At 35.5% G+C, this 72089-nt stretch overlaps 1 pseudogene; it reads left to right on the top strand.

The window, feature by feature from the left end:
- Positions 1 to 3103: 3103 nt before the first annotated feature.
- On the top strand, positions 3104 to 45325 carry LOC149554414 (uncharacterized; annotated as a pseudogene).
- The last annotated feature ends 26764 nt before the right edge of the window (positions 45326 to 72089 follow it).

Genomic DNA, 72089 nt, shown 5'->3' on the forward strand with positions numbered 1-72089 from the left:
TTACTAAAAAACAAGAAAATGTCTTATCATAGTACAAATCTAGATGTGAGAAGATCAATTATCCACCAAACAATCTTTGAGAGGACAAGAACAATAGCCATTAACCATCTGCCTGAGTAGATGGATCAACCAATGGTGATGGAGCGTTCTGTTGCATTTATCAAGCTTGGGGAATGATGAAAGTGGTTGCAGGAGATCCAAAAGATTGAATTTATCATCAAAGAGTTTTTTTCCCATGTTATCAACCTACCAAATTAGGTGGAAGTCAAAGTTGAACCATATTCAACTATCTCTCTATAGCTTTTCTACTACTTGATTGGTTGGGAGTTCCTCTTTGTTTGGCTTGGTGGGTAAAATTCTTTATATGTTTTGGTCAACACTAAAATCATGACCCTATGAGTGTCAGTTGTGGTTAAGACCCTCTATATCACCTTTTGTTCATAACCCTGACTTCTATGATCTTATGATTACCAATACCTCATAACATCAAGCCCATCCTTACAATCTCATGACAAAAAGGTGACCCTTAACACCCCTATAATAAGGTCATAGTACCATTATCTTTTCCTTGATATCTCATGGTATAGTCAATTTGACCTTTATGATCTTACAATTGCAGTCCATAATGATATCGATAGCTATGGCAATAACCCTTGTGATCCTATGATCATCTTTTGACTATCCTTGGCCATGAACTCAAGAAGCATCCTCAGTTATGTTTGCAACCTTATGGCTTCATAGTCATATGATCAACCTTTTTCTTCATAGTATAGAAAACCTAGGAAGTCAACTCTATGCTCATACAATCATTGACACTCATGGCATCGAAACATATCCTCACGGCACTTGCAATCTTATGGTCGCCTACTATCATAACATTGGGCAAGACCTTGTTTTTGCTTATGATCTCTCAACTATTTACAATGTTATGATAACTTGACCATGTTGGATCCTGATTTAACAGAGTTTGAATAAACAAGTATGCAAGGCAAGAATGCGTCTATGGGCAACTATCTCTAACAATGGACACAATTCACCAAGAACCTAGGCCAAATATAAGGCTACACTCCTTCTGCACTTCAGGCTTTGCAAAACCTAGGCCGGTGAACCTCTTAAGATCTAATTATGTGACTAGTACAATAAGCATAATCAGGATCTAGAATAACAGATGAAACCCCTAAATCTTCTATGCTTAACCTAGAAATCACAACAATGAAATAGCTAATAACATGACTCATGAAACTAGTAAGCTAAGTGAGGGTTAAACTTTGAATAACTTTCAACATAAAAAAGGAAAAGATGATTTAATATGTTGATATCAGCAAGACCTAGGTATGAGCAACAAAATCTATCTCTAATTAGTGCCTTATCTATTAGGCAATTACATGAATTACAACCATACATCTCCTGGAAATCTTTGACATAATTCCTACATCAAGATCCCTGATCTATCTTTCACCTTATGAATAGACATTTTCTTCAAAATGAATCTCATACTCAGACTATCCCATCATGAAATTTTCAAACCCTATGATAAACATCAAGCAATTACATGGCTCTTTGTTCCACAAGCAAGACATTTCACCCACATGCATTTCTAAACAAAATGCAACCTAATTTATGCTCTTTGCTCACAAACTAGAAAAGATTACAAACCCATAAGTAGGAGACAAGATTCAGACTAAATGTAAACCCCTTTATTGTGCTTTATTCATTTTCCTTGAAAAAAAATACATGCAAGATGTACAGAAATGACTCACAAATCACCTAACAAGTAAGAACTATCTGCATAAAACTTAAACTATTGCACAGTACAAGAGAAATTACTGAAAGAATGGTATCTCAGTAGTGAGAAGTTTTTCTCAAAAAACTAGAACTAACCCCTACAATGGATGAGAGAAAGAAAGATATAGACAAGAAGTGAATTCCTGGATCTTATCTGAAGATGACATATGTCCACTTGAAATTCCATCCCTTGTAGTGAAAAGAATCTCTCTAATCTCTCTCTCCACCTAATCTAATTTAGTTTTCATCACTTTCCTATAACTGACTTGAAAAATCTCCTATTCAATGATGAAAACAATTCTATTTGCCAAAATTCTAAAAACCTCATGAAATGTTGGTAAAAATTTTGGTTTAAACTGAATAAATGTGATCAAAGTCGACCCCAACTACATTCTTACCATGTTTTATTAAGCCTATAACTACATTTTCAATTTTCCCCCATTTCACTGAGAAGGCCCCAAGATTTACATTTCTACCTATAACATGAACCAGTGAATTCCTATGCGAAAACAAACTCGATAATCGAAAAGTTCATCTTCTCCTAGTTCTAACAATATATAATATGCCTATATTCACCTCTCAAAAATTCCCAGAATCTCAATTAAAAAAATATGCTACTCTTCTATAAAACTTTGGCTTGCAATTTGAATTTTCAAAAATTTAAAAATCACTAAAGTCTACACTTTAGAATAAATACCTCTTTTGATTTAAAAATTATGTACATGCATTTTGAGAAAATATTTTAAAATTGATATTTTAAAATCATTTTATTTTTGCCCTCATATTGCCCTTGGGTCAACCTTCCTTTGACTTTTGTGCCACATGGCAACCTTTGATTGGCCTACCTCTGTCATACTACCTCGTCACTACCACATCATCACCTACCTCATCACTACCATGTCATCAAAATCTCATCAATTCTTTATTGAACTATTTGAACTAGAACATCACAAATCTTACCAACCATTTGAATGTTTCAACCCCTTTGAATATGCTCTTCTCCTACAACAACTAATCACAATTCATGTATAGAATTGCACTAGTATAGAGATTAACTTTGATTCACCACTCATATTAAGTGAGACATGAATTGCATTAGTCTTAAAGATACCACAAACTGATTTGAAACAATAGCAGATAGAAGACATCTCTTCAAATTTATCTTGAATTTGAAGCCTCTACACAAAGCTAAAACATAAGTTTCTTGACTCTGAAATTACAACAGTAACTCACACCAAATTGAATTGATTGAATGCATGCTCATATTTATAGTATCACAGTAGTAGATGATATAGTTGATTCACTTGAAAAAGCATACATGCAAGATATAAATTTAGTTTTTCACTCTTCTACTGATGATTTGCATTATGATGAAAACATAACTGATCTTGAAGAGGAGAGGTATTATGAAGAAGCTGAAAGTGATGTGTCAAGTGATGAAGGTGAAGTTGCTGATCCGATGTATTATGAAGAAGCATCATGTGAAGACATTGATGAGAGTGGTTGCTCAAGTCAAGAAGAGGATAGTGATAGCACATATTCGTCTTCATATGAATTAGATGCAAATTGGGAAGAAGAAAGCAATGACATAAGTAAATACTCTTACGTGAGTAAAGGAATGAGTTCTATTTCAAAATCTGAAAGTGAAATTCCATTTCAAAGTTATGTGAATCAGCTTGAGGTTGAAAGTTGTGAAGAAGATTTGTCTATGCACTATGAAGATAAAGAGATTGTTTATAAGAATGAATTACATAATTGTGTAGATGAATGTCTTGAAGATGCAAGTAGTGGTAATTAGTAATATGCAAGTGATTTAGAGATTAATGCATCAACACCTATTGATAAAATGAAAGATGATTGGTTTGCAAGACATTTGAATCACCTTCATGAAGACAATGAAAGTAACTTTGATCTATTTTCTACATGCTTCATTGATGGAGTTAATGGTGTGTCTTCTTGTGATGATTCTGATTTTTCTTCTTCATATGTTGAAAGTGTCCATGACAGTGATGTTAGAAATGGTTTTAAAGTTTTTTCTAATCCTTTATATGGTGAGGAGTTTTTCATAATGTCTACAAAGGTGTTTTGCATGGAGTCATCAATCCATTGTTTGAAGAGCACATGGAAGTTTCCGATTTAGTTGAGAATGGGTTTAATGATGATACATTATCCTACTACTGTAAGAGGTTAGATTTATTTTCTTGCAAGTATGACAGTGAAAATGATAATGATGTTGCATCTCATGAGATTGAGAATAAGGTGTTTGATCAAGGTGTTATTGAAAATCAGCATGCACCTTGTAATGAATTTTATGATGAATACTTTAATGTGACAACTAATCCATTTTCTGATTGTGAAGAATCATTAAAGGACTCTAGATTAGTTTCAAATTTGGACATTGAAGATATATGTGAGTACAAATCTGATTTCTTGTTTGAGTATCATTTGGTTATACACAAGGATACACAATTTCAAGGTATGTGTGATTCTTTTCCCCAAGTTGAGTATGAAGCCTTCATATTCAAATTTGATAGCATGCATGATTCATTAAATGAAGGAGAGTTTCAGTTTGAGTCTGATATTTGTGAGCATGTTGATCAAAACTTTCATAATGAGCAAGTTGTAGAGAGTGAATCTAGTTTTTATATGCATTATGAAAGTGAATTTGTAGATTTAGTTTTACCAAGAGAGTTGATTCATGATGCTAAGTTGATTGGTGAAATTGATAGAGGAAATATTTTCAATATACCTCATGAGAGTTCAGTTGAGAATCGAATTAATGATAGAGATAAACTTCGTTGAATTTCAGTGGCCCGGGGTCATCACTTGTACATAGTAGGTGTAGTTGTTTCTTGCTTTCAATAAAGCTATTCAAGAGAAGGTTTTATTGTCAAGTGAGTGGTCTACTTCTTCTAGACATATAAATCCTTTCCATGCCCACAAGGGACATGCATCCCCAAAAAGAGCCACTATTGGGACTCAAAATTGAAATCCTGATATTGAGTACCATTGAAAAATCAAGCGCTATAAACACTTTTTGATGCATATGTTCCCAGTTGTCCATTTGAGGCCTAAGAGGTGTTTAATGTTTCTAACACCTTTCATTTAGTGTGTCTATGTGTTTCATGATGATAAATTGTCATTCTCAGCCATTTCATGAAGTCCTGTTTTGAGCAATTGTCAAATCTGCATTTTTTCCCGAGTGTCAAACAGTGACAGGAGGCTGTGTTTGTAACTGAATATCTTGCACCCAATAATGTTTCATGACATGCCACTTTGGAAGTGTTTAGTTTCCATACTAAGGAGCCTATGTTTCAAACTTTGATTTTTTATGAGTCCATTTGACTAGGTTTTGAATCCCTCAAAGTTGGTCATTATTCTTGTCATGCTAATGCAAAATTTTCAAAATTCTGGAAAGCCCTGTTTGACTTGTTATAACTTTGACCTAGCTGACCAAAATGAGAAAATTCCTATTGCATTACATTCTAGTGGTCAGAGACTTACTATGTTCCAATTTTGAGCTTATGACAAATCCATTTGGTCAGTTCTCAAGCGTGATTCCAAATGCAATTTCTAACTTTTACTGGTGTCAAGAAATGCAGATTGGTCAATACCCTTGTTCGGGATGTTATAACTTGAAATCCATGATAGGTGAGATTGAATGGATTGTACCATTTTTTTTTTCTACAAAAATACTTCAAGTGTGCCAATTTTCAAGTCTTGACGAATCCATCTACACACTTTCCCAAGTCAATTCCATTTGCAAAAAATGTTTTTTTGCCATTGTTTCTAGTCATCAAATTTTGAGTAGCCCACTTTGACCACTCACCATTCATGCCCAATTATTCTTCATGAGCCCAAATCCTAGATTTATGTTGTCCTCATGACAGTTAACCAATGCCCCAATTTTCATCTTCCCAAGTGTCAGTTTGCCTAGTTTTTGAAGCTAATTCCAAACACATTTTATTGTTTTCTAATATGTTTATGTGTAGGTGATTTTAAGTAAAAAAATTTGGAGGTCAATATCTTTTGACCCTAATTTCATCATGAGATGAGATTCAATGAAGTAAAATTATGTGGAACAAAGAATTAGTGTGCTAGTTTTCAGAGCTAGATTAGGTGTTTTGGTCAATTTTTAAGGCCAATCAATGGACCTCCTGATGCAAAATTGATAGTTTGCAAAAAGATGTAAAATGAGCTTCAAATTTGTTTTTAGTGGTTCAGTTTGTTTCAAATTAGTGCTAGAGGGTGAGTGGATCTATTTACAAGTCCAGGTGTTTGAATTTGAAAAAAAAATTAGTCGAGCCCACTCTGGGGGCCCGACTGACTCCAAATTGATAAAGTACTTTATGAGCTTGAAGGTGTCAGAATAATGTTGCAATATTTCCAATTATTTTCTCCATTGAGTACATTATTACTACAAGTTTAAAGGGTTAATGGATACAGTTGTTACTGGTACTCTAGATAGTTTATCAGACAGAAGTAAAGGCTCAAATGGCTTTAGTAGTAGATTAGCTGAATGAAAAGAGTTATGAGAAAAAGTGACAAAGTCCAAATAGAAAATCCCTTAGTGCACAACAATATTAATTTTTTTTTAGGGACATACTGAACATTCATCTAATGGTTATGAAGACAGTGACATACTTCTAGCTCCAAGGTTAATTGAATCAATTGAAGATGGAGGAATTTCCACGAGTGTTGAAGATGCTAGTAAAAGAAAATCAAAGTTATTTAATATCATTAAATAGGTAGTGATATTGGCAGATTTCCTTGACATTAAAAAGGGTACACCAGATGATGACATGTAGGATAGGCAGATGGCTCCCCATATAGAAGTTGTGGGTGCTCAGAATTGTTCCCACTTCATGGTGAGATGATTATACCAGATTCTTCACATTTTTTGGGAGCAATAAAGGAGCCAACTTTTGAGAGAATATCCAAGCCTAAGAAGATGGAGAACCCGCATGAAAGCCAAAGGAAACTTCTAGCTTGGGAAAGGCCCCATGCTTGTGCAAGATAGAAGAAGCCATTTTGGAGGAAGCTAGCACATTTTAAAGGTGATAAAAATAGCATCCAAAATAGTGAAGTAACAAGTAATATTGTTGAAAAGCTTAAGATCCCACCTGCCAATGTGGATGAAGTTATCGCAGCCTAAGATTCACACAATATATCAATTGGTAGTGCAGAAATTTCTACTGGTGGACTGAGGCAAGTTCTTATTTCTCTATCTCTATAAAGATTGGGACTAGCACATAGTCTACATAGATATAAAGGCAAAGAATGAAGGCATGGCAAAATCTGTAGCAAAAATTCACCACGGCTAAGGTGGCTATAGATGAGAGTTCATTTTTATTTGGCTGAATAAGCATGAGGTGAAGATTATAAAGAGGAAAGAAGTCACTATATTAAATTTTTTTTTCAAAAAATGGTAGAGGCCACAGCAAAATAGGAAGCATACCACGTCCAAGGAGGCAGAGAGTTTCAATATGCAAGAAAATCCCCGCTAAATTTGTAGAAATGAAGAAAGAAATCACAATGTAGTAAAGTGCCTATGTGCCACGTGGTAGTGGACCCGAGGTCCATGGTGACATGGCAACCCCTATCAGCAAGTTAACGTAGAAAAAAATTAGGCCAATAATACAGTGCCATGTGGCACATGTCAAGGCCCAGGTAGACTTGGGGACAAATCTGGAAATGATAAAAAAATTAATTTTTTATTATTTTCTCAATAAAAGGGTATGTGGGTACAAGTTTTTAAATCTAAAATGACATTTCATATAGTTGAAAACATTAGAATATTTTAAACTTTTGAAATTAAAGTTGCAGACTAGATAGTTTTAGTGGGGGGAATTTTTTCAAACTGAGTTTTAGGGGGTTTTTGAGAGGCCAATATAGCGATATTATATATCGCCAAAATTGGGAGAAGATGAACTTTTCGATTATGAGGTTAGTTTTTGCATAGGTGCTCACTGGTTCGAATTATAGGTAGAAATGTAAAATTTGGGGCTTTCTCAATGAAATGAGCTAAAATTGAAAATGCAATTATAGGATTGGTAAAACATGGTAAGAATGCAGTTGGGGTGGATTTTGATCACATTTATTTAGTTTAAACCCAAATTTTTACCAGCATTTCATGAGGTTTTCATATTTTGGGCAAACGGAATGGTTTTCATCATTGAATAGGAGGTGTTTCAAGGCAGTTGCAGAAGATTAATGAAAACCAAATCAAATCAAAGGGGAGAGAGATTAGAGAGATTCTTTTCATTGCAAAGGAGAGAATTTCAAGTGGACGCATGTCATCTTCAGATTAGATTTGGGAATTCACTTGTTGTCTATATCTTTCTTCCTCTCATCCATTGTGAGGGGTTGGAAAATATTGGAAATTTTGGAATGACAACATTTAGCACAATTGGCTCTGGAATTGATGAAGTCTGAATGGAAGGATCTGGGATGTGCTTGTTCCAGACCATGAAGCTTTGCTTTGGCTGTGACACCCCCTTCCCATCCCATCAGTTTCTCATTTCAACCATTTTCTCTCTTGTATGAAAGCATATGTTATTATATAGTCTGGTTTATTAGGTATCTTGTGAGTCAATTTTATGCATTTTCATGTATTATTTCAAGGAAATCAATACAAAGAACAAGTGTTGAGTTTCATGTTAAATCTTGTCTCCTTTCTCAATGATGTGTAATGTTTTATAATCTTTGAACAAAGAGCCTAGATCATAGTTGTAGTCCCTTAAGGTTGTATGTTGTTTCATTGTTGCTTGTAATTCAAGGAATTATGGAAATCAATAGGGTTGTACATTTATTGAGGAGGATATCAGGTAAGAGTGAGATTTAGATTGAACATTGATATCTAATTTACAAGGTAAATGGATAGATTTAGAGTCTTGGCATAGGTTATGTGTCTAGGATATCCAAAATGTATAAGAGAGATTTAAGAATTTGCCCAATGGATTAAGCACTGATCAGCTATAGGATCATTAACTTGTTCTCTATACATGGTTTTCATCCACTTTCTCCACCAACATAAAATCAAATCAAATTCAAATCATCTTTATATTTTATGTTGAAGAGCCACAATAGAATGCCCTCACTCAGCTTGTGAATTTCATAGAATTTCATTTAGCTACCACAGATATATGTTATTACATGAGTTATTAGGAGATATAAGGCCTGTTATCTACTTTGTTAGATTCATGAATATGTTTTTGCACTGGTACCATATTAATTGAATATGAGGTCCACCTACCTAGGTTTTGTAGAGCTTTAAGTAGAAGAAATGTCAAGCCTTATAGTTGGCCCAGTGTCTAAAATGATATGTTAAAGGTGGGAGTAAGCTACCCCTAGATGTACCATATTCTCATCAGGATAATTTGAAACCTGTAATGTTTCAAAAAAAACCAACAAACTATTCAACCAATAGGAGCCTCATAGCATCTTATCATTTTTTGATTTTCTTGATGATCCTCTGATACATGAGTTATTGTAAGATTGGGACCATAACCTCTTGTTGCAGCTCTAAGACTTTAAATATAGAATTGAATCTTGTGACCATTGGGCTAGTTTGAATATTTGAAATTAATCCTTAGTGGGAAGACAATTTTGGCCAACATCTCTAGCAAATTGAAGGGGATGCAAGCTTTCTTGGCATATGACCAATAGCCACCAAAAGATCCATTGGGCTATGGAGTCTTTGAAACCACAAAATTCATCAAATTTATCACTTCTATTACATTCTAAGCTATAAAACATGCCTTTCTACGTCTACAACTTCACAAAAAACTAGAACCAAAACTCTCTGTTACAAAAAACATAACATGTACCCATCCACTTCTTGGAAAAATGAGGAAAGAAAAAGAAGCAAACTACTCTAATATATACATGAATTGTTTTTTCCATTAGACATAGGGCTTGAGATAAATTTGATTGACTAGAATAGGTAAGATTTCACCATTAGGCCTACTTAACTGAAAAGCACTAGCTTTCTTGCAACTGATAATTACATAGGGACCACTCCATAAGGTATCAAATTTTGAGCATTTTTTCCTTGTCTACATCCCACTTTAGGACAAGATCACCCTCAAAATTTTTGACCTTACCCTTCTTATCAAAGCTCCTCTTCATTTGTTATTGATGTATCTTTAATGTCTATTTTGCTTGATTTATTTTCTCATCTAGCTCCATCAAATATTCCATTCTTACAAACATAGCATCATTTCCAATTAGTTCCAACTGATGAGCTAGCTCAAGAGCTAGAAACTCCAATGAGATAGGAAGTCTAGCCTCCCTACTGTATACTACTATGAAAGGAGAATTTCGAATAGTCATTTTAGGTGTTATTCTACTAGCCCAAAGGGAAATCTTCAATTTTTAGTGCCAACACATTTGATTATCTTCAATAGTCCTCTTGATGATTCTAATAGAATTATTATTGGATGACTTAGTCAAGCCATTACCTTGAGGAAGATGTGCTCAAGTAAATACCATGATCAATTGCCCATGCACAAATTTGAGCTCCTATGAATGATTTTGCATTGTTTAATATTATAGCGAAAGGAGCACCAAATCTAGTAACAATCCCATTAAGGAATTCCATAACTAAAGCCTCTATAGAATCTTTCAAGGCTACTACTTCTATCCACCTTGTAAAGTAACTTGTTGCGGCCAAAATCACATGTGACCATAACTATAAGGTGGATTAATGGGACCAATTAAATCTAATCCCCACTAAGAAAAAGGTTGATTAGCCTAGATGGGGTGAAGTAGAAGGGCCAAAAGTCTCTATTTACCTATGAAGAAAGCACACTTTTCACACTTCCTTATATGTCTGTAGCAGTCACGGAACAAGGATGGCTAGTAGTAACTAGCTCTCATGATCTTCATTATAGTGGTTCTTAATGAAAATTGGCCACCATTAGGACCATCATGAAACTCCTTAATCATTTTCTCTACTTGATATGTATCAATACATCTTAGCAAGGTTCCATTGAAGTCCCTCCTAAAAAGAACATCATCAACTATAGCATAGGGAATTGACTGCAATCTAAACTGTCTTCTTTTAGATCTATCCAACCCTTAAGGATATCCTTTCCTAGCTAAGAAGGTTTTTGTGTCATCTATCCAACTCCTTGGATTATCATTCCTTGCCTCCTGTTGTTCTACCAACACCAAGACAACTTCCTCATCAGGCTTGTGAGATGAGACCATCTATTTGCACAACCCTTTCCCTCTTACTAGTTTGATACTCTGGATGTTCACATCATACTTCATTGCCTTAGTGATCTAATTGGCTCTTTTCTCACCAATATCTTTGCTCAAAAACAAATCCTTACCACTTGCATGAGGGACTAGAAAATTGATTTTTTTATGAGACAATAGGTCTTTGAATTTCTTCAAGGCTCTTATGACCACAAGGGCCTACTTTTCCACATAGTTGTACCTATTTTCATACTCTTTCAGGCATTCACTAAAGAAATCAATAGGCTATTCTTCAATTTTTTCATTTAATTGAGTCAAAACAACAGAAATACTTGACTCACCTCCTAAGGTGTAAAGAATAAAATCCTTATCAAAAGTTGGATTGATGAGAGTAGGGGCTGAAGCTATGGCCACTTTGATTTCTTCAAAACTTGCTTTCCCTTCCTTGGTCCATTAGAATACCATATTCTATTTAAGGAATTTCCATAAGAGGTTTCACCATGGTACTAGATTAGGAATAAATCTTCTCACAAAAATTATTCTACCAAGAAAACTTTGTAGATCTTTCTTGTGACTAGGAAGAGAAAGGGAAAGTATTGCCTTTGTTCTTTTTGGATCAATGGTCAGACCATCCTTAGATACAGTATGTACTAATAATTTCCCTTGATTAGTGGTAAAGACACACTTGCTTGGATTCAAAGATACTCCATACTCTCTACATCTTATAAACACTTGTCTAAGATGACCAAAATGCTTTGCTACGGCTTTTGAATATTATGTGATATCATAAAGGTAGACCAATGCAAACCTTTCAATCATATTTTTGAAGGCCATCTCCATTTCCTTTTGAAATGTGGCATGTACATTTGTTAGTCCAAAAGGAATTTTACTATAGCATAGGTGCCCCATTTGGTAGTAAAAGTAGTTTGATATCTATCAACTTCTTTGACTAACACCTAATTATAACCCAAGAATCTATCCAAAAAAGAGAATCTCTTTGAACCACTAACTATGGACAATATATGTTCCATGGAAGGGAGAAGATGATGATCTTTAAGGGAGGCTTGGTTAAGATCCCTAGAATCTACACATAGTCTAATTTCTCCATTCTTTTTCCTAATAGGGACACGGTTTTCCACCAAAGAAGAGTGCTTAATAGGGAAAATGATATTGGCCTCAATTAATTTGCACAGTTCATTTCTCATTAGTGGCTCAATCTTGGGATTTACTGGTCTCAATTTTTGCCTAACAGGCTTGACATTATCCACTAGATCTATAGTATGTTGAAACAAACTAGGGTCAAAACCCTTTAAATCATCATATGTCCAAGAAAATATATCATTAAATTCTTAACATAGATGGAAAAAAATTTCTTGCTCGACTTTAGAACATACCTTCCCCATGTTTAATGTCCTTCCATTAGCAACTACAACTGGCATATGATCTCCTTTGTTTGTAGCAAGATTCATGCCTCTATCCCTCACTTGGTCATCAAATTGAAGACACTCTCTAAGGTAATGAGACCCTTAGGAAATTTATTGGATCTGAGGTTGATGATTTGATCACCATATTGGTCATTCCATCTTGACTAATTTCTATCCAAGAACTCTACTTTATTCTACAAGAAAACTCACAATTTGTGCATTAGATTCAAAGACCTGCCAATTGATATTATTATCAGGGATAGCAATTCTGACCACCACTTTAATCTTTTGTTTCTTCTCATCTCCGAGGCTCCTTGTGACATCATAATATGTACCCACTACCGCAAGCCTATCAATATGTCTATTTCTTCTTCTAGGGATGCTCTAAATATTAAATGCATTGAAACCTTTAAGAAAATCTCATACTCTAATTATAAGACCTGAGCAAACAATTCTTAGTAATATTTTGATTCCTCACTTGATTGACCACCAACTCACTATCTCCATATACACTTAATGCTTGAATTCCTCTTTTTTGAGCATGAGACCTTGAATAAATTCCTCATACTTAGTTGCATTATTGGTACAACTAAATTGAAGCCTAAATGAGAATTAATACCCTTCTAGTGTAGAAGAAACCAACACAACACCAACCCCTAATCCATTCTTCTTCCTTGATCCATCACAATACATGCTCCATAGGCTATTGGTATCTTCTTTGGTCTTCATAAGGTTGGGGACAAGAGGATCCTTTTTTGATATACAATAGGTGCCAAGGATTGTCTCCAAGGTTTTTGATATAGGATCAAACTAGTATGCATTAGTCCACTCATCAAAGAGGAAATTAGGTGTCTCAGCTAAAGAAATGGTAGGCTCAATTTCTATATCATTTTCATCTATTTCTAGGATGGTACAATTCATATTGATGAGATTAGGAGTATAGGGCTCAATATGATGGAAGGCTAATGGTTCTTCTTTGATTGAAGCCTTGGTTCCATATCTAGTTCTAAAAACCATATATGACTGGAATCAAAAGAGATGTAACTGCCTATTTGGGTAGTGAAATCTCTTGAAAGACAAATGGTAAAGGGCTCAATATGATGGAGGGCTAATGGTTCTACTTTAATTGAAGCCTTGGTTCCATATCTAGTTATAAAAAACATATATGACCAATCAGAAAATATGTAACTGCCTATTTGGGCAGTGAAATCTTTTGAAAGACAAATGGTAAAGTGTGGCTTAACCTCAGCAATTGATATATCTTGAACTACAGTACAACTTGGGCATGCATGTAAGGCCATTTCAACATTTCTAAGGATTACCATAGTCTTGACAATACTACCATCCAACTACAATACATCCTTAACAATGGGTTCATATTTCACTTCTAAAATAGCAGCAACACATTTGGGCATTATTGAACTACTAGCCCCTGAATCAATCATACAATTGTGGTCTAGATTATCTCCTATAATCAGAGAAACATAAAATGGAGGAGGTATAACCTTTTTACTTATAATTTCTACCTCCTTTAATGGTTGTACAAAACTCAGAGCATTCTTCATTCCAGGCGGTTGACCTCTGAATTCAATGTTTTCCAACTCCTACTATAGTAGCCTCTTTTTTGATGGTATAGGAGCAACAACATCCCACATAGAAATGTTCACATTGGTCTTCCTCATTTGATCTACCACGATAAAAGATGAATTAGATGTTCTAGTAGAAGCCCTAGAAGTAGAAGCTTGAGGTGGAATAGCCTGGGGGTTATTCACATCTCCTCTTATTTCATTTTTCCTTTGTTGTTGAGGAGTATTAGCAAGTTGACTAGCATTGTGTTGCTGGGCAACTGCTTGTACATGCGACACTGCACTTGATGTTGAAGCCTGATTAGGAGGAGGAGGAGTAACCTCTTCCATAGTTCTTCTCTTTCTCTCGGTATTGTATGCATAGGAATCCTAGTTTACATTATAATACTCTTCCACTAGATGGTACATGAAAGAACAATTGTCCTGCTAAAAAGTATCAACAAGTTGAATAACATCGTGTTGTTGGGCAACTGCTCACTCTGGTATAGTTAAAGCCAAGTAAGATTTTGCCTTCTGACACAAGCAATATCCATAGGAATAGTTACAAGAAGGGCAGACATCTTGATCTTGGGAAAGGTTGTTCTAAAAGACTAAAGCCCTATTTAGGTTGGTGTTTGAAGATTGGAGGTGGTTGATAGGTCGATTTTGATTGTGAGGGTGGTCGATAGATATATTCTAATTATAGGAGACATAACTCTTGTTTGGAAATCTATCATGAACAAGACCTTGACTCTAGAGTTTGAGAGGCCTATTATTTTGAGCTTTTTGTCTCTTCATAGTTATGAACTCATTTCCCATTTTTTGTACTACTGCACTATTGTCCTCCATCTTCTTTTCTTGATCTAGCGTCCTCCTATCTACATTTTGCATCAGTGTCTACATCATGGCCTCAATCCTATCAACTCCATTAGAGGATGTGGAGGCTATTCTGACCACAACAAGAGGCTGACTTACAGAGGAAACATGAATAAGGGCTATAGTAGGTTGATGATTGGGCATGTCAAGGAAGAAAGGTATTGGGGGCCTTGGAGTTAACTTCCCTCCCTGTATCAAAATATTTTTTGCTCTTATGGTAACCTCATAAGCATTTGGTAGAGTTTCCCCTCCCATAGATTGTAGAGTGGTAGCATTATCACTGTTGAAGGCTCTAAGATAATACAAGAATGCATTACTAGGAGAGGACTTCACTACAATAGATATTATGTCCTATGTCTTCTGAAATCTATAATTGAAATTAGTCATACATTCATGGGGGTCCCTCTTGATAGTTATCAACTATTCTAAAAGTGATAGGTGATCACTTTTATCCTCAAAATGCTTGCATAGGGATGCCCCTAACCCATCCCAATTAGTAATAGAGTTATGAGGCAAACCTCTATACCATTGTAGTGCCTTCCCTTTCAAGGATGAGGCTAGAAGCCTAACGACTACATCATCCTTAGTGATGCTATGAATATTGCAGACATTAGACACCTCCTGATTATACTCAACAAAGGAGATGGAGGTTTCACCAGTAAACTCAGGTATACTTTTAAGATCTCATATTGGTATGTCATGCCTTTGTGCTAATAGGAGGGGGATCCCACCATTAAATGTGGTGAAAGCATGAGCTCTAGCCATGAAATCAAGTGATCTATTGATATGAGTAGATGGTATTCTAGGCTAAGACCTAACAATAGGAGGAGTGGAGATGGATCTACTAGGGGTATGTGTTTCTACTACACAACTAACTAGTGATAGAGAGACCCTAGCATTTCTTCTTGGATTAGAAAAAGAAATCTCTTGGTATTGGAAATTACCTCTAGAAGATGCCATTGTGTGTGTATTGGGCATGAATCATAGAAACTTTGGTCTAGAAATCAAATTGTGCTTGAAGCTTAGAGTCTCCAAGTACTTTTGAACAAATGAGCCTCTTGAAGGCTTTATACTAAAGGAAGTACTATCTCCTTAAGATGAACATGGAATCATTCTTTTAGGCTAGTGAACTTTAAATGTTTTAATATATGGTCCCATCAGGCATACCAAAAATTGTTGTCACAAAAGCTTGCACCCTTGTCCAAAGATTTTACCTAAGGATAACCTTGTGAAACATGGAAAAAACCTCCAAGCTACGAAACTTGAACTATGAGGTTGAGTCTCTGGAGAAGGAAGGCTTCCGCTACTATTAGGATGCACTTAAACTATTCTTGAAGAGAAAAGAGAGAAGGAATACATGATTTGTAATGTCCCCTTTTTAGCATGATGTTGTTGTTAGCCCATTTCCCCGCGGTCCTGTAGGCTAACTAGGACATTAAAGGGGACTAGAGGCCATTTGGCCTAGATAGTTTCAGTTGCGGGTCTTTCTGAGAGGTTTTGAGGCAACTTTGGGCATACTTACTATTTATAGTAAGTCATCTTGGGCATGGGTGGATATCTAGTGGCAATGGTATGTTGATGCTAATTGTTTAAAATTGACAAGAAGACTTGTTTATCATTGATAAGATTTGTTATGCATTGATAAAGCTATTTTATAAAGTTAAATTTAAATATTTAACTTTATTAATGCATAGACTATAGTTTGTGGGAAATATTTAAATTAAAAGTACCCTTTATTTTATAACACATTGGAGACATAGGTTACATAAAGGGAGTTATGTTTTATCTCACATTGAGAAAACGAAGGATGAAGCTCTTGTGAGAACACTATAAAAGAAATGGAAGAACTTCTTTTAAGGATGGTTGGAAATATCAAAGAAATTGGAGAATTTTTTGGAGATTATGTCTCAATCGTTTGAAGGACGAAATCCCTTCAAGCTGGAAATCTTGACGTTGTTGAAAGATATGGTCTTGAGATTCAATATAGTAGCAATCCGAAAAAGTAGATATGAAAAAATAGTCCGAAAAAGCGAACCCAAAAAAGTAGGCTGAAAAAAGTAGTCCGAAAAGCGAAACCCATAAAGCAGGCTGAAAAAAGCAGTCCGAAAAGAAAAACCAAAAAAGCAGGCCAAAAAAGCAGAATCAGAAAAGCAGGCCGAAAAAGTAGAACCGAAAAAGCAGGCCGAAAAAGCAGTCCGAAAAAGCAAGGCCGAAAAAGTAGAATAAAAAAAGCAGGTGGAAAAAGCAGATTGGAAAAAAGCAAAGCAGAAGGGGCAACATTGAAGAAAATTATTACAGCCATCTACAACCAGGTTCCTTTGTTAGTATTGTTTTTTTAGGGTGTGATAAGTTTCAGCTGTAGGTGTGCATTATACCAGCATTATCATTTTTTTTAATCCATGTAAATGCCAAAAAAGTCTTGGCCATATTTCATGAGCATTGGAAATTTCATTGCAATTAAGGAGATAATAGTTGCTGGTGTCATTTGAGCAATTCAATATTATTATTTATCAGCTAGTTAATTTGCATACCAACTGTTTGTAAAAATGCCAGTTGGCTGTAGGTGTTCATTTTTCATGCTTAGATCATATATATGCACTGAATATTGTCAAAATTAGTAGCACACTCATGTTAGGTCATTGTGTAGTCCATTGTAGTCTTCTAGCACAAGATTCTCATTGATGCAAATTGAAGAAAAATTCATTTGAAGCTCACTAAAATACTATATCATTCATACGTCCCTTGCATGTGAATTGTTTGATAAATTTTCCTGAGCTTCATCAGCATTTTTTTTGAGGGCAGATTTGAGGAGAGTTATTATAGTGGTATCAGAGCTTGCTTGCAAAGTATTTGACAAAATGTCAAACAACTAAAGTATAAAGATTTTTGGTGTTTGAATAAGTTATAACCTATTGGGGTTTATTATAGTGGTATCATAGCGGTTTCCTGCCATCCTATGGAGGTCTTATTGGGAATTTGGATTAGCCAGATAGAGAGAAAAATGTTTGACAAAATGAATGCCGGTCCAAATCAGGGAAAGGAAAGATTCTTATAATTATTAGACACCTTAGCATAGGGACAATGATCAGCAAAGCAAAGAGCACAGGAACAGAGTCAAAGATTTGAGCTTATGATGCAAATGATAGCTCGTCAAATGGGGTTGAATGCTAATGTGGTTGGAGAAAATAATCAAAATGGTAATAATCAGAATGGTAATAATCAGGATGGGGCACATAATGGAGGTGAACAAGTTGAGAACAATTTTGATCATGCACCCCAGCAAACTAGGACAGTGAGTTCAAGGCCCATGGTTCCAACATTTCCTCCTAGAGCTCCAAAGCAGCCCGTACCAGAGCCCCAGATCACAGATATACAGGACCAGTTGAGGAGAGATTGGTAAGTCGAAGGTCCAAATTTTATAGCTGCAATTACCTTTAGGGAGTATATAGATGTGCAAATGAAGCATATGCCATGTGGACATGACAAGAACTAGAGCTATGAGCTACCAAAGAGAGTAGGGAAACTTCAGTTACCATATTATGATGGCTCGGAGAAGTCTATAGCAAGAACTTGGGTTCAAAAGCTTGACACATATTTTAAAATGAACCCTATGCCTGAGGAAGAAGCTATTAAGTATGCAGATATTCACCTAGATGGGTTAGCACACAAGTGGTGGCATCATGGTATGGTCACTATGGGTCATGCACACATTACCTCCTATGTGGAGTCTAAGGAGAGACTGATTGAACGTTTTGATAGGCCTAAGGATTGTACCTTCCTTATGACAAGCAAAAACGTGTATGAGGAGTTTAACAGACATGTTGATTCAGTACAGGGAGTCATTAGCACATCTTCAGGTAATGGTTTATCTGCATCATCTTCACAAGCAGAAGGGGTTTCAGATGTTGTGCAGGTTGAGCCAGTTGCATCAGAAGGTGATATCATAGGCACACCAGATTGCATGATTGACACAAATAGTGATTCCAGTATAGTTGGGCTGGATGAAGTTACAACAGTTGAGGATACTATCATGTTTGAGGATAGCACAGTTGATTAGAAAGTGAGCATTTAGGACTTTGCAAAAAATGAGTATCAAGAACAGTTGGATGCTTCTTCACATGAGATAGAGGCTAGTAGCTCTTCACTTGGTTTGGCAAGCCAACAGAAGACAAGGGACAAGGATATTGTCACAACTTTATCTCATCATGACAGGATACATGGATTGATTGAGAATCACATTTGGATGCTTCAACTGCAGGAGAGATAGAAAGGAGTCACAATAGGGTCTTCTTGTGAAGATTTACAACAGATCAAGGAAGATGCAGTGAAGAAGGAGGAGAAGGAGGTTAACTAGATTTTTCATGAGCTGGAGGATACTCGAAATTCCTTTGTGTGTACTTGGTTGGCTCTCTAGGATTATGAGAAACATGTAGACGAGCTTTGTCTTGAGGTGAGTTCAGTTTGAAAGTTAGCATGTATAGTAGGGACTTAGTTTTCTTTTATAGTTGGGTCACATGATGATGATATGAGTATGTCTAGCATTCACACTCTGAATTCAAAGATTGTAGACAGGTCCATGAAGTCAGTTGGTATTGTTCACATTACTCAGGTGAGAAGTTTACTTGAATTGCCAGCTGGTTTCCGTTCATGGATTAGATGAACTGGGATCCTTATCTTAGTACTTGGGATCGTTTTGACCAGAGATATCTATCATTCCTTGGTAGTAGTATCTATTGCACCATCATGGACTTGATTAGTAGTTTTCCAGGTGTAGTTCTCATCCATGCCAGCAACTTGTTTGATGCTGGAATTAGTTTTTACACACCTGTGTTGGGCATTGTTCATATATCTAGTCAACCATTCTTGTTGGAATGGGTCGATGATCTCTTAGATATGATAGAGTTTACAAAAGAGTTCCAGGATCTAAGTATTACAGATGATAGCTATTTCGAGGTTACTCCTTTGGACAGTGTACTAGGGATAGAGTATAGGAGTTTGACTAGTCGGCACAATCATGTGTCTAGTCAGCTGAGAGTTGGTGAGCGAGACATTTCTATCACTTGCGAGCATTTCGATGCTGCTCGTTAGTTGTTAGCAGTTTATGGATGGGGTTCTCTTGCTAGTGATGAGTAGGGAGGTAGTTATCTTTCCTTGATAGAGATCCACTCTTTATGGGAGGCTATCCAAATTTTGAGACAGAATTATATGCAGTTGGTAGCCAATAGAGATTATCTTATGGAGTGGGGCAGTACAGCATATGACGCATTATTAGTCAAGGAAGATGAGGTGAGTAAGCTTACTCAGCAGCTTGAGGTGACTTCTAAGTTTCTTGAGAGTACACAGTTGGCTTTTGAGGAGTCAAAGTTTCATTTAGCTGAGGTGACCGTGGAGTTGGAATGACTTCAATCTTTACTCGATTCTGGACAGTCACTGACCGTGGTGTCTAGTGATCTGAGGATGTCCATGGTTGAGGTTGATAGAGGCAATGGAGATGAGGATATATTTGTGCACGACACTAGTATTGATATATTTGGTCTATTTCCATTGGAGGTAGGTTCAGCTTGGTTAGGCACTGTAGTGGAGCATTGTGGTATGTTTGACTTGAAGGGCATAGAGACTAGTGATTTTGTTGATTCTACACCCTTGGCTATATCATCATCTGACTTAGCTAATGATCAGTCATAGTGGGTCATATCACATCTACAGGATGAGTCTTTGACTAAGATTGGTTCTTTTTAAAGGCATTATACTAAAGGATATGTTCATCGGTTTGCTTTTGATCCATGTGTTGAGGAGTTGATGGCAGACAGGTTTGGATTGAGCTCTCATTTTTACTATCTACCGTGTAATGACTATTCACCATCAACAGTGCATGGGTGTTATGGTTATGAGACAGTGGCTAGTAATTTGTAGAGTTGTGTTAACTGTAGTAGATGTACAGTGTATGGATTCTCTGTATTTGGTGCAGTTTCATGTGGGAGTGGTCACTATTGTAGCAGAGTTGGAGTGTGCATTCCACATAACACGATGGGTTGTGTGGATGGTGTTTATTATGTTGACAGTTTGGGTGATCTACTCTACCTGGGGTCTAATATTTTGAGAGTTTGTGCCTCGTGGGTTCCTGACTGTGGCAGTAGTGGATTTGGAGTTCAGTTGCACCGTGATTCACGATTCATTTATGGATTCCTCTTGGCTAATTTTCACAAGTTGTTGCAGGAGCCTATGTTGACTGACAGCAATATAGTTCATGACTACATTTGGGATCCAGGTGGATTGACTGGGTTGTTGTTCGGCCATTTCTTGGGGACAAGCAATTTTGGGAAGGGCGGACTGTAATGTCCCCTTTTTAGCATTCATAGCATGATGTTGTCATTAGCCTATTTTCCCACGGTCTTGTAGGTTAACCAAGACGTTAAAGGGGCTTAGAGGCCATTTGGCCTAGATAGTTTCAGTTGCAGGTCTTTCTGAGGGGTTTTGAGGCAACTTTGGGCATAATTATGTAATGGGCACCCTTGGATGTCCCAAAAAAACTAAACCAAATTGCTGAAAGGAATTATGTCAAATAGTTTGCATTCAACTTCTTAAAACCCCTTATAACTCCAGAAATCAAACGTTTATTTGTTTGTTGTGTTTCGTGCATGGAATTGGTATCATGCAACATAAACAAGAAAGAAACTACAATAATATGCAAAGTGGAAATGAACGGCTGCTAATAAAATGTTATTTTCAGAATTCATAAAACCAAATACATGGCAGATTTATCAACTCACTAATTACTTCAGTATTATTGACATAATACTCCAGCCCATGCTTCCAAACTTGCTGCTACAATACTTTGTCCTTCAATCAATCCACTACCTTCATAATACCATTCCCTCAAAGTGGCATAAGCGTCAGACAAGTAGGGAAGAAGATATGAGCAAAATATCAAATCTGCCTGTAGCCGAAAATGCAACTAAACTGCCTGATAATGAAGCCAATAAGAAAGAATTCCAAAGGCCAAACCCCAAGGGAATGACATCTAGAATGTTACAAGAGAGGATAGATGTCCTCAAATGCCAAGAACAAAGCTGCAACTCACACACCAATTTCTTCTCATATTCAACCTGCCTAATGAAGCCACAAATGCTTCCTTTTATTCTATTTCCAAGGGTCCGCTCAACTCATATGGGCAATGTGGGATAAAAGATATGTAATATATAAAACATATATTAAAATACCCCTTATGTCTCCCTTGGGTACACATCACCATAAAATAAATATTAAAGTAACACTTTAATATTTTACAATTAAATTAGATGTTACTTTAATAAAACTTCAGGCATTAAAATGTATTAGCAATCGGACTCTGAATAATGCGAGTGATAGCTCATCGAAAAGCTCTCACCGAGGAGTATTGAATCCAATCACCAAAATTGACCTGCACTGTGTCCTGCCAACTTACTAAAAATAGTAAGTATGCCTAAAACTGAGTAAATCAACTTCGTTTTGGCCCAAACTGGAAATGACTAGGCCAAAACACTCCAAGATCCCATTAAACCCTTCGTTAGCCCTCGGGGCCATGTAGAACAAGGCTAACGCACACACACTTGGTCAAATGCTAAAATGGGGACATTACAGTCCGCCCCCCTTGAAATTGCTTGTCCTCAAGCAATCTCAGTCCAGCCTGCTGAATAACCTTCTCACTCTCCCATGTAGAATCTTCCTCCAACAGGTCTTTCCATCTGACCAAATACTCTTTCACTATCCTGTTTCTAAGCTTCCTCTCTCTAGTATCCAGAATAGCCTCAGGTACTAACAAAAGCTTCCCCTCCTCATCCAAAGGGGGTAAATCTGCAGAAGGCACTACACTCTGACCAATGGCTTTCTTAAGCCTAGACACATGAAACACATTGTGCACTCGATTGCCCTCTGGAAGCTCAAGCTCATAGGCAACTTTGCCCACTTTGCAAATCACCCTGTAGGGACCATAAAATCTAGGTTTCAACTTTTTAGCTCCGCTCTTCTTGAGCGATGACTGTCTATATGGTTGTAGCCTCAAGTAAACCATATCCCCTACCTCAAAGCTGCGCTCTATTCGGTGCTGATCAGCATACAATTTCTGTTGATTCTGGGCCTATTGTATATTCTCTTTGAGCACTTTCAGGATGTCCTGACTATCCTGCAATAAGTTTTTGGCTTTGGGCACTCTACTGTCCCCCAAAACTAAATCCATGAAGCTAGGTGCTTCATAACCATAGAGTGCCATGAAAGGAGTCATCTTGATGGACATATGATAAGTGGTGTTATAAAAATACTCTCCCATATGCAACCATCTGATCCAAGCCTTTTGTTGTGTAGTTACATAGTTCCTCAAATATCCTTCCACCCATTTATTCACAATCTCTGTTTGCCCATCTATTTGTGGATGATAACTAGTGCTAGGTGTAAGATCTGTACCACACAACCTAAACAACTCTTTCCAAAAAACACTCATAAACTTACTATCCCGGTCGCTGACAATGAATCTGGGCAGCCCATGTAACCTGAATATCTCTTTAACGAAAAGATCTACCACCTGTGCTGCTGTGTAAGTGGACGGAATAGCAAAGAAGTGAGCAAACTTCGTCAAGCGGTCCACCATCACATAGATGCAATCCCTTCCCTACACTCGTGGTAAACCAGTGATGAATTCCATCGAAATACTTTCCCATTTCCTATCAGGAATGGGCAAGGGCTATAATAAACCGGCAGGAAATGTGTGCTCTCGCTTATTCTGTTGACAAACCACACACTCCCTGACATACCTCTGAACATCATCCTTGAGCCCTTTCCATGAAAATCGCTCTCAGATCTGCCTGTAGGTCTTGAAGACCCTCGGATGTCTAGCTGTGGGTGCATCATGAAATGCCTTCAGTATCGTCTCTCTCAAATGTGATGACGGAATCAAATAAACCCTGTCCTTAACTCTGATCAATCCATCTATCACCTCATAGCGATCATCCTGTATGGTACCTGAAATCAATCCAGAAGCCCAAGCATCTCTGACATACTCTGCTATAATTTGATCTCTCCAATCTCCTGAAATCTCTACTAGAGCACATAAGTGAGGTCTCCGAGATAAGGCATCAGCCACCACATTTTTCTTACCTTTGACAAACTCTATGTCAAAGTCATAAGCCTGCAATTTAGTCACCCATTTTTGTTGCCGGTCATTAAGATCATGCTGGCTCATGAAGTATTTAATACTGTTGTGATCAGTCTTGATCACAAAATGCCCACCTACCAAATATGATCAAAATTTGGCCAATGCATGCATTATGGCCAACATCTCCCGGTCATAGACAGAATAACTTTTCTCAACTCCTTGGAGCTTCCTACTCTCGAATGCAATGGGATGCTTCTCCTGCATCAACACTGCTCCAATCCCATCACCTGATGCATCAAAATGAAGCTCAAAAGGCTTCGTGAAATCCGATAGAGCTAGAACTAGACATGAAGACATTACCTGCTTGAAATGCTCAAAACACCTCTGTGTTGCCCCTGTCCACACGAAGGCTCCTTTCCTGGTAAGATCTGTCAAGGGTGTAGCAATCTGTGAGAGTCCCTTAACAAACCTCCTATAGAAACCACATAAACCAAAGAATCCCTTAAGCTGTGTAAGGTTTGTGGGAGTAGGCCACTCTACAATAGCTCTAATCTTTTCGGGATCAACCTGAATGCCATCTACACTAATGATATGCCCCAGGTAAAGGAGCTCAATCATGCCAAACTCACATTTAGATTCCTTGGCATACAATGATTCTCTCTCCAGAATAGATAACACCTCCTCTAGATGATGTAAGTGCTCCTCCCAGGTCTTACTAAAGACCAAGATGTCATCAAAGAAGATCAAGACAAATCTCCTCAGCCGCTTCCTGAATACCTGGTTCATACAACTTTGAAATGTAGCAGGTGCATTGGTTAGACCAAATGGCATAACCATGAACTCAAAGTGGCCATAGTGACATCGGAAGGCTATTTTCTCAATGTCCTTTTCTCTCATCCTGATTTGATGGTATCCGGATAGCAAATCAATTTTGGTGAAGAAGCATGCCCCATGCAACTCATCAATCAGCTCATCAATCCTAGGAATGGGATACTTGTTTTTAATTATTTTCTTATTCAGTGCCCTGTAATCGATGCACATGTGCATCGTCCCATCCTTCTTCTTTACCAATACTACTGCTGAAGCAAAGGGGCTCTTATTGGGCCTGATATGCCCCATCTCCAACAAATCCTTAATCGCCTTCTCTATCTCATCCTTGTGTTTCTTAGGATGACGATAGGGAGTAATCATAACTGGTTTGGCTCCCTCCTCAAGCTCAATAACATGTTCCATCCCTCTGTTAGGAGGAACCCCATGAGGAATATCGCTAAATACTTTAGCGTGTCTATCAAGTATGTTCTGGACATCTAGTGGATGACTCTTTTCTTGTAGCTCTAGTGAAGTTGGCATAATGTGGCACTCTGCCGCCCACTCTATGTCATCATGATGAAAAAGTCTTTGCATTCTCCTCAAGGACACTAATCTGCAACCTCCATCTGAAAGCCCTCTAAGTACCACAGTTCTACCCTCATGCTGGAATCTCATCTCCAATTTTGCTAGATTGAGTGTGAACTCAACTAGTGAAGCCATCCATGTCATGTCAAGGATGACATCATAATCTCCCATGTCCACAACATAGAACTCATCCTCCAACTCGTAGCCATCTCCAAACCTGATGCGAAGATTAGATATCTTTCGAGTGCATAATAACTTATCATCGTTAGCCACCATGACTCTAAACCCATCATGCTCCTCTATCTGTAACCCTCTCCTGGCTACCAACTATGCATCTATGAAGTTATGTGTAGCCCCAGTGTCAATAAGAGATATCACTTTCTGCCCCTGGATAGTACCCCTGACCTTAAATGTGATTTCCTTTTGGGCCCCTGTCAATCGTGCCAACGATCTATCATCCTTAGGAATGTTTCTCTCCTCTATAGTGTTACCCTCATTTGAATCGGAGTGCTGATCCTCCCCTTCTGACTCTGACTCTTCTGCTAAAAAATACTCCATTTGATTTGCCTTAGCCTTGAGAAAACATTTATGAGATAAGTCCCAAGGCTCTCTACAATGGAAGCATAGCTTCTTCTTTCAAAGTTCATTCAAGCTTTCATTGTCTAGTCCTTTTGATCCTTCTTTGGGTTTGCTATACTCTTTCTGAAATGATTTTTTGTCTTTGTCCTTGCGATAGGAAGAATCTGTTGAATAGTTTTTTCCTTTGTATATCGAAGGGGCTAAATCTCGTGCCTTTTTAGTTGCTTCAGCTAACGTGAGTGGATCATGTCCCTTCACCCAACCTCGTAATGGATCAGCAAGACCATCACAAAATAACACCACTAATCTCCTAGGAGAGATATCAGTAACAAGTACAGACAAGCGCTGAAACTCGGCAATGTAAGCATCCACAGAACCTGACTGTTTTAACTATGCTAGCTCCTTGAAATGTAACTCGGGATCCTTAGTGTCAAATCTCCCAATCAATGTTTCGGTGAATTCCTCATAGGATGTAATCTGATTATGCCCCAAAGTCACCATGCCATGATGCCACCATTCATGTGCAATGCCATCCAAGTGCATAGCTGCATACTTGATAGCCTCCTCCTCAGGCATAGGATTTAGCTGCAAGTATGTATCTACCTTCTGCACCCAAGCTCGTGCAGTCATCTTCCCTGAAGCATCATAATAAGGTAAAGAAAGTTTTCCAACCTTCTTCCTCAGCTCAAAGTTTTGATTCCTCCCTCCTGCTTTAGGCATGTGTCTCATCCTCAAGTCCATATAATCTCTAAGAGAAATATCCGCCTGAAACTCTGGTCCACTAGCCTCCCAGTCCCTCCTAAACTGATCCTGTAACTCGGTAATCTGCGGTTCGTTTACTGGTTGAATCGAATCTCTGGGTGGGAAAGTAGGTAGAAGAGGTCTCGAGCTCGCAGTCCGTGCTGGGCGTGCAACGTGTCTAAAGTTATCAGCCTCATTCCCATTGTTTCCGTGTCCATTATTACCATTAATGTTATTCTCAGGACCATTGTTGTTGCCTTGGCCTTCATGGTTATTGTTTCCCCCGTTGTTATTGTTTTCCTCATTGTTATTGTTTCTGTTGTTGGCATCACCTGGATTAATATTGACACCCATTTGTCTAGCCATGAGCTGCAACATCATGTCCATTCGCCTATTCTGCTCCTGCTGCATACGCTGCCCCTGCTCTAATGTATCCAGTAACTGTCGGAACAGTACCTCCCCCTAATCTGGACCAGCATTTCTGCCTCCACCTAATCCTGTATTCCTGTCATCTCGATCACCCATATTATTGTCTTGATCACAGAATATCTCCTCTGTGTCTGTATGGTTGGATTCAATGTCCCCCTGCACAAATGTACTAAACTATTTGCTTTGCAAGTCTGAAATCCTATTTTGTCTTGCTCTAGTATCGCGGAAATTATAAGACCCCTATCGCATGCTCAAACATAAATGCTTAGCCTATGTTTTTTACTTACTTTTTCCCTCTATCTGGCTATTCCAAATTCCCTATAAGACCTCCACAGGATGGCAGGACTTATAGCTCTGATACCACTGTAATGGGCACCCTTGGATGTCCCAAAAAAACTAAACCAAATTGCTGAAAGGAATTATGTCAAACAGTTTGCATTCAACTTCTTAAAACCCCTTATAACTCCAGAAATCAAACGTTTATTTGTTTGTTGTGTTTCGTGCATGGAATTGGTATCATACAACATAAACAAGAAAGAAAGTACAATAATATGCAAAGTGGAAATGAACGGCTGCTAATAAAATGTTATTTTCAGAATTCATAAAACCAAATACATGGCAGATTTATCAACTCACTAATTACTTCAGTAGTATTGACATAATACTCCAGCCCATGCTTCCGAACTTGCTGCTACAATACTTTGTCCTTCAATCAGTCCACTACCTTCATAATACCATTGCCTCAAAGTGGCATAAGCGTCAGACAAGTAGGGAAGAAGATATGAGCAAAATATCAAATCTGCCTGTAGCCGGAAATGCAACTAAACTGCCTAATAATGAAGCCAATAAGAAAGAATTCCAAAGGCCAAACCCCAAGGGAATGACGTCTAGAATGTTACAAGAGAGGATAGATGTCCTCAAATGCCAAGAACAAAGCTGCAACTCACACACCAATTTTTTCTCATATTCAACCTGCCTAATGAAGCCACAAATGCTTCCTTTTATTCTATTTCCAAGGGTCTGCTCAACTCATATGGGCAATGTGGGATAAAAGAAATGTAATATATAAAACATATATTAAAATACCCCTTATGTCTCCCTTGAGTACACATCACCATAAAATAAATATTAAAGTAGCACTTTAATATTTTACAATTAAATTAGATGTTATTTTAATAAAACTTCAAGCATTAAAATGTATTAGCAGTCGGACTCCGAATAATGCAAGTGATAGCTCATCGAAAAGCTCTCACCGAGGAGTATTGAATCCAATCACCAAAATTGACCTACACTGTGTCCTGCCAACTTACTAAAAATAGTAAGTATGCCTGAAACTAAGTAAATCAACTTCGTTTTGGCCCAAACTGGAAATGACTAGGCCAAAACACTCCAAGATCCCATTAAACCCTTCGTTAGCCCTCGGGACCATGTAGAACAAGGCTAACACACACACACTTGGTCAACTGCTAAAATGGGGACATTACAAATTACTATTTATAGTAAGTCATCTTGAGCATGGGTGGACATCTAGTGGCAACGATATGTCGATGCTAATTGTTTAAAATCGACAAGAAAACTTGTTTATCATTGATAAGATTTGTTATCCATTGATAAAGCTATTTTATAAAGTTAAATTTAAATATTTAACTTTATTAATGCATAGACTATAGTTTGTGGAAAATATTTAAATTGAAAGTCTCCTTTATTTTATAACACATTGGAGACATAAGTTACATAAAGGGAGTTATTTTTTATCTCACATTGAGAAAACGAAGGATGAAGCTCTTGTGAGAACACTATAAAAGAAATGGAAGAGCTTCTTTTAAGGATGGTTGAAAATATCAAAGAAATTGGGGAATTTTTTGGAGATTATGTCTCAATAGTTTGAAAGACGGAATCCCTTCAAGCTGGAAATCTTGACGCCATTGAAAGATATGGTCTTGAGATTCAACATAGTAGCAATCCAAAAAAGTAGATACGAAAAAATAGTTCGAAAAAGCAGGCTAAAAAAAGCAGTCCGAAAAGCGAAACCGACAAAGTAGGTTGAAAAAAGAAGTCTGAAAAGCAAAACCAAAAAAGTAGGCTGAAAAAGCAGAATCGAAAAAGCAGGCCGAAAAAGCAGAACCGAAAAAGAAGGCCAAAAAAGCAGTCCAAAAAAGCAAGGCCGAAAAAGTAGAATCAAAAAAGAAGGTGGAAAAAGAAGATTGAAAAAAAGCAAAGCAGAAGGGGCAACATTGAAGAAAATTATTACAACCATCTACAACCAAGTTCCTTTGTTAGTATTGTTTTTTTAGGGTGTGATAAGTTTCAACTGTAGGTGTGCATTATACCAACATTATCATTTTTTGTAATCCATGTAAATGCCAAAAAATTCTTGGCCATATTTCATGAGCATTGGAAATTTCATTGCAATTAAGGAGATAATAGTTGCTGGTGTCATTTGAGAAATTCAATATTATTATTTATCAGGTAGTTAGTTTGCATACCAACTATTTGTAAAAATGCCAGTTGGCTGTAGGTGTTCATTTTCCATGCTTAGATCATATATATGCACTGAATATTGTCAAAATTAGTAGCACACTCATGTTAGGTCATTGTGTAGTCCATTGTAGTCTTCTAGCACAAGATTCTCATTGATGCAAATTGAAGAAAAAGTCATTTGAAGCTCGCTGAAATACTATATCAGTCATACGTCCCTTGAATGTGAATTGTTTGATAACTTTTCCTAAGCTTCATCAACATTTTTTTTGAGGGCAGATTTGAGGAAAGTTATTACAGTGGTATCAGAGCTTGCTTGCAGAGTGTTTGACGAAATGTCAAACAACTAAAGTATAAAGATTTTTGGTGTTTGAAGAAGTTATAACCTATTGGGGTTATTACATGATTCAAGTAATTGTCTAATCTATTCTAAAGAGGTGATGCACCAAAATAGGGTTTTCAAACCAATCTCTACCCACATGTATAGTACAAAAATATATGAATTCAGACTTGCTTTAATCTATTACCTACATACAGATTAGATAACCACATGAGTGACAAAAGGAAAAAATGCTTCACTTCTTATCATTCATGGGCCAACAGAGATACAGAAATATAGATTATAGATATCCACAGTACATCAAAGAGAGGTAGACAAAGCTTGCACAATACATTGATGGCTGAAGGAGATAAGACAAGATGTCATATAATTTAGAGACAAAGAGGGATTTATGGTAGCATGCCAAGGCAATAACAAAGAAACAGAGAAGATTTGACCCTAAAAAAGAGTACAACATCTACTTTTATAGTGTAAGCATAATTCAGATAGCTTTCACCCTAAGATAGAATTCAACCACTACAATCAACTTTTCAGAGAATAATTACTGCAAAACTAGAAAAGATCTAATCACAACACAAATCTAGATGCAAGAAGATCACTTATCCACCAAACAATTTCTAAGAGGACAAGAACGATGATCATTAACCAACTGCCTAAGTAGATGGATCAACCAACAATGATGGAGTGTTTTGTAACATTTATCAGGCATGGGGAATGATGTAAGTGGTTGTAGGGGATCCAAAAGATTGAATCTATCATCAAAGAGTTGTTTCCCCTATTATCAACCTACCAAATTAGGTGGAAAGCAAAGGTCAACTGCATTCAACTATCTCTCTATACCTTTCCTACTACCTGATTGGTTGGGAGTTCCTCTTTGTCCAGCTTGACGGGTAAAATTCTTTATATTTTTTGGTCAACATTGAACTCACAACCCTATGAGTGTCAGTTGTGGTCAAAAACCCTCTATATCACTTTTTGTTCTTACCCTAACTTCTACAATCTTAAAATTGCCAATACCTCATAGCATTGAGCCCATCCTTCATTCTCTTTACAATTCCTCGATAGCAACAAGATCATACGATCTCATAGTAGAAAAGTGGCCCTTTAAAACCTATGGCATAAGGTTGTGGTACCATTATCTTTTCCTTGCGATGTCACAACATAGTCAATTTGACCTTTATGATCTTAAGATCGCAGTTCATCATGATATCAGTAGCTATGGCAATAACCCTTGCAATCCTACGGTCATGGTTTGACTATCCTTTGTTGTGAGCTCAAGAAATATCCTCAGTTGTGCCTGCAACCTTACAGGGTTCATGATCATACAACCAACCATCCCCTTCGTAGCATCGACAACCTAGGAAGTCAACTTTGTGATCATATGATCATTGACCCTCATAGCATCAAAACATATCCTCATGGCACTTATGATCTTATGGTCACCTACTATTGTAACATCAAGCAAGACCTTTCTTTGACTTACAATCTCTCAACCATCTGCAATGTTATGACAACCCAACCACTCGACCAATAGGAGCCTTGTAGCATCTTATCATTACTTGATGTGCCCAACAATCCTCCGATACATGAGTTATTGTAAGATCTAGACCATACCCTCTTGTTGTGGCTCGGAGATTTTAAAATATAAAATTTAATCTTGTGACCGTTGGGTGTGTTCAAATATTTTAAATTAATCCTATGTGGGAAGGCAATTTTGGCCAACATTAACCAAGCATAGCACTGACCAAGTGGTGGAAGTATTTGGTGAAGCAAGAATATAGTTTGATATAAAGGGAGAATAGTTTATGAAAGATGGAGTAAGAGATAACATCAAGCAAATATCTAGAGTATTCTAGAAGATTCTAAGATAAGGATAGAGTTAGTTAGCAAGATCAATGATTGGAATTAAAAAGGAAAGATCATATGGTTCAGATTTAAAGTGTGTTTAGTGACCCAAGGTGAAGCACAAAGTTCAAGGTTAAAATGTTTTATCAATTATCTAGATTCAATATATTTGAGATGGAAAGATTGATTGATGATTATGATTAAGTAGCAAAATTTGATGAATTTGATGAAGCGGAAAAAATCTATCTATATAAGGAAGAGACAAGAAAGCAAATGGTGTTGGTCTAGTTGTTGATAAGGTGATGATAAAGTTGTCAAATAAATTAATCATTACTGAGAATATTTGAAGTGTGAAGTGAAGGTGATTGAAGGTGTTGGTGTGATGGCTAGTCGGTAAGGAAATGATATGTGTAGAATGGAAATATGAACAAGCAAAGTGAGTTTCATATTTATTGGATCATTTTACTATTACTCTCTAACCATTGTAGCGAAAAATCTCTTAACCGAGTGGACTTAACCATCAAGTTATTTGTAAATCCTTTTATGGTGACATTCATTGAATGTTTGTAAGCCCTTTAGATAGGTCACTCATTGAAGGGTGATAAGGTCTAGATGATCTTTGGTGAAAATCCCCTAATAGGGTCACACCTAACAAGTGTGCTTGTAACCTTTAACAGGGTTAGATCTTAACCAAATCTTTATAAATAAGATTCTTACTCTTCCATTTTGATAATCCAAATCTAGTGAAACCTATGTCATTGAATTATAATTGCAATTCTCTAAGATTATCAAGATTATGTTATACTATATTTTAAAATTACATATCAACTACATCAAGAACAAATAAAGAAAATTTGATATTTTGTGTCAATTCAATGAAAGGAGATTGAAAAACTATATAGACATAAATACTATACATTTTATTTTTCTTAAGTTTTCAATATTTTGCATTTTCTATCATCTCTACACATTTTATTTAAAAAGGGTCATGAATTTGTACGTTCCTTATTTTCATTCTTATTGGATTCAAATTATTAAATACCTTCAATATATTGTAACATATCTAGTTACATTGGTATGCAAGTATTAAAGTTCAAACAAACACCCACTTTTTTCTTGAGGACCTATCAGAGGCTCTAAATTACAATATTAAACTACACCAATCCTATTGTCATTGTATTAAAAAAAAAAATCATTCCTATTTGTGTTTTCTTGGGCTCTTTTAAGGCTAGAGGGTGTGCAACTATTTGCCAATGTCATTAGATAACTTCCATAATCAACATAAATAAGACAATTTGGAGAATGAAACTTAATCATTTTAATCATAATATGTAAATAATAGCCATTTTAATGGGAATTAGAAGCCTATTTCTATACGTGGTTCTCATTTTATAGGTCGAGACAAGAAATTATATTTATAATGTAGGGGTTGGCATTTTCATCTATTGTCCATTTATTAATTTAGTTAGCATGTTGGAATTTTATGTCACAAAAACAAGGGATAAAGAGATTACCTTTCAAAATCCAAAAGAAAAAACAAGTCTTCAAAATATTGGATCATAGACTCCTCTTTATTTTTCTTGTTAGTTTTTTGTAAAATGCACAACAAAATGCACATGAAAATTTATAGAAAATATCATCCACTAAATATACTCTTAAAGAATCTTTACTAGCTTGACCATACTAATTGGACAATTCTGACTTAATCCTCTAGTTAATTGAAACCCCAAGTTAGTTAAGCAAGTTAAGTTAAAAAAATGTAACCTAACGTAAACTGACATATTTTATTGGAAAGGGAGTGATTTATAATTGTAATTGATTAAATGCTCTTATTTTCCAAAATGGATGTTTGATTGAACGGACAAGACAGAGTCATGACATACACATTTGCCTGCTTATTTCCGCAACATTTATTTTTTTAATTTATGACTAAGATTGCTTTCCTTTGTTATTTTCTTCAGACTTGATTTTGCAATAAATAAATGTTTGTCGTGAGAGACTGGGTTTAATGAATCTGAAAATGGCCTTCGCATCATTGAAGAAATATCTGCTTTCGTGATGTTGACGGTCTTCCTTTCACATTGTTTCCATTATGAATACTTAGCTACAACATTATATAGTCCACCCCAATTTATTCTCATATTGTGACCGCTTTGAAAAATGAAATAGTTCAATTGGACTTGGTTCATATTCCACACGGTTTCTACTACTATTAAATATGACCATATTAGTTTGAATTCGAATGGTCACGAAATGGAGTGGTAACAACGTTGATCGTGATCATAGGATTGAAAACGATAAATTTATGTTTTCATTTAATGTTTTATCATTATTAAAAATAATAATAATAATGTTATTTGTTCCATCTATATAAGTCGAGGATTTATGTTTCGCCTGGACTTCCATTCTGTTTGTTCAATTAAAAAAGTGTGCATTTGGAAATATTAAATAGCATTTGTAACGTTTGAAAGTTTTTTTATTTATAATATTTTTTCTTGCCGTCCATCGTAATTTATAGTTCTTGAATTTGTCTATCCAAGTGACTCTTATCGTTCAATAGATTCTCAATGGGTTTTTGTAAACGTCACAAGTTTATTATACTTGAAGCATCAAAGTCTTAATCAAAACAAATAGTGTTTTATCATCAAATTTATCAAAACTTATTTTTCTTAACTATAATCGTTTGATTTAAAACATTATATATCTTATACGTTATATGATAATTCAAAATCTAACAATCCATTTCTTTACATTACTTCAATTTAAAATCTCATTTACAATCAATCATATTGATGTCTTCTATTTTTTCCTCATCAAATATGTAACTTAGCATAATTCAATTGTTGAATGTTCTATTTTAGTATAAGGAAACTTTGAAAAAACTAGTCATTATTGTGTAATATTTTGTTTAAAGACATTGGGATTTTCTTTATCTTATAATTATGTTGTATATTGTACTTTGTAAGAAATTAAAAATAGTGGAATGGTTTGAGAAATGAAAAATATATTTTTATATTAGTTTTTGAATGAAATATTTTAAAATAAACTATTTAGTCTTATAAATTATTGATTTACATTGAAGTGTTATAACAAAGATTAATTGATTGTTTATTTTAATTTTAAAATCTTTTTTTCTTTAAGTGTGCTATTTTTTTCCATAGTGTGGTAAGGAGTTCATGGAAAATAGCTTTTTAAAGCAGTGTGATAATTAATATTTTACAATTTTGATTTAGAAATGTAAATGTTGTAATATGGCTAAATTTTCTTAATCTATAAGGGTCCGTTTGGTTCCTGGAAGATGACAGGAATTGACTTTTTCAAAATCCAGATTTGAAAATTTTTGCGTTTGTTTCAAAATTGGCAAAATGGAATTAGCATACATGACTTCCAATTTTGCCTCAAAACCAGGTTTTCCAACTTCCTATTAGCAAGTAGGAATTGAAAATCAAAACCTGGTTATGTTTTTTAAGGAGTGTAAAAACAATAGATTGGACTACTTTTTGAAATTTTCCTTCAACTCTAAGCTTAGACATAAAAATGTGTCTTCACACACATCTTCTGAGTGAAACAAACAATTTAAGTAAAATCCCAAAAAATAGAATGAAGATTTGCAAAACCTTGATTTGGCTAAACCAAGGTTTGTAAAAATCTTGGTTTTTTAAATTCCACAAACCAAACAGACCCTAAGATATTAGATTAAAGTTGTCTCATTTGTTTGTAGTAAAAAGAAAATTTCATCGAGAGAAATACGATATGGATAACCTTCTAAAAAAGGGGCTCCTATAGCACAATAATATGTAAAAATAATAAATAAATTATAAAACTTTAGACATATTTCAATTATCTAAAAATAGTTATTAGAAATGATAATTTTGCCTCCAATGCAAGAGGTTAGAGTTCCTTCTTAAATTCTTTTATTTTGATTTCCTTATTCTTTCCAACTAGTTTCTTTAGTCAATAGGCCTTTAGTCTAGTGGTGGAATTGAAAGGAAGTTCTTCATCAAAAATAAACTTTATTTTCATTTTGGTAGTCTCACTTCTTGTAAGTTCCTCGGCCTCTTGTCTATCTAGATAACTATATTTAAATAAAAAGTAAAACCTCTAATAATTTATTTAATTAAAAAAATAAAAAATTTAATATAATTATTATGCATGTTAAACTCAATGCTTGGAAGTTAAAATAAGATGATCATAAATATTACTATGTATTCATTAAACTAGTCTTTTGGTTGCCCGAATTAGACATGAATTGGCATTTGTAATTCCTAAAAAAAATATAATTTGTTATTTGGGAGCACAAAAGTAGAATTAGAATTGGAAAATATTAGAATGTGGTAGCCTCATTTATCCAAGTTAAAACAATGATTTGGTATTCCATCTAAATAGGTGGAATTGCACCAATTCTCATTTTAATTCCAATTTTGCCAAAAACTTGAATTACATGTGAATTAAAATGAAAGTGTTTTGTGATCCACCTGAACTATTTCGCTTTCATTTTATTAACAAATGTACTATTGGTTTTTGCATTTAGTCTATGTTTCATGGATCAACATCTTTCTTCTAGAAGGCCACTTTACATATGTTATCGAAGGAAAATCTCTTGAGCACATCCTGCACATCCATCGAGCTTTCACTTTCACTTTCCCTTTCTTTTCAAAGGAGTGACAATAGGTAGTGGATGACTTCTCTATTGACAGTGTGGGAAATGAAGTTGCAAAAAGAGGTGGTGTTGAACTCATAGCTACCTACACCTCTCTGTCTATGTTGAAGATCTTGTCACCCAAAGATTGGTCATCAACATCATATTGTACTTGCCCTTGGGATAGATCTCAAATTGGCTTTTCAGTATGTGCTCCACATTCGTTGGATTGGTAGTGACAATTGCCAATTTTCTCTTGGGCCTTTGAAACTTGATGTAGTCAAAGGGGTGTTCTCTTGGGATGATGTAGAAGCATCTTAGGGTAGTTAGAAATCCTACATGTTAGAGGGATTTGGATTTGGAGTTGAGGACTCGGTCACCGAAGGCGTTAATCTTCAGTCTTTGCTAAGTGTAGTGATGGCCAAGGCCAATGATCTCAGTCACTAAGGGAGCTTGACATATACCATGTTTCTTAACACTCATTATAGTGCTCAACATCTATTGGTTATTTGACATTTGTGGAACTCAACAATTCTCATCAGAGCTCAACAATGCTTGTTATTTTCTGGTGATGCTTAGTAGTGTTGCTTGCAAGATGGAGTTCTTATGGATTTGATCAATTGTCTTGGTGTATTTAATGCATGAGGAGTGTGATCCTGATGTGGAGCAATCATCGGAGTTTGTATGGACCTATTTGGGTCTTGTTTATTTTTCCTAGGTGTATTTGATGGGTGTTGTAAGGCATTTGGTATTTAATATCTATTGTAGGTCAACTTGTAGCTTAAAAATGTATTCAATATTTATTCATAGAGAGTAAGATAGATAACAATACCAATTCTTAGAATAGAACCATAAGACTTTCATCAAACATGCTTGACTGTAAGGCCTTCTAGGTTACAACCAAATACAAAGCAATTACAATAGTAATTTTTCAAGATCTCACAAGATCCAACTCCTAGCTATTCTAGATCCAAAATCTAATAGGAAACCCCAAGAAGAATCTAAACTTGTGCTCACAAGCCACCAAGCAACCTTCTTGTTTTTCCAAGCCCACACTTACCTACTAGCTCTACTCAAACTCTGCTCCTCTCATCTACTCATTCTTCTCAATGCTAAATGACAATCACCCAAGACTCCACAAGACCCTCTACTTATACCCAACCAAGCCACAAGCCGACCTAGAAAGTTACATATTAAATTAGCCCATAGCTTTACTATCCTTCACTACTTGGGTAGCTTGCTTGCTCTATTTTGGACTAATAAAGCCCTTTTGCCTCTTCTACAACATTCACACTTGAATCACATTAATAGCTTGTTCTCTCCTTCTCATCAACTCTATAGATCCCATATCCTATATTGAAATAGGTCTAGATCAGCTCTATTTAAATATTTTATTAAGATTTTTCTAGATGCTTCCTTGTTTTGCCTCTTCATTTGATTCGTTCATCATAGAATACAAGGATATGTGATCCATATCATAATATGCATAAAAACTCTCTATAATAAACTTCTACAAGTATTACATATCTTGTGTATGTTAGTTTGAAATGCTTTACCTTAAATTAAGTATCATTCCTAACTTGAATACTAATTCTGCGTTGCTCAACACTTACTATCTTTGACACTCAACATTCACTGTATATGTTGTTGACACTCAATCTCTACTATGCTCAACACCTTTTGTGTAACTCAACAAAAATATGTTGAATTTCTCAGTAAACATTACATAAAACATACATTGGAAATACTTGGTGACCAAAGACTTACTCGGCTCCTATAGAACTCGGTATATACATGTTTATGTACAAGTCATTCTCATGACTTGGCCTATATAGAGTAGCTCAGTTGTAGTGATGCCCATCTAACTCTAGCTAGTATATTACTAAGTGTTTGACACTAATAGACAACAATAGTTAAAGATATCAACAAAGATAAGTTGAAGAGAATAAATCAAGGTAGTTCCTATGGGAAAGAGAAGCAAGATCATTCAATAAAGAATAAATCGAGTGCAGAAGGTGAACCAAAACTTGTTGAACAGAGGAAGAGAGCAGGGAAATGTGAATTTAAGGGTAATTGCTATGAATGTGGTGAAGAAGGTCACAAATCTTTTGAGTGTTCATAGAAGGCTGGTGATAGGAGAGTTTCTATTGTGAATAAAGTTGAAGGTCTAGTCAATGAGCTTGAGTAGGGAGAGAGTTTCCTAGCTCAACAAGTACTATTTGGTAAGAGGGCACTAGAACCTTGTCAAAGGAGTAATTTTTTTAGGACTCGTTGTAAGTGTGGTGGTAAAATCTTCAATGTGATTGTGGATGGTGGTAATATGGATTATCTTTTTGCTGAGGAGATGGTTCAGAAACTTGGTTTGAAGAGATTGAGACATCTTTGTCCTTATAAAATTCGTTGTTACAAGATCAACATGCTTTGGAGGTGAGGGAGCAATGTCTTATTAATTTCTAGATTGGACAATATAAGGATCAAATGTTGTGTGATATTGTGAACATGATTAGTTGTCGCATATTGCTTGGTACACCTTAGTAGTATGATTGCAAGGCTATGCATGATTGTGTCAAGAATGAGATTATTGTTGAGAAAGGTGGCAAGAAGCATTCCCTGATTCCTTTGTAGAATGAAGAACTTAGTAGGAGAAACTTGAGTATTGGTAGTTGAGTTGAGTTGAAGGATTCTAAGAGAGTTAGAGATCAACATGGAAAGAAAACATGTGGAACACCAAGGATGGATGTGAAGAAGCAGAGAAAACCATTATCTATTTCTGGAAAGGATCAAAAGAAGTGGAAAATAGGAAAGAGTATGCAAGCTAAAGACCTGGAGGACATGTATGTGAAGAACTAGTTTGGGATTTATGTGTTGAATCCCAGAAGATGTTCATCCAAGTATTGAAAACGTATTTTTGTACTTGGGGTGTCTAATGCAGGAACATCCTAGGGTAGTTAGCAATCTTGGATGTTGGAGGGATTTGACTTTGGAGTAGAGGCCTTGATCACCAAAGGGGTTGATGCCTAGTCTTTATTGAGTGTAGTTTTGGCCAAGGAGCTTGGTTAGTGAAGGAGCTCGACATATGTTGTGTTGCTCAGCACTCACTATAGTGCTCAGTATTTGTTGGTTAATTGACACCCTTGGAACTCAACAATGCTTGTGGGAGCTCGTTGATGCTTGTGGTATTTCTCAAGATAGAGTTCTTGTGGATTTGATCAATCATCTTGGCACATTTAATGTGTGAGTTGTGTGATCATGATGTGGAGTGATAGTGGGAGTTTGTGTGGACCTATTTGGGTCTTGGTTATTTTTCTCATGTGTATTTAATGGGTGTTGTAAGCCTTCTAAGGCATACCTATTTAATATCTATTATAGGTTAAATTTTCACTTAAATATGTATTTAATATAAGGGTTTATTTAATTTGTAACTTTCTAGGCAAACTTGTGACTTAGTTGGGTATAAGTAGAGGGTCTTATGGAGTCTTGGATGATTGTCATTTAGCATGGAGAAGGAGCAGCTGAGAGGAGTGAAGTTTGAGTAGAGTTGGTAGGTAAGTGTGGGCTTGGAAAAACAAGAAGGTTGCTTGGTAGCTTGCGAGCACAAGTTTATTTTCTTCTTGGGATTTTCTATCAGATTGTAGATTTGGGCTACCTAGGAGTTGGATCATGTGAGATCTTGCAAAATTACTATTGTAATTACTTTGTATTTGGCCGTAACGTGGAAGGCCTTACAACTGGATATGTTCGATGAAAATCTTATGTTTCTATTATGATAATTGTCATTTTTGTGGGCCTTAATCTCTATGTTATTGTTTGTATTCGACTATGTGGTTAATTGTTGGGGACTAGGACACCTCCTTTGGAGATTCTCTTTCCTTGTACCAGTTCACAGGAACTTCATTGGGGAAAATTGACCTCGGTTCTTCCAAAAGAAAAACACTAATCTAATAATTGTGTTTATTACCATTGGTTTAGTGAACAAAATGCCTAAAAAAACTTACCCCATAAGGTAAGTGAATTATATAGAAACACAAGTATTGATTGCAACTCTTGTGTTTTTCTATATAATTGATCTCTAGTGTTCCTATTTAAGTCAAAAAGTTTTGTTTAACATGACAGTCTTCTTTATTTTCATCTCAGATTTGGGGTCTATAAATTTTAAAATATGCTTATTTCCATGATATTCCAATTCTAGAAATGTGCAACCAAATGAAGGAAAATTCTTTTGGCATTATGAATTCTTGATGAACTAAATGGTGCCAAATCAAATTCCCAAAACTATAATCTAGATTTCAAATTCTAAAATCCCAAATCCAAGATTCCAAGGTTTTAGGTTAGGACCCATCCTTTCTATATTATGAGGGGATTTCTAAACCAATCTGATTTTTTTATTTTTTTATTTTTTTTGGGGGAGGGGTTGTGGGGGCGGTTTGAGAAAGTTAAACTAATTATCAACAAATTGTCGATTCCCCATCAAACTATCTACACAAACCATGGAATTTTGTCCACATGTTCAATGCAAGCCAGTCGTATTTTCCACCATCCATTCCAACTGTCTATCATGAATACTCCATCCCATTCTAGTCTACAATAAAGTTAGAATTTAATATGTATTTGATTATAAATAGAATAAGTTGGGCCTATGACTTGCAGAGCCCATATTTGGATTTCTCCCTTGCTTGTTTTGTTTTGTTTTTCAATTTGGCATTAGAGCAGTTGGTGCTTTAACTATTGCAAAGTGGTCACTCTCCCTGAAAAGATGTTTTTGGGACATTCATCATTCAAAGAAGTGTGGCCATGTGTAACCCTTTTCTTGGATAATAAAGAAAAACTAGGTGAAAGGATATAATTATGGTAGATGTTAATAGGATTTATCATCTTGAATTAAAAGTCAAATAAAATTTCTAAGCACAGTCTGCAACTTGATTCATTTAGCAATATAAAAACATGAAATTATGGTAGTGTGATACAAAAAGTCTAAAGATTACTCTTGTCTTCTTATTAGATTGTCTAAACATTTATAGTATGCAGACATCTTAGAAATATGTTCCAATGGTGCAATTTTTAAAAAAATTATTTTTATCGGTAAAAATCTTGACCCATATAAATTTAATTAATCAAATAAAATGCATTTTCTCCATTCAAATGGGCACTAGTAAGAAAGAATACAGAAGAAAATCTCTAGTCTATTTCGAGACAATTGTCCTACATCCAGAAACTACAAAAATTACAAAGGGCGTACCCCAGTTTTACAAATTCAATATGACCCTTATTTACATTTGCATATTCCTTTCCTAGTTTGATCTATATAGTTGTCATTGTCTCTGCTAGAGACTAGATGGGCATTCCCTCCTTTACATCTTCTTTCTTTTTGATCTCTTGTGTAAGGATTTGTCTTGAATGTATTCGGTATTTGGTATTGGTGACACCTGGTGAAATCTTTCATGTTAATTTCATCCTTCCTTCTTAGGATTTGCATGCTATCAACCATTTGAAGCTCAAAAATGCATGTTAGAAAGAGGTTAGTAGAATAAAATCCATGTGGCAAGGGGTTCAAAAATGCAATTGTGGAGATATTTCCAGTGTTATTCCGACTAGTGGTTGTCTTAGATGGGTAATTTAGAGCTTTGAGATTGAATTATAAGAGAAAAAAAGGGAGTACAAAGGTTGTGTTAGGAAGTATTTTGTTCATTAATTCTTGACTATTAGATTTGATTTATTGACATTGCAATTTTTTAAAAATCTATTATCTGTGTCTGACATAAGTTTAATTCATTACATTTGATAGATGAGTGGCTAACCCATATAGTTGGATGCCAATCTTATATATATAGATGGATGCTTGGGTATAAAAATTAATGACCACTTAATAATTTCAAAAAATAATAAGCCAAAAAGAAGTTGCTATTTTGGGGTAATATGGAATGGTTATTACCATATCGTCTTAAAATGGACACACTCCATGATAAGAGTGTTTTTCCCTCCTTTAGTGGATGTCTTGGGTCCCTCTAGTCTTTTTTTTTAATGTCATTTCCGTTCTCCTTAATTTAGGAGCCTGATTGGGCCCTTTACCCCTTTTTTGGGTCCTATTATGCAATTTCCTATTATTTCTGAACATTTTCCAAGACCCTCGGGCCCAATCCCAAGGTCTCGTCCCTTCAGAATGGAGATGAGGTTGGCCCTGCCTAAGGATAGGGATAAGATTGGTCCTGTCCTGATGGACAAATATGAGGGCAGCTTTGTCCTTGGTAGGACAAAACCCTTGGATCCCATGCACGTATCTTGGAAAATTAAAATGTTTCCTGAATATGCTCTCTCACATGTATACTCGAAATTTTGTATATAAGGAAGCATTCCCTCTTCATTTTAAATTTAAATAACCCTTTTAAATTTGTACTAAAGCATCTATTTTCAAACAAACAAACAAAATTAACTTGAGTTGTAGTGGTGTTGCAATTCCCTCTAATTTCCAACAATTGTTAGAAAAAAATTATAGAAAATAAATTTAACTTAAAGGTAAATTATTTATACATATAAAATTATATAAATATTTTCAAATTAAATTCCAACTTCGAACAGAAAGTCCCAAAACTTCAAGGTTGAGTTCCAATAACTTCCCTGGACATATTCCAAGCTCATTTAAGGCCCTCACCAAGCTATCACGCTTTGCAATTAATCAGAACAAACTGAACGGAACTATACCCAAAGAGCTGTCAGCTATCCCAGGTCTGGAATCTGTTGATCTTAGCTACAACATGTTATCGGGGTCTATTCCTCTACAAGTGTTTTCCCTGACCAATCTCAAAACTCTGGACCTTACCTACAATTCGTTTTCTGGACAGATACCTCAGAATTTCTCAAGAAGTTTTTACAGGTTGCGCTTAGGTGATAACAACTTGACTGGGAGCATCCCTCTGGCTATTTCAAATGCCCCAAATTTGGCATACCTAGAAATGAATAACAACTCTCTCAACGGTTCAATTCCAAAGCAGTTAGCAAGCTGTACTAAACTCCAGCTTCTTGATGTTGGACACAATGCCTTGGGAGGCTCATTGACCGAAGTACTACCCAAACTTCTGCAGTTGCAGCATATAAAGCTGCCAAATAATAAATTTGAGGGAGATATTCTAGATGAGCTATCAAATTTGTCAGCACTGACATATGTGGATTTGAGTTACAATCCCTTATCAGGAACCATATCTCCAAAAGTTTTTGAGCTTCAGCGGCTTCAGAATCTGCGTTTACAAAATAACCGTCTATCAGGAGTTATACCGGGGAACATAGAGGATTGCAAGTCCTTGATAGAGCTTCGATTGGGCAGTAACAAACTTAGTGGACCAATTCCAGAAGGAGTTAGCAATCTTTATATGCTGCAGATTGCTTTGAATCTCAGCCACAATTTTCTGGAAGGCAAGATTCCAAGCTCTCTATCCAACCTGATTACTCTGGAAATCTTGGATCTTTCCAATAGCAAGTTGACAGGAGATATTCCAGGATCATTATCAAACATGAAAACTCTAGTAGTATTGAACCTGTCATACAATGAATTATCGGGCATCAGTCCCCCGACTCTCTTGCACGACAAGAACATAGTTTTTAATTATACAGGGAACGCTTTCCTTACTCGAGAGCAATCTAATCAGTCTTCCACTAAGAAGAGGAAAATTCCGTCAGCAGGATTGCTAGTTAGAGTTGCTGTCGCTGGTGCCATTTTTGCCTTTGGGGCAGTCGGATTGGCAATGTTGGCATGCAAACACTTACATAGATAGAGATTCAATCTATCAGAAGCAATTCGTAAAATCCTTGAGAAAGTGGAGCATCCGGTGATCTCATATGAGGAGCTTCTTGCAGCAACCAATATATTCCACAAGTCCAATCTGCTAGCAAGAAACGGCTTTGGATCAGTGTACAAAGGATTTTTGGCTGATGGCACCCGCGTTGCGGTGAAGGTTCTCAGTTTAGTGCATGAAGAATCAGACAAGATTTTCAAAGCGGAATGTAAGGTATTGCAGAATGTTCGACACCGAAATCTTGCAAGAATCATTACCACGTGTTCCATTCTTGACTTCAAAGCTTTAATCTTTGAGTATTTCTCAAATGGAAGCTTAGAAAAGCATTTGCATCAAGAGAGCTGTAGATTAGGACTGCGAGAACTGCTGAAGATAGCCATAGATATAGCCCATGCTGTGGAATATCTTCATTCTGATTGCTTCGTGCAGATGGTGCACTGTGACATAAAACCAGGCAATGTTCTTTTAGATGAAAGCATGACAGCTCATCTTTCAGATTTTGGAATATCCAGATTAATGGGAAGAATCACGGGCAAATTCGATAACTTCAACAATAGATCTAAAAGGCTCGGTGGGCTACATCGCACCAGGTACGGTTTCTCAAATATCTAAATCTTTCGTGATAATTTATAGGTTTCTAATAGTTAGAATCGTTCCCTTCATTGCAGAGTATGGATTGAATGGCAAGATGTCTCCTCGGGGAGATGTTTACAGCTATGGCATAATGTTATTGGAAATGCTGACAAGGAGGAGGCCAACTGATAATATGTTCGACGGGGATGTGAATCTGCATAGATGGGTGAAGATGGCGTTTCCAGACAGGATTGCTGAGGTAGTTGATAGAAGCATGGCAGGGGAAGGGATTGACCAAAAGATTAATGAAGATTGTCTGATTTCACTGACGCGAGTTGGATTGCTGTGTTCAGGGGATTCACCTGAAGCACGCCCCACTATGAGAGATGTGTCCAATCTACTGCAGATCATTCAAGACGATTTCACAACAAACACAACTACTCCCATCAAACTAAGACCGACAATATCAAATTTAGTTTGGGAGAGCGATCGACCAGTAATTTGCGAGGACGTTTCAGATTACCAAAGTTCTACTTTTTAGTATACGTGTGAATCGGTTGTATTAATATTAAAAGCATCATGAAAATTACGATTTAAGATTTATATGAAATTAGTTGTATTGCATAAGAGTGTACGGTAATTATGCTATAACGATGCAGATTGTTCCAGAGAAGACCTAAGATGATGAAAAGCATCTGCCACTTGAAATTCGGTGTTTTTCATTCATTGAGTTTTACCCATCATCTTTCCACGTTGCCTATCAATGATTTCAAATAGTAACTGTAATTTCCAATATAATAGGAGTTTCACCAATTAAAAAAGCCGTTGTTTTCCGCTGCAAAATTCTGCCAAATTCCTTAGAAAATATTTTTTCTTTTGTTTTTATTTTTATTTTTAGTAGTTTCTTCAACTCTATTATGATGAGCTGATATGAAGTCAAATGTGTAATACCCCAAAATTGGCTCATTGCCATTATACCAATTCTGGTCTATTCCTGATAATTTGAAAGTCCTATTCTAATAGGCAATTTTCATTCTGCTATTCGCTACTTGACTTAATTGTTAGATGCAGAAAACTTAAATCTGCATTCATCATACTTATTATTTAATTCCTATAGTATTTACTCATATTAGTCACATTAAACCTATTGATTAATATTTAATTTAATTATTAAGTATTTATACTTTAATTAAATTATAATTATATCTTAAGGCTAATGTACTATGGAATTAAATTTATTTAATTTAATAAATACGCCTATCTTAATTAATTAAATGTAATTATTTAATTAAATGGGAAAGGTATTTCTAATTAATTAAAAGAAATTATTTAATTAAATGGAGTACTTACTTCTAAATAATTAAACAAAATTATTTAATTAAATGGGAAGCCATTCCTAATTATTTAAATGAAGTTATTTAATTAAACAAAAGTGTCTCTAATTAATTAAAGATTATTTAATTAAATAGAAAAAGTAATTATGAGAGCATATTTCATTTTATTAAATTAAATATCTCAACAAAATCTCTCTTCATTTCAAAAAGGGGAATTTCCAGTTCACTATTGATTAAAAATGAGTTAACTCAGTTAACTCCTTTTTCTACTCAAATTAAAATAGTTAACTCCTTATTTTACTCAAATTAAGTTTGTTAACTCCCTTTAATTTGAGAATCTCCCTTTATGACTGAAACTCATCTTCAATCATGACCGTTGATCTGAATCGATCTCAATAGTTGATGGATTCCAGGAGACTCTATTTAAGAGACCCTCATCTCTTCATTTGAGGAGGATGAATTGATTTTCTATCGAATTGCTGTTGAAATTCATGCTCATATTTACTTACATTTCTTGCATACATTCTCATTCTTAGTTTAATCTCATTTTAGTTTAATCGTGCATATGCTTAATCTAGTTTGCTTCATTTTATTCTTAGATTACATTGCATCTTTCATTTTTTAGATTAATCTGTATACTCATTCTTAGCTTAATTCCATTGTCAAATCCTTCGTTCTTAGAGGGTTTGGTTGCCTGCACCTCGATTTTGAGGATATTAACAAACAAAATCCCTTTAGATAGAAGACAACAGGTCGCTTTGCAGGACAAATTTTGGATGAACAATTCAATGTTCATTCCGCGATGAATCCGCAAATAAGGACCGTGTTGAAGTGTGTGTGTTAGCATAGGCCGCATTTTCACATATACATTTCTGGTGCCCACCGTGGGGCTCGAAAATCAATTTTTCTGACCTCTTTTTGTATTTTTTTAATCTTTTTTTGTTCTTTGTCCGTACTGTTCCGTACAGATTCGGATCTTCGCGCGAAACTGTTCATTTTCGCGTGAGGATCTAGAATCTTCGCGCGAAGATTCTTTCTACATCATGCGAGAAAGTTCTTTGGCGCGTAAAACTTCGCGTGAGACCTGTTTCTTCGCGCAAGCCGATTTTAATTTCGCGCTAGCCGAGTTTAATTTTGCGTGAGCCAAATTTAATCTCGTGTGAGCCAAAAAAAATTTCGCGCGGGCCGTAAAACTTCTTCGCGCAGACTGTCAGGAATTTCACGCGAAACTCTGCTAATAGAGGTAAATTTTTTGCATTGATTTGTGTGTTTTCTGATTTTTCTGCTGACTGTTCACGATTTCTAGTGTTTCTGTGATTTTTTGATTTTTTTGAACAGCATAGCAGCGGTTTGTGGAATAATGGGAAAAGCATGCTAAAGTTGTCAGAAACAGGTAAAAATCTACTAAGCGCGTTGCAAGGATCACCAAGTAATCTTCATCGGCTGATAACATTTCATTTGTATCTAAAACAAACATCTTTCATGTTGAGCTTGTGTGTTTCCTTCTGTATTTCCATTTTACAACACATGCATAAACTCATACTAGGGTGTGATCTCTGTTAGTATTCATTTAGCAGGCTTAGTCTTTAGTGATAGATCTGATTAGCTATCTTGGGTTATTGGACTCGCTAATCCACCGGCCCCTTGTTCCACCCTATGGTTGCAAGCTCAGCACCACGTTAAATAGGGGAGGGGTCTACAGGACATAAGCGTTAAAGCCTCCACAAAGCAACCCTTTTGTGCTTTTTAGAACTCACTAATTTCTGAGTTGTGGACTTGTTTTGGCTTGTGTGAGGGGTTAAATGTTCTACATCTTTGGACTCACCTCACATTAGTTAAAGTGTTAAGTGTACCACCTTGTGCTTTTTGATTACTTTTAGATAGATTTGCTTTCAGGAATTAACATCTGTACACACATAGTAATTAAGCCCCCATGAACACTATTTGTGGATCTTGAGGGAGTGGGTTCCTAGTGAAACTCCTCTCTAAGATGGATTCCTTATGGGTGGGGAGGATACTTTGAGCATCTCGTGGATAGATGAATCTTCAACTTGTTGATTAAGGCATCCTTTTTCCAGAGAGGTTGATAGATCACAGGAAGATGATATCATAGATCTTTAAGAGATAATCTTACTCTAGCGTGTCGGATTAATCTGTTTGTTCTGATTGGGCTAAAGGTGAAAAGGTGTCAAAACCTTGAATCTAGAAGCTAAGTCCCCTTGTGGTATACTATTGTGAGTCGGTCACCTTTAGAGAGGGTTAACCATAGCAGAAAATCCCTTTACAAGTAAAACTGTGAGGACGAAACCTCAAGCGATAATAGCCATTTTCTCCATGGTAGTGACAACTGCTATATAAATGTCCTTGTGGAAGAAATCTCCATGGGTGTGGTTCATTGTGGGTTGTCAGATCTCCCTAGCAGCTCTTGAAGATTAAGTTCTCAGACTGTGTCAAAACCTCAGTGCGTCGGGATTGGAGGTCACCCTTGTGAGCCATAAAAGTTGCAGAGTCAAACCATTATTAATTACCTTAGAGAAGCCAACTTTTATTTTCTAGGAATGTGTGTGATGATTGCAAAACTCTTTGAAAATGTACACAAATAGCTCTCTTAGGGATTAGCACAAACTAAGTCACTTGATTGTTCATGCGCAAGGTTGCTTTTGCCCTTGCTCATTGTTTTCAGACGTGCTTGAAATCACTTGCTTGCTGTTCTACATGCTTGTTTATCTACCTGGTTATTGGATCGATCAAAAATTTTGTCAAAATTAGTCGCTGTTGTGAAACTGTTCTGTCCTTTCGCGCAAAATCATTTTGGTCTCACACGAAATCATTTTCTCTCGCACGAAATCATTTCGCTCTCATGCGAAGCCATTTTGCCCTCGCGCGAAATTAAAGTTCTGTTGTGCATCTTCGCACGATCTAGAAAACATTCTCGCGTGAAATTAAAAATTGTTACTGATCTTTGCGCGAGACAGAAACATGTTCGCACGGCCCGTAAAACTTCTTCGCGCGACCCGTAAAGTTTTTTTGTGCGAGATTTTGTATCAACATTTACAATCTGGGTCTGTTCTAGCTATTTGTGGCCCACACGCTGTGCTTTTCTGCATCCATTTATCGCTCTCTGTTTGCAAACAGTCCTGGAATAGCGACACTTTGCTTAATTGAAAACTTGTGTCTTATACCTTGACTAGTCTTGTCTCATACGTAATCTTGGTCCTCGTCTTAATGCTTGCCATACTTTGTGCTACAGTGGTCATAATCTCTAGCTGTTCTAGCCTTTAAATCAGACCATTTATGCCTTAGTGAACAGCATTCTTGCTACTATCTTGTCCTTTTTGAGACTCAATCTTAGTATAGTCCTTGTCTAGGTTCTAGCTTCTTGTCCTTGCCTATGACTGTCACAACCAGAAGCGGCAATGTGTTTTATCTTGATAACATTAGACGTGGTCGTGCTAGGGGTCGTAATCACAGGAAAGGTAGCTTACCTTTCACTACATAATCTATATTCAATTTGGCTAGTGAGGCGTCTTCACAATCTTCCTGACCTGCAAGGTCATCTCAAGTTCAACGAACATTTTCCGATTTGCAACAAATTAGGAATCCTTTTTACCAAAAGGATACTAAAATAGGTAGGAGTCTTGCATTCTCAAACACAATATATGACCCTTTCTCCATGGACCCTTTTCAAACACAAAGTACGAAAATTGAACAAGTTCCTATAATGACTAATCATGAACCTGAACGGGGTAGCCATAGTCGATATCAAGAACAACCTAGGGATGACAAGGAGAAAGAGAAAGAAAATGACACTGATGAAAAACAAGAAGAGGTGGAAATCCTTCCTGAACACATAGCAAGATGTTGAAGAGACAAAAACTTTCAAAAGGTCATGGGAATCCTAATCAACGAAGAGAAAGAAAAGTACTTTCTCAAACTCACCCAAGAGGGAGCTAAACTGCCCACACATTTTGATGTGGAGACCATTATCACACGTGAAGAAGAAATTAAGACCACTAACCTCCAAAAACAACTAAAAATTATGCAAGACCAATTGGCTCAGATGATGCATGAGAAAGAGAAACCCAAAAAGACATACACATTGGATGCTCTTTGTCCATTTCTATTTGACAAAAGTATAAACATGCCGCCTTTCCCAAGAGGTGTAGAACTACCCAAATATGACAAGTACTTTGGTACTACTGATCCCCAAGATCACTTGCAGGAATTTGGTGCTTTGTCTATGGAGTTTATACACAATCAAACTTACCTCATGCGTTTATTCCCTAGAAGCCTAGGAGGTCAAGCTTTGGAGTGGTTCTCACATTTACCTCCTGGTATCAAGATGTTTGACGAAATTGCTAATTCATTTGTTCAGAAATATTCTCATAACATTTGACATCCTGTAAATATTTGAGATCTATGCAATCTTAAACAAAAGGTTGGTGAGCCTTTTCTCACTTTCCTCCAACGGTGGAGACAACTTTATACTAAGTACTCCCGTAAAATCCCAAAAACGGAGAAGCTCGACATTTTCACTGATAACCTCTTACCTGATTTCGGGTATAGAGTCCAACTACAAGGTCCACGTACCTTTGAAGACATGATTACACAGGCTATCCGTATCGAAGAATTTATGGTCAAGAAAGGTGAGCTCACTCTTCAGAGAGACTCAAAACAAAGTTCCACTTCCAACAGGGATAAAACCAAACATGTAAACAAGAACCGAGAAATTGTACATGATGGGGTTGTTGATAATGTCACACCAAAACCTACTAAAGCAGCATTTAATCTCACAAACTGCTTCAAAGTGGCCAAAAGTGCTGAGAAGCCTCCTAACAATAAAATGTCTGGGAACAAATCGAGAAACTCATGGGCAGCACAACCCAAGCGAGAGTATACGCCTTTAGGAGAACCTTTGGATGTGGTTTACAAAACATTGCTACAACACAAACTTATCTCACCAATGGATAACCCTCGTCCCTATGATCCACAACCACGTCCACCATGGTGGAATGAGACCTCATTTTGTGAGTATCACCAAAACAAGGGACATAAAATCACCAACTGTATAAACTTACATCATAAAGTCCAAGACATGATTGATGCTAGTGAACTTGTGGTAGATGGACATAACAAAAATTCGGACCACAAGGCATTCAAAGAGCCTTTCCCAGCTTATGAAAAAGGAGAGACTTCAAAACCATAACCCTACAATAAGGTCAACTATACGTATTCCAATGATGACAATGTCATTCACATGGTTGAACCTGTAGATTCTAAATACTGTGACGTTATTACCATAAAGGGGAAGCAAGATAATGATAAACCCAAGACACCATTTTTCTTGAGAGGCCCTATTTCCAATAACATGGATAATGCATCTTCGCAACACTGGGCTAACGCTATTACTCGCTCTCATGCGAAATTGGTGCTCAAAGGCCCTATGCCTCCTACTTCAAATCTTGAACAACACAAGGACAAAGCCTTTGCTAGTCCATCCGGTAAAGGTGCAAAACACATGACGAACTTGACTGCAACCAGTTATAGTGTTCTAGATCAATTGAAATGAACCAATGCTCACATTTCTATATTTGAGCTGGTTAAAATCTCGCCTGCTCATAGGAAAATTTTGGACAAAGCCCTCACTAAGGCAAACGTTCCTCAAGATCTTGATCTTGAACGATTTCAATCCATGGTAGGTCACTTGACCTCACCTCATCTTATGACCTTCTCTGAGGAGGATGACAACTCATTGAATCACCCACACAATCAGCCTCTACACATTGAGGTTATGATCCACCAGACACGTGTTCGTCGGGTACTCATTGAAAATGGCGTTGGCCTAAATATTGTTTCTGCGGCTCTGCTTAGACAATTGGATTATTCTGAGGACTCTATTGATCCTCGACGAAAGATCTCTATTAAAGCATATGATGAAGTAGAACGAAAGTCACTAGGTCTTGTGACTTTACCAATTCACATCGGTCCTGTCAAAGGGGATGTCACCTGTCAGGTGCTTGACATTCCCTTAGCCTACAACATTCTATTGGGATGACCATGGATACATGAAATGCACGTTGTGCCATCCACATACCACCAATGCATTAAATTCCCATTTCATGGCTCTAAAGTTACTATTCCTGCAACTACTAGCTACACTTGCAATATGCTCAAAGCCGTTGATTCTTTCATCCCTGCTAACCGTGAGTCTACTGATTGTCACAAAAATAAGCTAAAACAAATTGAGCAGGCATTTAAATTGAAAGAAACCGGTATGGGAGAGTACCACATGGAACTAGTGTTATCATTAACATTAATTCCAGAGTCCCCTCACCATTTCGAGAGACCCTCAGTAGCAAAGAAGCCATTCATGTTGACACCTCAGACCAAGTTTAATGGCTCTTTTGTCAAAGCTACAGTTCCCTTAGAAGATGAAAGCGAAAACAGAGCCATTGCTGCATGACTTTACAAAGAAGAGTCTCCAGTAGACCTAACAGAATAAGTTCGAGAAATCACTCCTAAGAAGTATGGATCTGGTCTTAAGCTTATGAAGCATTTTGGCTACAAGGGAACCAGCCCTATTGGGTGCAATAACAATGGTTTAATAGATCCTGTCAAAGAAATAGCTTGAAGCAACAATGACACAACTGGCCTAGGGTTCAAGAAGGTCCCTTTCCATTTGGGATCCAATAAATTCATACCTATACCTGAGAGTTCATCTGAAAATGAGTCAGAATCAGAATCAAGTACTCAAGAGGAAGAATCTGATGATGAGGATTCTTACCCTCATCCTATTCCTTATGATCTTGCTAAATTCTTTGCTGAGCCAGATGACTTTGTGCCACATGTTAGCACTGTGGATGATACTAGTGATTCTTCTAAGGACAATACTGAGCAACTCAAATATCATTCAAAAAAGGGGGAATCTAGTCAGTAATGCCATATTGAGTATTTGTGTAAGAATCCAGAGGCTGAAGGAGAGTATGTCCCTATCACTGTCGAGGAGTTCTATAGTCTCTCACCATGTAGCACCGATTCTCATGAATATGAATTTGACAATCTTTCAGAAGTGACTACTGATAAAGACATTGACCAAGTGCATGTCTATGAAAATCAAATCGAAGTGAGTGAAACATCTAGGGATAGGTCACAGGGGTCTGATCCAACTAGTGTCTTAGAGTCATCAATTACTAACATTCATACTCTGAGACATTTGAATACACCTGTGGGTGAGGTCGTCGTAGGTCTCAAATTGCTGGTCCACGCATTTAATAACTATACTATGAATGCAATTGAACCAACCACTACTCTCTCACTCGCACATCTCGAGCTTATAGACTGGAACCCCAATGCATCTAACGAAGTCCCCATGTTCCAGAATGACTATACTCTTGCCTGTTACCTAAACGCTATCGAACCTGTAACGTCTTCCACCAATGAGCAGAGCGTCAACATGACTGAAGCCGATATCAAATATCTTAGTCACATAATTAAAAAGAAAAAATGCAAGAGGTCCGATGGTGAAAACCACATTGTGGCAGTGTCGGATCCAAAAAAAGTAAAAAACAAAAGATGTATCCAAGGGTGAAAACCTCTCTGAGGCGCCCGTGGATGAGATATTTGATGTCCTTCCCAGTCACTTTCAGGAGAGATCATCAGTGTTAATAGAGCCAACACAACCAATTAACCTAGGCACAGAAGAACATCCTCATGTGATACATCTGGCTCAGTCATTGTCAACTGAAGAAAAGGAACAATTCATTGCCTTTTTCAAGGGAAAGAAAATAAATTTTGCCTAGACATATTCTAACATGCTAGGATTGGATCCTGATCTTATTATGCATCACTTGTCCATAACACCAAGCATAAAACCAGTTAAACAGAAGCTTCAAAAAATGCATCCTCATGTTGCATTACTAGTCAAAGCCGAATTGGAGAAACTTTTGAAGGCTGGTTTCATTCGTGCAATTGATTATGCTGAATGGATATCCAATATTGTCCTTGTGTCCAAGCATGATAAGTCTATCAGAGTTTGTATAGGCTTCCGTGATCTTAACTTGGCATGTCCTAAAGACGATTTTTCGCTCCCTAATATTGATATGATCGTGGACATGACAGCTGGTTATGAGATGTACTCACTTATGGATGGTTTTTCTGGATACAATCAGATAAAAATTGTTCCAGAAGATCAAGAGAAAACAACTTTCACATGTGCATGGGGAACCTTTTGTTGGAATGTGATGCCATTTGGTTTAAAGAATGCTGGAGCTACATATCAGCACGCTGTTACTACAATTTTCCATGACATGATGCATAGAACTATGGAGGACTATGTTGATGATACTTTGGTCAAAAGCGCTAAACGCAATACTCATTTACAAGATTTGGGACCAATCCTAGATCGTATGGAAAAGTTTAGTCTTCAGCTCAATCCTAAGAAATGCGCATTTGGTGTCACATCAGGAAAACTATTAGGATATATTGTTTCTGCAAAGGGAATTGAAGTAGATCCAAAAAAAAGTACAAGCAATAATGGACATGCCACCACCTTGAAACATCAGTCAGATGAGAGGACTACAGGGAAGGCTTCAATCTATTTGTAGATTTATTTCACAATTGGCGGATAAATCACAACCCTTAACAAAGACCTTACATAAGGGTGTGAAATTCAATTGGAGCCAGGATTGTGAGCAAAGCTTAACATAGATTAAACAATATCTTGTCAATCCACCAATCCTGATGCCTCCTATGCATGGGAAACCTTTGCTTTTATACATTTCAGCCACTGAAACATCTTTGGGAATCCTGTTGGCTCAGGAAGATAATGGTAACAAAGAAAGAGCTATTTATTACTTGAGCCAAAAATTGGTCTCTTATGAGAAAAACTATAGTATTATTGAGAAAGCTTTCTTGGCAGTTGTCTTTGCTTCCCAAAAGTTGAGACACTACATGCTTGCCCACACTACACGGCTTGTGGCTAAAATAGATCCATTAAAGTATTTTCTCAGTAAGGCAGCTCTCACAGGAAGATTGGCTAAATGGGTCATGATACTAAGTGAGTTTGACATCCAATATGTTGAACGCAAAGCTATAAAGGGACAGGCAATTGCAGACCAGCTGGCTGAGGCACCCATAAAAAGTCTTCTACCAATAAACATTGATTTTTTAGATGAGTCAATTCTAACACTCACTCACCATACATGGGTTATGATCTTCGATGGATCCTTCACACAACAAGGATCAAGTGCTGGATTACTTTTCATCACACCACAGAAATAGTCATTGCCCAAAGCATACAAGATTATGTTTCCTTGTACAAATAACATTGCTGAATATGAAGCTTTGATCAATGGTATGAAAATTGTAGCTGAATGGAGAGTAGATCAATTGGATATCTTCGGTGACTCTGAGCTTGTCATCAACCAAGTAAATGATGTGTATCAAACAAAGGATGAAAAAATAATTCCTTACAAACGCATGGTTGATGACTTGATGAAATATTTTTCACACATCACCTTCCAACAGGTTCCACATGTAGATAATAAAGTGGCTGATGCCATGGCCACTCTGGCCTCCCTTCTACAAATGCCAAAAAATGATCTCCGACATGAGTTCTTGGTGGAAGCATTACACTACCCAGCCTATGACACACCTGATTCCAAGATGATCTGTTCTATTATAGGACAAGAATCATCCTGCTACCATCACATCTATTCCTACCTTCGTAATCAAACCATTCTGGAAGGTCTGACCCAGAATGAGAAATGTTACCTAATTTGTAACGCTTCACATTATGTCATTATTGCTGACGATCTGTATAGGAGAGGTCTCAACGGAACACTTCTTAGGTGTTTAGAACCCGACGAGTCTAAACGTGCACTAATTGACGTTCACGAAGGCATTTGCAGATCTCATTCCAATGGCCTAACACTAGCTCGCAAACTCCTTCATGCTGGTTACTACTGGCCTAAAATGGAGCAAGAAGCTATTAAATATGCTAGGTCCTACAAACAGTGTCAACTACACGGGAATCTCATTCACGCTCCAGCTAGAGAGTTGATTCCCTCTACTACAACATGGCCATTTCAACAATGGGCCTTTGACTTGGTGGGACAGATTCACCCAACCTCTTCTAATGGACATAAGTTCATTATCAACGCCACAGATTATTTCACGAAATGGGTAGAGGCAGTCCCTCTCACAATTGCTGATGGAAAAACTGTAGCACTTTTTATCACAAACTACATCATCTGTAGATATGGTATACTATCCTTAATCATTACTAACAATGGAGGACAATTCAAAAATAAAGACCTTAAGGAACTGTGCAAGAAATTCAAAATTACACAACATTGGTCTTCTATTTATTACCCCCAGGGTAATGGCCAAGCTGAGGCATCCAATAAGGCGATCCTCAAAATTCTTCATCGCACAGTCAGTAAGTCAGGGCGAGACTGGCATCTCCAGATCAATCCAACCCTATGGGCACATAGAACAAGCATTAGAACTCCAATGGGCACGACTCCTTTTGCGTTGGTATATGGGGCGGATACTCTGTTTCTGATAGAGGTCGAGATTCCTACCTTGAGAATCTCTATAAAAGGTCTTATCACAAATGATGACTATAGGATAGCCCGGCTTCAAGAACTTGTGTTGCTGGATGAACGACGACAAGTAGCCTGTGATCATCTAAGAGCATATCAACAAAGAATGGCAAGAAGCTACAATAAGAGAATTAGGCCACGTGACTTCTAGCTGGGTGATCTCGTCCTAAGAGAGAATCCTAAGAATCAAAAACAACGAATGCAAAAGGGAAAGTTTGAACCAAATTGGCTAGGTCCTTACATCATTACTGCAGTATATGGATCTGGCGCCTGTCAACTTTCCACAACTAAAGGAGAGGTGCTTAAAGAGCCTATGAACACTCTCCACCTGAAGCGGTTTTACAATTGATTCAATCTCAGCAAGCTCTCTGTACATATCTAAATGTCCTGAAAAAAATCCTAAAAATCAGAAAAAGTCCTGAAAAAGTTGTTACCCTGGTAAAAACCTAGCAATAGGTGCCTTCGTAATACCAAAAAAAAAAAATCCTGCCAAGAAGGTGAAAACCTGGTAAACAAGCGCCTCTTGTCAGTCACTTTCATGCTTTTGCTTTCCTGCTTTTCCTACTCATGTATCCATGGATTGAGTCTTGTCATAGCTCAGGGGCATCCCCTCCTTAGTGTCACTCTTTTCGAGATTCTCGTCAAGGAATCTCCCACGTGATAGTCACCAGTCATTCTAACTGTGTCTGCCTACTGTCGCCAGTGTCACTCTTTTCGAGATTCTCCTCATAGAATCTCCTACGCGATAGTCACCAGTCGTTCTAACTGCGTCTGCCTACTGTCGCCAGTGTCACTCTTTTTGAGATTCTCCTCATAGAATCTCTTTTGCAATGGTCACCATTTGTTTCAGTTGTGTCTGCCTACCATTGCTTGGGTCATATCTCAAGATTCCTTTATGGAAGATCTCTTTTGCGTAAGTCACCAGTCATCCTGGCTGTGTCTGTGACTGCGTCTGCCTACTGTTGTCACCCTACTGAAGAGATTTCTTTCTTACATATTCTGGACATTGACACTTGAAATCAATCCCGAAAACATTAAACTCAATGATATACTTGTTTGGATATGCTGAGCATTTTCTTTGTTTTCTTTGTTTTTCTTTATCATTTCCCTTTGAGCAACTTGATGATGTCATCTTCGACTAGAGAAGTAATGACTGGGGGCATGATCTTCTTCTTTGCTTTCTGTTTGTGGTTTAGTTCCAATAAGTTGATCTATTCCTATAAGAGGGGTGTCCACTATAAGAGCCTCTATCTCGTATTGGATGGCCATGTGTACCTCAACTCCTTTTATACAGATACGTCAATAACATTGGTTCTTCTCCTTGTTTGTTGGAGTGAACTCTTCATGCTATAGTACATACTAATACTTGTCCTGTTAAGTGAACGTACGTGCCACTGCAAGTATATCTAGCACACTTCTGTCTTAGGTTACGGACTAAAGGGTCGTTGCGGACAGAATGAATGCTGAATACTTAGCATAAGAGGGATCTCTCGTGTGTTTGGTGTGCATGTCATGCAAGCAACATTCAAGTCATCCTAGCATTCATGCTTTGATGCTTATGTTAACTTGCTACATTAAAAGGGACAAATGTTCTGGTCATTCTGGCTTCTTGTGCCTCGAATGCTTACATTTAATCCCAAAAAACTAATAACGTATGTTATATTCATATTTCCATGATTGCAATATCAGTGGGAATTGTATAACCTACGAGCTTTGTTCTATATCTGGTGATGATTAAATATTGAGGCTTGGTAACCAGACCTAGGGTTGCATTTAACATAGTCTTGCATTGCATACTTCACTTGCATAAGCATGCGACTCAATTGCAAATCTACTTTCACCTTCTCTAATGAGGGATTGCTGATCTCTTCAAAGTATCATGTTCTTTCATGAACTGCACAAATGATTGATTAATCATCGTCTTGGCTACTTTGGTTGCTCTGAACCCATTTTTCGAGATCAAATTCAAAATCTGACACACTTAAGTGGCTCAAAATGCATTTAAAATTTTTTTGTGCAATCCAAATTTCTCTAATACTTTGCAATTCTTGGAATATTTTCAACTCAAACTTGGTCTTTTGGATCTCAAAATCACTTCAGATCAACTTTTACATTTCTTCAGATCATTCAAATCTCTCCAAATTTCTTTAGATCATTTTGATATCTTCAAATTTCTTCAGATCATTCTGATCTCTTTATATTTCTTTAGATTGTTATGATCTCTTCATATTTCTTTAGATCATTCTGATCTCTTCATATTTCTTCAGATTGTTTTGATCTCTTCATATTTCTTTAGATCATTCAGATCTCTTCATATTTCTTTAGATTGTTTTGATCTTTTCATATTTCTTTAGATCATTCAGATCTCTTCATATTTCTTCAAATCATTCTAATCTCTTCATATTTCTTCTGATCGTTCTGATCTCTTCTTTATTGTTCAGATCATTCTGATCTCTTCTACATTTTATTGAATCTTAGATTTCTTCTATATCTATTTTTATATTGCTTCACATCATATTTCTGGTGTGTCATCTTTCAAATTTGCTCTCGAGGGGGTAGGATGATTACATCATTGAATACCTATTGCTTGGGGCATCTGGTTCCCATCTTATGTCCTTATCACTTGGGGCATCTCATCACTCAGGGCATTTTGTTCCCTTCTATCTGGCATCTCTGCCATCTATCTTAGCTTTTCATCAATTGATCAACCTTATAACAACTCTTCTCAGAGTTTGATAGACAGGTATTGGGATAGTCTAAACCCTGACTCCTGAGGATCAAGCCTCATTCTGGGGATGATTCTATGACTCATGATGGACCTTGTTATCTTTTATCAATCTCAGGTATCTAGGTGTTCTATCTGGATCCTTGAAGGTTAAGCTCCATTCTAGAGATAATCTTCTAAATGCTATTACTCTCAGGTATCTAGGTGTTCTATCTGGATCCTTGAAGGTTAAGCTCTATTCTGGAGATAATCTTCTAAATGCTATCAATTTCAAGTATCTAGACATTCTGTTTGGATCCTTAAAGATTACGCTTCGTTCTAGAGGTAGTCTTTTAAATGCTATCACTGTTAGGTATCTAAGTGTTCTACTTGGATCCCTTAGGATTAAGCTCTGTTCTAGAGATGGTCCTTAAAAACTTATCAATTGGTCTCCATGTCATCAACTTCAGAACCAATCTCATCTTTGCATCATGCTTTCTAATTTTCTTTGAATTAAACATGCTGCTCACACATTCATTCAAAGAGGGGCAAAATTTAATACCCCAAAATTGGCTCATTGCCATTATACCAATTCTGGTCTATTCCTGATAATTTCAAAGTCCTATTCTAATAGGCAATTCTCATTCTGCTATTCGCTACTTGACTTAATTGTCAGATGCAGAAAACCTAAATCTACATTCATCATACTTATTATTTAATTCCTATAGTATTTACTCATATTAGTCACATTAAACCTATTGATTAATATTTAATTTAATTATTAAGTATTTATACTTTAATTAAATTATAATTATATCCTAAGGCTAATGTACTATGGAATTAAATTTATTTAATTTAATAAATACACCTATCTTAATTAATTAAATGTAATTATTTAATTAAATGGGAAAGGTATTTCTAATTAATTAAAAGAAATTATTTAATTAAATGGAGTACTTACTTCTAAATAATTAAACAAAGTTATTTAATTAAATGGGAAGCCATTCCTAATTAATTAAATGAAGTTATTTAATTAAACAAAAGTGTCTCTAATTAATTAAAGATTATTTAATTAAATAGAAAAAGTAATTATGAGAGCATATTTCATTTTATTAAATTAAATATCTCAACAAAATCTCTCTTCAGTTCAAAAAGGGGAATTTCCAGTTCACTATTGATTAAAAATGAGTTAACTCAGTTAACTCCTTTTTCTACTCAAATTAAAACAGTTAACTCCTTATTTTACTCAAATTAAGTCTGTTAACTCCCTTTAATTTGGGAATCTCCCTTTATGACTGAAACTCATCTTCAATCTTGACTGTTGATCTGAATCGATCTCAACCGTTGATGGATTCCAGGAGACTCTATTTAAGAGACCCTCATCTCTTCATTTGAGGAGGATGAATTGATTTGCTATTGAATTTCTGTTGAAATTCATGCTCATATTTACTTACATTTCTTGCATACATTCTCATTCTTAGTTTAATCTCATTTTAGTTTAATCATGCATATGATTAATCTAGTTTTCTTCATTTTGTTCTTAGATTACATTGCATCTTTCATTTTTTAGATTAATCTGTATACTCATTCTTAGCTTAATTCCATTGTCAAATCCTTTGTTCTTAGAGGGTCTAGTTGCCTGCACCTCGATTCTGAGGATATTAACAGGCAAAATCCCTTTAGATAGAAGGCAACAGGTCGCTTTGCAGGGCAAATTTCAGATGAACAATTCAATGTTCATTCCGCAATGAATCTGCAAATAAGAACCGTGTTGAAGTGTGTGTGTTAGCATAGGCCGCATTTTCACATATACAAAATGAACCTACTAACCAAATTGTTTCAGAATTGTCTTCACTAAACAATTATGGAGATAACATATCCAAGGGTGAACTAATTGATACAATACCTTTTCTTGCCAATACAATTTCTTTAAAATTCTCAACACATCATCAACATCATCCTCAACTCTAATCGCATAAAATTTGCACCCAAAGTTTGCATAATATAATGATACTATGATCACACACATGATGATTACAACTAAGAAAAATATCTTTCCTGTACATACCAAGACTTAAAACAACTAATTGAATCTACCTTGTGGCTTCGCTAATGTAAAATGGAAAATATTTTACCATCATAAGATATTACAATTCAGTTCTACATACTATAATATATATTGCATCAAATAAATACAACAATCAACTTCATAATCAACATATGATACATTAAACTTCAGTGATCATCACTGATTGATCAATCAATTCTACTATCTTGAACATATCAATAATAATATATCTCCAACCTAAATCCAAGACTATTGAACAATCTTCAACCTAATTGAATAAATACCACTCAAATATTAACATAATATTCTCTATATATTGGCCTACAACTAGTCTTCTGTAAAACTTTTGTAACTAACTCAAATCTTTGAATTACTTTCTACAAACTTAGATACATTATAAAGACAGCTCCAAACATGATTCTGACCTCACAAACACAATATGACAACTATTGACCATGTTGAACAAAATACTCTTTGCAACTCTAATTGTTCCAACTAGAAAGCCAATATGTTGATATCAATGACAAACCAAGTCATGAATGCAACACATAAACACTCAATCATCTCTCCAAACACAAATCAATGAATGTCCTTTAACTAAACTCAAATCTATGCTTTTACCTAACCATAAGTGGTTTATAGGTTGTGAGAACAGTATAAAGGAGGGCCTAGGGAGGAGTTTGAGCATTGAGTTTTTTTTTTGCAAGACTAGGTGCTAGAAGGATTTGAGAGAAGTTCCTCCAAGTTTGACTTGATGTGATACTCTTGCAAGAACTTACATTACATGTTTGTTTAATCTTTGTTGATTTGACTACATTATGTAGGTCCTATAATATGAGATTTTCATTTTGTAGGGCTTTCCCCATGATAATCACTGTGTTATGTGTGTTTATTGTTGTTTCATTTATGCTCCTATTTGTCTCTTGATATCTTTATAATTTATTTAATCTAATATTTTCTTAGTTTCCCTCTCAAGATTAACCTAGGAACTAATTTTGCATGCCTTTGCATCCTTGCAAAAACGACAACCAATGTGAGAGGGAAAGAAATCTTCTTTTGTGATTTGAGTCATTAAAAATTGTAAGAGGAGTTTATAGTTGAACATATCAAAAAACAAATTAACATAAAACAAAATTTAATATTTTAAGCTATCAAATAATAAATTAGTAGTGCTACATTCCAAAAAAAACCATTTCATATTCCATTTCAATATATCTCTATAATATTTAGTGAATTAAATTTTAAAGCAAAGACTTTGGCACAACTTAATAGGTACACTCGAAGCATTGGCTCACTTTGGTGTGCTAGCTCATGGGGACCAGTAAAAGCACCCTATCCATGTGTCTTCAATTTCAACTTTTCGCATTCAACAAATTTCATTTCCATTCTAGTTAACTTTGTGTTATTCCTTAGTTCATGTTCTTTGCAGCCTTTTCCATCTCACTTTCATTAATTCAAACATTTTATTTAAGTTAACAAAGGTTTATGTTCTTGAAATTTACAAAAAAGGAATATTATAAATTTTAATTAAAACATTATTTATTTTTTAAGAATATTATTTCTGCAATGTAAGAAGAATATAATGAATACTATTGGGAGTATTTAGTTATTTAGTTTTTGTCTATTAGTATTTATTTTATAATTAAATTAAATTTTACCTTTTTGAATAATTTCAAAGATTCTTGAAAATGAAAATGAAATAATAATTTTATGATAGATTAAAAATTATAATTTATTTAAGTAATTTTATTATCTAAAATAAGTATTGGTTATGTTTGAATTCTATAGAATCATGACTTGTAGTTTTGGATTTTACAATTATCTATTCATATAATTATTTCAAATATTTTCATATATAAAAATTAAATAAAAGATAAACATTAAATTTAAAGTATTGATATGATAAGGCAAGAGCCTACAACACAATGGTAAATTATGAGTTTCTTATGTGAGAGGTCTTGGATTTGAGGCTACTTTAACTTAATAAATAATAAAATAATAATTAATTACAACACATAATAATAAAAAATAATCTTGACTTCAACCTCTTAATTAGAAAAAAAATGATATTCTATTAAAAAATAACATATAATATTAGTTTTATAGATATCCTCAATATTATATTATAAAAGAATATTTTGAATAAATATATATCATTATAATATATCTTAAATACCATATTTTGAAAGAATAATTTGAAAAAATGTATAAATTTATAATATAAAACAAGACTTCTTCAAACCCAATAATAACATAATTAAATTTAAGAAAATTTGACTTTTGAATATCTAACAATAGTCATATCTATAGAATATTTGATAAATAATAGTCACACCTAAATCCTATTAAATATTATATAGATATGGTTATTAATAACATGGTTAAAATTAATATTTTTTCTTAAATAAACATGTTCTAAGAGACGTTTTCCTAAATTTAATTATATTCATATTTCTTAAATTTAGTTATATTAATCTTATATTATAATTTTTTATTTCTTCAAAATATTATTTTAAAGATATTTATACAAAGTAATATTGTATAATTCTTACAAATTAGAATATCACTAAAACTTAACCAAAAATAATCATATTAAGGCACTAGCTATAAAAGAGAATCATGAAAACATCTTACTTTATACCTCTTTAAAGAGATAATATCATGTCACAAAGGTACTATAAAAATTAAGAATATTTTTCCTATGTGAACTAATAATGAATCTTGTTAGCTAGATTTTGAGACTAACATTTATGGCAAGTTTGAAGAACACCTGAAGCTATAGGTACACATAAAGAGAAGGATGTAACTATTTAAATGTCAAAAGAAAATATTAAATGAGATGACACATTGAATTAGAATGAGGCTTTCCTTCATAGAATGTATTCAACTATACAAAAAAGGGTCTCATGTAAACCCAAATAAAGGGCTATAATAATCATCAAATTTGCAAAGGAAGGTATGTTCTCCTAACTCCCCAAATGTTAAGGGGCAACTGTATGCCTTCCCAAATTATATAAGGAGAAAAAATGATGTAAGAGATTCTCAAGCTAACTCAAATGTAAGAGAGAGTATGGCCTCTCAAAGACCTTTGTTAAAAACAAAGGTGATTCTATCAACATTTAAACATGACATAAAATATCTTGGTCAACACTAGGGTTCTCTTCCCTATTATTTTCCCTCCAGTGCTTGGACTTTGAATGAGGTTCAATATTTTGTAAATTATTCTAAAATATAATATATAGGACACTTAGCATTATACCGATTTAAAAATGTAGTATTGTATAATGTTTCTTAATGATAACTTTTTAAAAATAACATTAAAGTTTACGCTAATCTTTTATTTAATGTATATATATTTCAAAAGGTTTATTTAATCTTTTATTTAAATGCAAAATTACATTGCATGACCATATATAAAAATTAAGGCAACCAATAAATATATTTAATAAACTTATTTAGATTTTTTAATTACAATTTAAAATTATTATATAAAACAAAATTAGTTATAAGATAAATTTATTTTAAAATAAATATTAAATTATTCTAATATTTAACTATTTAACTATTTTTAATTCATTGATAACATATATTTAAGTTGATAGGCTTCTTCTTAAAGAACTTTAGTCAGATTGTTCATATTCCCCACTAGTCCTATGTGATTAAACACAAAACATTGTCATGAAAGTTAAGCCGGTTATGAACACTGGGAAAATGATGTGCATGTTTTTGGACTCTATAGGCCATGACAAGTATTGACTTGGATGTCTTATGCAGAGTTGTACAGTTTTGTGTATGAAATTCTCGTCTTCATATTTTAAAGTTTTTAAAAATACATAAATTTTGTTCACATATTACATTAGTAATTTTTGTTCATATTAATTTTTGAATTGGTTAATATTGTAAATTTTCATTCTATTATACATAATTTGGAAATTCTAAATTTTATTGTTTTGATTCAATGATGACGGTTGTTTCAATGAGAAGGACAACCAATTTTTTTAAGAAGGTAGAACCATAACAACTTATGCTTGTTATTCCACTAACATTAGTTTACAATCCTTTCTAATACAAAATTTTTTTCTATCATTTTGATATGTATTAATTTATTTTATTTTATGATTACATAATTATTTCTACAATGTTTAATTTAAATCCAATCTATCACTTTTTCCCCTTTGTGATGATAGATTATTTAATCTATTTTAAAACATCTATTAAAAAACATATAGATAGAATAATAATTTATCATACATTTTAAGCATATTAATCAAAATGGAAATTGTTTTAAAATTTGGATAAATTTATTGTTTTAGGGTTTCTAAATGGATTTGGTTAGATCTAATTCCATATTACATGTTTCTCCTTATGAGCTATCCAATGAAACAATCCTTCAAAGAAATATAAAATTAATGTAAACCCAAAGAAACTTAGATCTCATGCACAAATTTTAATTGTACTCTTGCATAGCAAAAGTCACCCATGAACAAAACCAATGGTTTATGTGTGCTAGAAAGAGACACATAAACAAAACCAATGGTGGATATAGTGATAGAGACAGAAATTTTAGATAATTTGTTTCAAATTATCACATTCATGAAGAATTTCATTTAAAGAATAGTTTAGGATAATAAGATCCAATGAAGGAGGATTAAGATTAATAGTGTTTCTTTAGTTTCAATTGCTAAATGTTGTGTCAAAAATTACTTTTCTGTGCAATATCTCATGGTAGATAAAGTCATATGTTATATAGTAGAATGATCTCATGGAAAATAAAATAAGATAAGAATCTCATCTTGCTTGTGAGAATAATAAAAGTGGCCACATGGTGAAATTTAATTTGAAGGCATCTTCATAAATAAATGTGTCATCATTTCACAAAGTTTACACATTCACAATAACACAATGGGCACTACAACCATGGATGTGACCTTGTATATATGTGCTAATGGATATTCCCCCACCCCAACAACATTTTCTTGCTTATAGTGTGAGAAACATCCATTATTAGTAACTCTTCTTTGTCTTACCATTTACATTAACCACACTCGTAAGTACCATTTTCTTGTTACTATTCATGATGGTTGTTGATCTTACTAATAGTGGTTAGTTCATGTATGTATCGTCCAACTTACTAGCTTATAAAATAGAACTTTGATGGTAATCACGTTCCTTGTTTGTCTTGTGTATGTCTATCTCATCGATTAGGGTTTCTTTTAGTATGTGATAAAATTTTGTCGCTTGCTTATTGTTATATATATATATATATATATATATATATATATATATATATATATATATATATATATATATATATATATATATATATATATATATATATATATATATATATATATATATATATATATATATATATATATATATATATATATATATATATATATATATATAAAAACACACACATAAATACATAAATATTTATGTTGGAAACTACAATTGGAATAATTGTTATGTTGTCATTGATGTCAAACCATATTGGTGAGATAGTTGATACATGACTAGAGTGCCATATCAAGATGATTAATGAAGAGGATTTGAAAAGAAGAGATAACAAGAGGACCTAGTGGAAAGTTTGAGTTATGTGGAACTACAATGGACACTTAATCAATTGAACTTTGACAAGATAATGTGTTGTTTAATCATAACACTAAGTGGAAAAGATAATTGAGTTGAAGCCCAGAAAAGATGATCAATGAAGGACCAAAATTTACATAGGCTAAATTGAGCTTCAAAGCAAAAGGCTAAGGAAATTATAGTAGAAGATGAGAAAATCTAGTGTCAACTGAGTGCTAGTAAAAGACCAAGTGGAGAAACTACACATCAAGAAAGGCAGTTAATGAAGATTGAGTTATCTAGTGATGATTGAGGTTGAGAAACACAGTATTGACCAAGTGTTAGCATTTGTTATTTTTTGAAGTGTTGTGGTTTCACAACGCACGCCCCATTTCTCCTAGAAATGGGGACCCCCTAGTCTATTTTTTTAGCTCTCTAGATCCCTAGTTTGGGGTCTGAGTCTTTTTAGGGGTCTACTTGGTGTTTATACCTAGTTTATGTCTCTACGTAAAAATCCATTTTGTTAGAAATTGGAGACTTTGAAGAGAAAAGTGAGTTATAAGTCAAAAGGTGCACACTAGTGCACCTAGCATAGCCTTCACGGTGCGCTAGTGTGCTAAGTGCACTAGTGTGGGAGCACTTCACTTTGGAAGTGTGCACCTGCGTAGGTGTGTACCTCCAAAGGTGCACTCCATCTTGAGCTTATAAAAGCCTAGGACCCCTTCTTCCTCCTATCTTATTACATTTTCTTAGTCTTTGGTGAGCACACCTCCACACATTGTGAGGTGCACTTCATCTCCTACATCTGCATACATAAAAATATTTTAAAAACTAAGGAAAAGGTGTGCACCTTTTTTTTTTACAAATACTAAACTTAATAAAAGAAAGAACCTAAGCAAACTATTCACCAAGTGAAAGGTGTGCATGTGTGCACCTATCCAAGGTGTGCATATGTGCACCTTTCAAAGGTAAAACATCTCCACATTTAAAATAAGGGTGCGCTAGGTGTGCACCCTTAGTGGTATTTTTTTTTCTTGGGAAAGGCACACCTAGCACACCCTTAAGGTGCACAAGGTGCACCAAAATTTTTCCAATAGGCAATAAAATGGGTTTTTAGGTGTTTTAATAGGATTTAATGTTCTAGGTCATTTTTTTAGTAATTAGGGTTTTTTTAAATTATTTTTTTCCACCTTCTAGAATAATGGATGTATGTTTTGGGTAGATTAAATGGCTTCCTCGTCATCCTCCCTTGCTGCAAAAATGCTTCTAAAACTAATGGTCTTCAAATTTCAAGGTGTTCCATCAAAGTCACACTTCTAGGATGCATATTTAGAGATCCGAGACACTGAGCTAGGCCATATTGACTAGAACACATTTTTGGTCCTATGCAACAAATCAACCAAGAGGTCTCCAATGGTATCTACACATTAGATCAATTCTAGTAAATGAATCATCACACCCAGTTTCAATATAGTCTTTCGAGTTGATCATGGCATTGACAGAAAATTATGTTTTAGAGGAAAGAGTTGTAAAAAGAGTAACTAGAGAGATCATCCTAGATTTAAGGCCTATGAGTATAGAGAAAGTTTTCCATCTTCTGAGTGTAGATCATTATATTAGGTTGATATACTAGCAAGAAAAAAAGTGGTATAGAGAGCATGAAGAGGAAACATAAGAAATTATTTAGTCCTCATATCTCATTGATAAGACTCCTCTTGGGCGAAAAGCAAGCAAAGTAGATATGACAAGAGGTTATATGAAAGATGATATCAGACATTCCTTAGTGCTCTTGAGTAGAATCATGGGATTACTAGTAGTAGGAAACTTAAACATATGGATGGTACACTTCATTGAAACCATTAGGATGAAAAAGTTGCCAATTGATTGGGCCTCAATTATTAGTGAGAATTTAGATGAGTAGCTGGTGGTGGTAAAAAATGACCAAAGATTTTATATGACATCTTATTTGGTGTATATGTTAGCTGCAAGAGCAACATATTATCTGGGGTTATTCAAAAGGGGAAACTTGCAGGACACTAATGGATGGCCATATGTGGTATGCCCCCAGTCGGTGAGGAAAAAGCTCTCGGATCACAACAAGGAATATGGAATAGTGAATGATGCCTTCATTTTTGCAATCGTCCAATTCATCGAAGGAGATTATGCAAAAAGGATGTTGGAAGAGGTAGCAACAAAGATTATAGAAATTGACACCTACTACATCCAATTTAAGGCATTCACTTATTTAAGGGTAGCAGGTACAACTGTAAATCCAAAGAAGCTCCCTAGGTATCTGTGTGATAGACTTATATTTCTAGAGATTGCATGACAACTCTCATCTACATATGAGAGAATAAGGAAGCAACATAAGAAGACCTAGGTATGGCCCATCACTATAGGTCCATTTGGTGTTCAATAGAAGTAGGATATCATGACTTTTGAGTCAAAATGAGATCAATATCCTTGGAGGATTATAACTCCCCTTATCCCTATTTTGATAACATTGGCAGAGCCAAGTAATTGGTAGGAAAATAGTTCCAACGTGAAGATGCCATAGAGGATAATTGGATGAATGCACTAGATGATTACAAGATCCAAATAAGGGATTATTGTAGGATGAGTTTTTATTTGGCAGGAAGTGCCTTGAAAATGAAGGTCCCATTGAAGATTGTGCAGTAAGATATCGAAGAGGTCTTAGATCCCTTGTATAATAGAGATAAGATATATGATCACCCTATCATGAATGTAGAGATTAATAGAGAGGAAAATATAGATATCAATCATAGGGCCAAGCATATCATCCAGTTAACCAAAGAATGGATTAAGAGACCATTTAAGCTAGACCCAATTCTAAAAACAATAATCTTCAAAGCTATAGCCCACCCAGTGAAAGATAGAGGAGAAAAAGTGATAGTGCCAACATTCACAACTCAGTCTCCAATAAGGCTAGAAACGGTGCATCAACTTGATAGAGAACTTAGATACTTCGAGGCATAGAAGGGTAAGAACAAAAGGAAAAGGACTACCCCTTAGCAAGTTGAGCCCAAAGAGGAGGCAACTCAAGCACCTGAGAGCCAAGGGGCACAAAATGTAGAAGTCACCCATACTCAAGATAAGCTACTAGTGTCTCCACTTGCACAAGAGGAAGAAGCCTCTCCATCGGCTCCCAAGAAGAGAAAGATGAAAACTCTAGTTAGGAGGACAAGGAGACAAAAGGTGATAAGAAAGATTATTCCTTTTCCATCAATCCCAAAATTTATTCCAAAAGGAGAAGAATAGGATGATGAAGATGAAGATGATATCCTTCCATTGAGTCAAAGGACTCATCTTGTTAGAACCAGTAAAGGCCTCCCTATGAACAAATGAATTTATCTTCTACTGAGCAGATTCTAGTAGGTCACAAGATTGCCCATAACCTTGGATTAACTTTTCAAGAGAGGTGTTCGAAAGGATTGTTGCCATTAAGCATCATACAAAATGATAGCTCAACATGAAGGAATTAAGATTCCTAGTCGACATAGTTTAGATTCTTGAAATATGTAAAGTGTGTTAAAGATAAGGATTGATTATTGAAAACACTTATTCAACTTTATGTTGTCTTTAATGTTACAAAAATGTCAAGTATTTTTCATGCAATCAGTTTCTACTGAGCTTACTCAGGTGTCAAAGTAAGTCTCCAGTATATCATGAACATTCTAGCTATAACCAAGTTTAGAGTTAGTATCTATGGAGCTCACTCGGGAATCAAAGTAAAGTTAGCATGGATATAGTGTTAACCAAGTTCACTTAGTTAACAAAGGAAAGATGGCATAGAACTAGTCTTAACTAAGCTCAATTAGTTACCAAAGGAAGTTAGCAAAGATGCAGTGTTAACTGAGCTCACTCGATTACCACAGAAGAGTCATTTCTAAGATAGTGTCTATCAAGTTACGTCAACTAACAAAGGATTTTATCTGTAACAATGCATCAATTTTGATGAATTTATCTGTTAGTTCTAGCTGAATCAAAGGATGAATATTAATTCTTTAAATTTGTATTCAAGTTGACTTAAACAAATTAATGATATAACTATAAGGTCAACTTGTAGATTGAAGTGGGAACATGTGAAAGAGAATAAGATGAACAAAGGAAGTGAATTTGAAGGATAAAAAAATATCTAGTATTGACCGAGCTACAAGATTAATCCAATCAAGTATTCAAGCCAAAAATGAGATATGAAATCAACAAAGTCAGTTTGCATAAGCAATCAAGTCAAGTTATTGTTACTCTTTGATAATTGTAGTAGTGAATCAAATCTCTTAACAGAGTTAGCTTAACAACTATTTTGTAAATCCTCTAACAAGTTGGAATTTCTAGATTGAAGTATCTAAAGACCTCTACTAAGGCTACTCCTAACATGGTGATCTAAATCCTTTAATAGGGTCACACCTAATAGTGTGTTTTGTAACCTTTAACATAGTTGGCTCCTAATAGGGCTCACTTCATAAGAGTGAAAAATAGTAGCTAGTTGCAATTGGTGGTTTTCCCAAATTGGGTTTCCACATTAAATATTGGTGTCTCTCATGTTCATGCTATTTTCTTTATGTTTCTATAACTAAATTAATATCTAAACACCAAGTATGTTGCACCTCAAGGACCTTTAACTATGGAACAAATTACTGAAAAGAAGAATCATAACATCATGATGATTGGAATTGCTTCTACTCTAAATTATCTTGAATTTGATGAAGTGAAGGATTGTGGTACTGCTCATGAAATGTGGATCAAACTTAAAGATATCTATGGAGGTGATGACAATGTGAGAAGAGCTAAGGAAGGAAGTCATAAAGGTCAATTTAATAAAATAAAGAGAAAAGATGAAAACATTGCACTGTATAGTGAAAGGATCAAAGATAGTGTGAGTGCAATTAGAGCCTCAGGTGGAAAAATTGATGATGTAACATTGGTCAGTAAGTTACTCATAACTCTTATTCCTATTTATGCAATTAGAGTTTCAGCTATTCAATAAATGAGATGTGATCCTA

Source organism: Cupressus sempervirens, chromosome 5 (genome assembly GCF_028749045.1).
Source record: "Cupressus sempervirens isolate cs-2001-9-10 chromosome 5, ASM2874904v1, whole genome shotgun sequence".
In the NCBI taxonomy this organism is placed as follows: domain Eukaryota; kingdom Viridiplantae; phylum Streptophyta; class Pinopsida; order Cupressales; family Cupressaceae; genus Cupressus; species Cupressus sempervirens.